Source organism: Diabrotica virgifera, chromosome 1 (assembly GCF_917563875.1).
Source record: "Diabrotica virgifera virgifera chromosome 1, PGI_DIABVI_V3a".
NCBI lineage: Eukaryota > Metazoa > Arthropoda > Insecta > Coleoptera > Chrysomelidae > Diabrotica > Diabrotica virgifera.
In genome coordinates, this window is record NC_065443.1 from 253,063,183 (window position 1) to 253,118,391 (window position 55,209).

Genomic DNA, 55,209 nt, shown 5'->3' on the forward strand with positions numbered 1-55,209 from the left:
AAATTTTAGTGCACTATCTCGATCATGAGCGTCACAAAAAAAAATAATAAAAACCGCGACTTTAACCCATTATAACTACCCTCGTCCCCCAATCTGGTTTCCGGCTCTGAGGATTTTACTTAGTTATGTCATGGTCTACTTATTCCCAAATTTTGGTGCACTATCTCGATCAGGAACGTCACAAAAAACCCAATTATAACTTTTATATTCACCCTTTCCCCCACCCCTTTGTCGGCCACGCAGCGTTCCGCCCCTGAAGATTTTAATTAGTTACGTCATGGCGTACTTATTCCCAAATTTTGGTGCACTATCTCTATCAAGAGCGTCACAAAAAAAAATAATAAAAACCGCGACTTTGACCCCTTATATCTACCCTCGGCCCCACTCTGGTTTCCGGCCGTTGGGGAAAGTAATGGACACAACTTGTTCAACATATCCCCATATAGTTTTTCCATATTACTTATCACGCACAAAATCCGCTTCTATCTCTCCGACTATTATAGTTAATTAATAAAGATTGTCGATCTCTTTTCCGACAAATTTACAGCCGCGTTTCGTTAGTCCGACAACGTAAATATGTTAATGACGCGGAAACGCGTCCAACCTGCACTCCAAAATTTTTCAGAAAGTGGTAGACTCGCTCAAACGAAGCAGTTAAGATCATTTTTAAGACGTTTGTAATCATCTTCCAAAAAGGACGATGTACTGTGGACTGGTAGCTTTTAAGATTTATCTTACACTAATGATTACAAATCTAACTGGTGAACGGTCATTTTCAAAAATGAAGATTATTAAAAACTGTCCCCGTTCGACAATTTCACAAAATAGACTAGCATTTCTCTCAATTATGGCTATTGAGAATGATGTGCTCGAAAATTTGGAAATTTGAAGATATTAAGTAGTTTTGTTTCTATGAAACTCAGAAAAGTTGCTTTTTATTATAAGGCTTGGAGGGGTTATCCGAGGTTTTGAAGGGAGAAGGCGGAGGTTTCTTAAGGGGCCTCATAGCTTGGGTTACCTAGGAGAATCAAGATTGTTAATCCGGGACCGGGACTGTTCATAATATACACTGTGTCATATTGTATCCCTTTTAGAACCTCCATTTCGGTGAACTCATTTTTCTAGAATGATCTTTTTTTATTTGATTTGATTTTTCTTATTTTGCTATCTCTTTCTTTCTCAAAAAGAGATATTGCGTGTCAAATTTATCAAATTAACTTGTTCTTCTTCTTCAAATGCAAATCCACTAATGGATGTTAGCGATCACATTTTCCATTAACTCTCTGTTTCTTGCAATGTGTATCAGAGATTGTATGTCGTTAATCCCTGTCCATTGCCTTATGTTTCGGAGCCAGGACATCTTCTTGCGTTTTATTCCTCTCTTGCCTTCAATTTTACCCTGGATTATAAGTTGAAGGAACTGGTATTTTTCGTTTCGCATAATGTGACCCAAATACGCCGTTTTTCTTTTCTTGATGTTTTGGTTGATTCTTTTAAGGACATCTACATTTGTGACTTTCGCCGTCCATGATATCTTTGGGATACGGCGATAAAGCCACATTTCGAAGGCTTCTAATCTGTTTATATCCCTCGTTTTGAGTGTCCAGCCCTCTATGCCATATAGCAGCACCGACCACACGTAGCATTTAGTAAACCTTAGTCTCAGTGTAAGGTCGAACTCTGAGCAGGTCAGTACCTTCCTGAATTTTACGAAAGCTTGTCGAGCTTGCTCAATGCAACATTTTACTTCCCTGTCCGATGCCCATAGGTCTGGATCCCGCGTATGAAAAAAAAAGTTGATTAATAGCAAGCTGAAAATTTGTTAATAGCTTAAGGGTGTCTAGTCGGATATACTTTGATATATGGGAACACTGAAACAGGGGCAGTTTTAATTGTGGAACAGGTTAAAAATTTGGAACGGTCAGACCACGAAAACGGTACATTTATTTTGTCCGACAGAATAGACGTAAACTCTCCGAACAGAGATTAAACTCTCATGAAAAAATCAGACTGCTATTTATCACCTGTCATAATTCCTGTCATTTGACATATTCTACATGTTCCGCTCATTAAAACGCCCATTTGGTGATAAACAGCAGTATGATTTTTGCATGAGAAGTTAATCTTTGTTCGAAGAGTTTAAGTCTGTTCTGTCGGACAAAATACATGTGCCGTTTTCGTGGTCTGACCGTTCCAAATTTTTAACCTGTTCCACAATTAAAACTTCCCCTGTTTCAGTGTTCCCATATATCAAAGTTTGTCCGACTAGACACCCTTAAGCTATTAACAAATTTTCAGCTTGCTATTAATCAACTTTTTTTTCATACGCGGGATCCAGACCTACCAGTCTTCAAAAAGCCACGTTCCCAGGTATTTAAATTTGCTCATTATTTCAATGGACTTAGTATTCAGTGTTATGGTGGAGTTTTCAAATGCATCCAAGTTTCTGGAGATGATCATGAATTTGGTCTTTTTGGTATTAATCTCTAATCCCATTCGCTTACTGTATTCTCCGATTATAGTGACAAGTTATTGAAGATCTGCTATGTTGTCACAAATTAAGACAGCATCATCAGCATATCGTATGATGTTGATCAATACTCCATTCACTTTGATTCCCATCTCTGCATATTCCAAAGACTCTTGAAATATGGCTTCCGAATAAATGTTAAATAAAAGAGGGGAAGGCACACATCCGTGCCGAACGCACGGATATGTATGGGTTTGGATAAAGAATTGTCTATTTTTAATTGTGCTGCCTGATACCAGTACAAGTTTTCAATGCATCTTATGTCTTTTTGGTCTATATCAAGCTTCTTGAGGATCTGCATTAACTTGTGATGTTGGACACGATCAAACGCTTTCTCGTAATCTAAAAACGCAGTAATACGTCCTTCCTCTGATCGTAACAATTTTGGACCAATACCTGTGTTGCTACTATTTCTTCTCTTGTTCCTAAACCTTGCCTAAACCCAAACTGAGAATCACTGATGTCCCATTCACATTTTTTGTATAATCTTTGATGTAGTATTTTTAAGAATATTTTTAAAGTGTGACTCATCAGGCTAATCAGTCTGTGATCCTCACATCTTTTTGCATTGACTTTTTTGGGTAGGGGAATAAATGTAGAGATCAACCACTGTTGAGGATAGCAACCAGTTTCATAAATAAAATTAAATATTTTATGTAGTGCTGAATTCCCCTTTCATCCAGTAGTTTGAGTATTTTTGAAGGGATTTCATCTGGTCCAGGTGCCTTATTGTTTTTTGAATATAATATTGCCTTTTCTATTTCCTCTTTAGTGATTGAGGCGACGGGGGTGGAGTTAATACCAAGTGTTGGTAACTCTCATGTTTTCTTCCTGACAAAATTGTACAAGTCGGTCACCCCTTTCGTTCCTTGTTCCAAGACCATAAGGTCCAACTACGTCTTCAAAGGTGCCTTTCCCTATTTTGGAATTAAAATCTCCCGTAATTATGTTAACATCATGTTTCTTTGTCAATTTAAGCAATTCTTTGATTTCACTATAAAAGTTTTCCACCTCTTCATCTGCTGCATCTGCATTTGGTGCATAGACCTGTATGATGTTGAGATTATTTGGCTTCGCTTCAAGTTTTACCAAGGCTGTGCGGTCGGAATATGGTACAAACTCTGTGACAGCTCTCATAAAATTAACATTAATGTCTAATCTTTTTATATAAACCAAAATATAATGGTAGAGAACTTTATATACAGGGTGTAACAAAAATACAGGTCATAAATTAAATCACATATTCTGGGACCAAAAATAGGTCGAATGAACCTAACTTACCTTAGTACAAATATGCACATAAAAAAAGTTATAGCCCTTTGAAGTTACAAAATGAAAATCGATTTTTTCGAATATATCGAAAACTATTAGAGATTTTTTAATGAAAATTGATATGTGGCATTCTTATGGCAGGAGCATCTTAAAGAAAAATTATAGTGAAATTTGTGCTTCCCATAAAAATTTTATGGGGGTTTTGTTCCCTTAAACCCCTCCAAACTTTTCTGTACGTTCCAATTAAATTATTATTTTTTTTTTTTTTTGAAAAATGGCTTTGGCAGAGCCAATTAGCCAGACTTGTTTGTGATTGATTGCAGATTCATAGTCATAAATTTCTTATAAACATAAGTACATTCTACAATATTATTTTTATAGATACATTGGTACATTGTGTAGCTTTTTTTATTTTGTTTTTTTTTTAAATTATTTTACTGTTTTTTAAATATAAAATATATTTTAATTTGTGCGAAACACTTCTTTTTTTTTATGTTTGTTTCTATTTTTTTTTTTTTCTTTTTTTATTTATGTTTGTTTCTATTTTTTTTTTTTTTGTTTGTTTCTATTTTTTTTTTATTTATTATTTTTTTTGTTATTATTTTATTATGTGTTTTTTTTTATATATATATTTTTTTTTAATTTTTTCAAACCACATTAACAAATTATGCCTATTATATTAAGTTTACAACTTGTATTTACATAATTTAACATGTTTATAAATGAGACGAAGAATTTCCATATCATTTGTAAATATTAAAGTATTAAGGTTTATTGGGAAAAAACATTTTAAATCTTTTAATTCTTTATAAAGGTCGTTTATGTTATTTATGTTTAAATGACATTCTAATATGACATGTGTTAGATCTCCGATTTTGCCACAAGTACAATTGGGAGTATCTGACAAGCCGATTCTATGCATGTAATATGGCGTAAGAGCATGATTGGCTCTCAGCCGATTAATGGTCTTTATAAAATGTCTGTTATATTCTGTATAAAACCATCTTTTTGAGAATATCCTAGGGTTACAATGAGCAAAATTTGAGCCAGTATTACATTCTCTGTAATGCAATTGCCAATTATTTTTAAGTTTTTGTCTGCTAAAAGTATCAATATCTGAAGCTGGAATTAAATTTTTGTTTATTTTTTCTCCGATTATATAAGCTGATTTAGCAAAATTGTCAACTATTTCATTGCCTTTTATTCCCGAATGACCCTTAATCCAAGCAATTGTTACATTTACTCCTAATTGTGTAATTTCAAACAGAGTTTTAAGTATATTCAATTCAATGTGGTTTATGTGTTTGACTGTTTGAATGTTACTTAATCTGTCCACCACGCTTTTAGTAAATATAACATAATTGCTAGTTGGATTCAGTAGTACATACTGAACAGCAAACATTACTGCTATCATTTCTGCTGTGTATATTGAGCATTCAATAGGTAGGCTATATTGATGATGGTAATTTGTATTTTCGTGGAATACTGCACAGCCCGTTCCATTTGCGTCTTTTGACCCATCGGTAAACATGTACTGAAAATTTGACCATTTTTCTCTAATAAGTATATCAAACATATTTGGCGGTAAATGTGAGCTTAAATAAATTATTATTGTGGTACCATTAGTTAAATTCAATATTTTTAAAACTTTTTTGGCTCTTAGTATTTTTTCGATAAGGCATTTTTTATCGAGTTGTGGCTTCTTTTTTAATATGTTTACATAAAAATTTTATGGGGGTTTCGTTCCTTTAAACCCCCCAAATGTTTGTGTACGCTTCAATTAAACTATTACTGGGATACCATTAGTTAAACAAAATGTTTTTAAAACTTTTTTGCCTCTTTGTATTTTTTCGAGAAGGCAACTTTTATCGAGATATGGCTTCTTTTTTAATACGGTTCAAAATATACCTAAAAATGTAAATCATACATAAATTTTCATATTATTACCAAGTCTCCATAATCGTACTTAACCATATACAAATATGTGGTGGATTTGACAAATATTCAAAATATCTCGATAAAAACTGAATTTTCGAAAAAGTACTAAGAGCCAAAAAAGTTTTAAAAATACTGTGTTTAAGTAATGGAACTACAATAATAATTTAATTGGAACGTACACAAAAGTTTGGGGGGTTTAAAGGAACTAAACCCCCATAAAATTTTTATAGGGTGTCCAAATTTCACTATAATTTTTTGTTAAGATGCTACTGTCATAAGAATGCCATATGTCCATTTTCAATAAAAAATCTTTAATAGTTTTCGATATATTGGAAAAAATCGATTTTCATTTTGTAACTTCAAAGGGTTGTAACTTTTTTTATATGCACATTTGTACGAAGGTAAGTTAGGTTCAATCAAACTATTTTTGGTCCCAGAATATGCGATTAAATTTATGACCTGTATTTTCGTTACACCCTGTATATTTGACACTTCAATTCATTTTATTTTTATTAGATCGTAATTTTTTTTGTTTTGTTTTTTGCCTTGGTTGTGGAACCTTAAGCTTTTAATTACATTATATTATAAATATTAGCATTCACTGGCTCAGAGGAGTAATGTGATGTGCAGTGTATGTGTTGAGTAAATGTCTTGTTACTTAGTAAACTAGTAAACTCGACTTCATTGTCTTTATATAGAGACGCTTATTGTATCCGAACGTCTGCGGTCCCTCAGGTGAGTACCGATCTCACAAGGAAGATCGTAATAAAAATCCTGCTAACACGTCCGAACAAATAGCTTATAGTTTTAAATTTATTAAGACAAATATGTATCCCTACGATCTGAAATCAAATACTGAATGGAGTGGAGAGATGATCGGATGAAAACATTGTATATTTCCGGATAAAAGGCGTCGGTTTACAAGACGCATACGGTTTGAGTGGCAGCTTAGTGGCAGCACTTCTCTTAGACAAACATCTTAAACGTCCCGTCTTTCTTCTAAATAATTAGAAGGCACCGACAAATGGGCCCAGCTGTTCGACTTTAGGATTCCCGGCAGAAGAATGCCAAATTAAATTTATATGCGTTTGTACAAGCTGAGTCATTATGATTACTTTTCATGTTTATGGATTTTCTAAGTACGGATGTAACAAGATCTTTGTAAACAAATAACTTTTCATTGTCTAGTTATTTGGAGAATAAAATTTAATTAGGGTGTTTTAAAAATATTTTGATTTATGTTTTAAACCTTTGTCCCAGTTCTGATCACTCTCTAAGACTACTCACAATCAGTGGGCATATAATACTAAGAGAAAATAACCCAACATTAACCAATAACAGAACAGACTGGGCTAGCTTTAGACAGCAAGAGTTAAGTGACAGAATTATTGAGCTTAATGTACCAATCAAAACTAATGAACAACTTGTTGAAGAAATAGAGACACTAACCATAAATATCCAACAAGCAGCCTGGAATAATACCAAACAAATTATAAGAAAAACCAAAGGACAAAATTATTCCAAAGAAATTTGAGAACTGGTGCAAAGTAAAAGAAAAGCCAGGAAGACATGGCAAAAAAGCAGAACTGCAGAAAATAAAAATGTATTAAACAACCTCACCCAACAGTTGAGAAGGGAAATAGATTTAATCAAAAATGAATCAGTAAACCAATACTTAAACGAACTGACAGATGACCAAACCACTGACTACTCGTTGTGGAAATGTACAAAAAGAACAAATAGACCAACGCAACAGATTCCGCCGATTAGAAAATAAAATGGAACATGGGCAAGAGATGGAAAACAAAAAGCAAATCTTTTTGCTTTATACTTGGAGAATGTATTCCAAAATAACGAAATGGGAAATAATAATCAAGCCGAAAACGAAGATGATGATAGTACTGACATTGATTTGAACAATACTGATCAAGACATAATAAAGCCTACTGCTACTAAAGAGGTAACCAACGTAGTCAAAAACAATATCAATCCCAAAAAGGCTCCAGGATTTGACTTAATAACAGGAGAAGTACTACAACAATTACCTAGAAAGGCCATCGTAAAAGTCACAAACCTTATAAATGCAGTATTCAGGTTGCAATATGTACCAATAACGTGGAAAACATCTGAATTAATCATGATTCCCAAACCAGCTAAACCAATCAATAATGTAGAATCATACAGACCAATATCTCTGCTACCAATTATATCCAAATTATTTGAGAGGATATTGCTAGCACGAATGCAACCTATACTCGACCACAGGGAAATTGTTCCTTCCCACCAATTTGGATTTCCCAATAAACATTCAACAATAGACCAAATTCATCGAATAACAGATATTATAGAGAGATCTCTGGAGGAGAACAAAATATGCTCAGCTATTTTTCTAGACATAGCAAAAGCATTTGACAAAGTGTGGCACAAAGGCTTGTTACTAAAATTAAAAAGATATCTTCCCATCCAATATGTACATCTAATACAATCATATTTGGAAGATAGAACTTTTAGAGTTAAACAGGAGGGCGAATATTCAGAATTACTACCAATTAAAGCAGGAATCCCACAGGGCCGTGTTCTGGGACCCATACTATATTTATTATATACTTGTGACATACCTGTTACAGAAAATATTAAACTGGCAACATTTGCAGATGACACTGCAATACTAGCAGTCGGTGAAACATTCGAAGAAACAAGTAGACACCTCCAAAATGCAGTGAACGGAATAAACATTTGAAATAATAAATGGCGCATAAAAATCAATAAAGGGAAATCTGCCCATATCGATTTCACTTACAAAAAAATAAATAGTCACCCAGTTAGAATTAACAATAAAATCGTTCCGTCCAAGAAAACAGTTAAATATCTAGGGCTACATTTGGATAGCAAATTAAAGTGGCAGGAACATATCAGAAATAAAACTGAAGAACTAAAACTGCAGTACAAGAACTTATATTGGTTATTAGGTACAAGCTCACAATTTACAATCAAAAACAAAGTATTAGTTTACAAACAAATGCTCCAACCAGTATGATCCTATGGTTTACAGTTATGGGGCTGTACTAGTGAGAGCAACTATGCTTGCCTTCAAACAGTCCAAAACCGAATACTAAGAAACATAGTCAACGCTGCATGGTATATCCGCAAGAAAGACCTACATCGGCAACTTCGTATACCAACAATCAAAGAAGAAATAAAGAAGATTGACAAGGGTCACGAAAAACGACTCCACAACCATACAAACAGGGAAGTGTTAGAACTTTTAGATAATCAAGACCTATTCCGCAGGCTCAAACGCACCAAACCTTTTGAACTTGTATGATAGTGTTAAATCTATAAATGTCAGTGTCAGTTTAAATTCGGGCAGTTAAGCTAGCCACAACAGTGATGTGTGCAACAGTAATTATTAAATTCTAAGGTGAACCGTTGGGAATACCTAGGGCAGTACAGTAGTAGATTAAGTTAAATGTAAAATGCTGATTAGTCTTAGGATTAGGTGCATTGTTAATTTAATAGATAAAAAAAATGTTTTAAACCTGAATTTTAAGTAATGACGTTTAAATTTGTTTTCATATCGAGGCAGTTCTTCTTCATGGCCTTCTATCGTCCATTTTTCGACATAGGCCTCTTCCATCGATCTCTGACCTGAGTAACATACTTCAAATTTGTTCCGGCTATCCTTTTTATTCCGGGCTTAGGGCACAGCAGCCAATGTGCGCCACTTGACGTTGGCTTCTGCGAACTTACTCTTCTGAACTGCTTGGCTGTTGTGGGTATTGCCTTCAGGTCGATTTTCTAAGCTGAGTATATACGTTATCTGAAATCAGGTTAAAGATAGCCTACCAATCCACAATTGTATCACTTTGGCCACCCTTGGCGTTTTTGTTTCACAGAATCAGCTATTGAACTTAGATATTTCTCAAATTGGGCGACCAACATCCAGAGCAGCGTATTTAGATCATCTTCTTCCACTTCAGCAACATCTCTTACTTGATGAACTCTGAGTTGATGACGGAACACATTCTTCACACCTTCATACTCTAAGGGTGCGACAATGGTCCTTCAATATATACATATATACATACATAATGTTCAAAAAAAAAGTCACACCATTTTGAGCGTCGGGTTTGGGGGGGAGAGGGGGAGAAATCGGTAAATTCGTAGTTTTTTAGGTTTTTCGTCAATATTTCTAAAACTGTGAGGTTTAGCATGAATAACCTTCCATACAAAAATGTTCTACATTAAATTTAAAATAAAAAAGGTCCTATGCATAATCCTTCTAAAATGAACGGTTCCAAATAGACAAGGCGAAAACGGCGGGTTCGAAGGGAAAAATATTCCCATGAAATTTTTTTGCATAATCACATTCGTGAGACATCCCAGAATAAGGTTCAAGAAGTCGCCCACGTGAAAAGTGGGCCAATTTTTTTTTAACAATTTTTTTTAAATCAAATTGCAAGAATCAATATTTTTGGCCCGAACAATTTTTTCTTTGATTTTTTGGACCATTCTTGACAAAAAATATCTCTTATAATTTTTCTCTAAAGTTGCTCGTTTTCGACTTATAAGCAATTTAAAATTGAAAAAAACGAAAAATGGCGATTTTCAAGGCTTAATAACTCGGTTAAAAGTTATTATTATGAAAGTCAATATATGACTAAATTAAAGTTTAAAGCCCTCCCTACAAGATCCTGAAGAAATTTTTGTCATTATTTTATTACTAAGCTGTTATTTTTAAGTAATATTAATAAGCGCCATGCACGTGTGCGGGGCTGTAAATGCTGAGTGCGAGAGAGAAGCCATTCCAGCAGTCCAATTGTGCATCTTACTCGCACTCACATTTACAGCAGCGTCAATACGATGTAACTACTCATTGTTATTAATTAAAAATAACAGCTTAGTAGTAAATTAATGACACAGATTTCTTCAGGATCATGTAACGGCGACTTTAAACTTTGATTTAGTCACTTTCTGACTTTCAAAATTATAATTTTTGACCGAGTTATTAAGTCTTAAAAATGGCCATTTCCGCGTTTTTCAAATTTTAACTTGCTTATAACTCGAAAAAGATCAACTTTAGAGAAACAATATAAGAGACCTTTTTTGTCCAGAATGGTCCAAAAAATCTAAAAAAAATTAGTCCGGGCCAAAAATATTGATTTTTGCAATTTGATTTAAAAAAATTGTTAAAAAAAAATTGGCCCATTTTTCTCGTGGGCGACTTCTTGAACCTTATTCTGGGATGTCTCACGAATGTGATTATGCAAAAATATCTCATGGGAATATTTTTCCCAACGAACCCGCCGTTTCCGCCTTCTCTAAAAGTTACGGAGGTAGTATAGTATAATTGGTCCAAAAAAAGGCCTAACCCAGACATCCAAAATAAAAGTTTTCCTCCTACGCCAAATTGTTCTATATGATCCACATATGGTTCAGTAAAAAGTTACACCATTTTGAGCGTCCCGTTTGGGGGAGATGGGGGAGAAGTCGGTAAATTAGTAGTTTTTTTTACGTTTTTCGTCAATATTTTTAAAACTATACTTTAGCGTAAACAATGTTCTATACAAAAATGTTCTACATAAAATTTAAAACAAAAAACGTCCATACATAATTGTTATAAAATCAACGGTTCCAGAGTTATGGAGAGTGAAAAGTGGAGGTTTTCGTTACTTTTTATATTTTTGGGCAATTGATGATAATTTTGGGTGGTGAGGTTGACGTTTCTTCAAGGTCTTATCACTAACATACCATCGGCCACTGAAATAGCAAATTTAATTTATAAAACACAATCCTGTTAAAGAAAATCAGTAGGGAATTGCCCAAAAAATATAAAAAGTATCGAAAACCTCCACTTTTCTCCCTCCGTAACTCTGGAACTGTTGATTATATAACAATTATGTGTTTTTTTGTTTTAAATTTTATGTAGAACATTTTCGTATAGAACATTGTTTACGTTAAAGCATAGTTTTAGAAATATTGACGAAAAACGTAAAAACACTACTAATTTACCGATTTCTCCCCCATCTCCCCCCTAAACCGGACGCTCAAAATGGTGTAACTTTTTACTGAACATTATGTGGACCATATAGAACAATTTGGTGTTGGAGGAAAACTTTTACTTTGGATTTTTAGGTTAGGCCTAGTAGTACGTTCTTTAAAGGTAAAAATAATAAGTCAAAGAAAAAAGTGATATTGTGCCGATGTGTGCTTTTGTCCTAGGGGTGTTTCACCTCCTTTTGGGGGTGAAAAATATATGTTCGAAATAAGTCCGGAAATGGATAAAATGATTAATTCTTAGCAACTTTTGTTCTATAAAATTTTTTCACGAAGTTAATACTTTTTGAGTTATTTGTGAGTGAATATGTTAATTTTTCTACAAAATAACCACGTTTTCAGACGGTCTTTCGCAAATAACTCAAAAAGTAAGTACTTATTTGGTCGAAAAAAATTCTTATACAAAAATATAGCACGTAAAAAAGTGATAAACATGGTGTATATATTAGGTCACTATATCTAGTAAACGCAGAGTTATAGCTAATGAAAAATAGGTTCATATTCGTCAAATTCTAAATCGAATATTTTAACGTGCCATAACCAAAAAACGAAGCACTTTTTGGGGAAAACTCATTTTAACTTTTTTAAAGTATTTAAAAAATGCTTATTTTTGTTTTTTTAAAAAAATTTTTAGCATCAAAAGTAAACAAGTTACGCTCAAAATAAAGTTGTTCCCTTTTTTGGTAAGAAATCGGGAAAATCACCCCCTAATTAGCATTTCAAATGAACTTAATTGTTACCACTTCACAAGTTTTTTACTCTCGTATGTATTGGCCATATGATCTGTAAGTTTAATCGGTTCAAAGTCCTTATTTTTGACAGAGCTGTAGTTAAAAGGGCTTGAACGAGTCACTTATCACGAGTGTATGCAAATTTGGAAACACCGAATCTTAACCAATTTTTGTCTTACAGAAAAATAAAAAATACAAAATATTCAAAAAAGTCAAGTAGACTTTTTTATTGTTTAAAATTTTTGGTATCTATAACAATTTTCAAGTTATTTTGAAGAAAGCATTTTTTTCAAAATTAAAATTTTTAGAAATTTCGCTTTAAAACCAATTTTTTTCAAAACTAAGCACTTTGAATCGATGAAATTTACAGATCGTATAAACACAACATAAGTAAAGTAACTTGTGAAGCAGTAACGATTAATTTCATTTAAATTGCTTATTAGGGCCTGATTTTTTTTGGCAAAACAAATGGGACCAACTTTATTTTGAGCGTAATTTGCTTACCTTTGATGCTAGAAATTTTTTTAAGAAATAAAGCTTTTTTAAACACTTTTAAAAGTTATAATGTGTTTTCGCTAAGAATGCTTCATTATTTGGATATTTCACATTGAATTATTCTATTTGGAATTTTTCGAATATAAACCTATTTTTCATTAGCTGTAACTCTGTTTTTGCTAGGTATAGAGACCTAATATATACACCGTTTTTTCACTTTTTTACAGGCTATAGTTTTGCTCATAATATTTTTTTCAACAAAATGCTTACATTTTGAGTTATTTGCGAAAAACCGTCTAAAAACGAGGTTATTTTGTTGAAAAATGAACATATTCACTTGCAAATAACTTGAAAAGTATTGATGTGGTGAAAAAACTCTATAGAACAAAAGTTGCTTAAAATTAGCCAGTTTATCCATTTCCGGACTTACCTTGGACATATATTTTTTCACCCCGAGATGGGGTGAAACTCACCCCCAGGACAAAAGCAGACATCAGCACCATATCACTTTTTTTATTTGACATGTTAGCTATGCGTATGCCAAATTTCGTGTCAATTCGAGCAGTTCTTTAAAATTTACAGCAAAAACCGTGAAAGAATGGACCATAGTTTTTAGGTTCATTTTAGAAGGATTATGCATAGGGCCTTTTTTATTATAAATTATTTACGAAAAACGTAAAAAACTACGGACGCTCAAAATGGTGTGACTTTTTTCTGAACATTATGTGGACCATATAATGTGGACAACACTTGGTGTTGGAGGATAACTTTCACTTTGGATGTCTGGGTTTGGGTCTAGTTATACCATACTATCATGTCAGCCACACGCTCTTGTATTTTTTTAAAGACAACAATAGGTTTATCAGAAGCTGCCTCTCGTTGGGCAAATTTTAACACTGAGTGTATTATTTTAAGACCATTCAAATGTTTTGCTTCACTTTATGCTCTTGATTCATTTTTAGATTAAATGATTAAAGATTCACAATCATTATTATTAAATATTAATAATGGCTGGTTGAACAAACATATCTTAAGCTTAAGACGTGCCTTAAGCTCAGCTTACGAAACATACGCGTTGCACCATTGAGTCTTAGATCAATTATCCGCTTGTGACAATGGATTTCCACGTAGATTGGTTCTTAAAGAATAAAAAATTATGGTGCAACATAAGTGAGACTTAAAGTGTCCCTATCTATAAGCTGAGCTGGGTGAAGCTGGAGCTTAAGATTTGTTGGTACAACCAGGCATAAAATTCTTAAGAATTGAGTTTTTACACAAAACTTGTCAACGTCTCGAATCGCATATAGTAATAGCTTGTCTAAGGATAAGAGTATGTTATAGAATGTAAAATTATGTACAGTGAAAATGAAAGTATTAATTTATGGTATGGAGTAGCTCTCTTTCTTTGCTTAATCGATCGAGAACCTGTCTATTTGTTATATGGTTCGACCAAGTAAATTTCACTAATCTCCTGAAGTCCACATCTAAAATGCCTCTATCCTGTTCATGGTTATAACTATGAGGATGAGCGTCCATGATTCTGCATCGTATAGCATAGTTGGCCAAACATAGCATTTAAGTAGTCGTATCGCAAGTCCTAAGTTGATGTGCGGGTCGCATAGTAGTCTTCCTATTTGTATCAATGCGCATCTTTCCCGTTCAATTTTGCATTTAACTCCGAGATTCGGGTCCAATTGGTTGTTCATCCAGCAACTCAAGTACTTTATTTTGTTTAATTTATTTTATACTTACAACAAGTATCTATGTATATAATTTATTTAATAAAGAATAAAAAAATTTATTGAAAAAATCATTTGTAAAAGGTATAAAAACTTTTATTAAAAAACCTTTAATGGCTACATCACAACAAAACGCTTTCGATTTTCTTACAAAATCCAAAATCATCATTAGTATTAAAATAAACAGGTTGAATGCTAGCTGTTCCCATCACGTGGGATGTAAAGTGAGTTGTTTTGTCTCTACATTACGAGAGTTAGATGGCAACTAACTTTCGTATCAGTCAATAGGAAACTTGCATAAAATTTTAAATTCGAAAAAAATGTTATAAATCACAACAGAACATAATTTAAAACGTGTATCAAAGATAAAAAAAAGTTGTTTTTGTGTTCCGTTTATCCCCTAAACACGATCCTAAATTCAAATTAAAGCAGATAGCCCATAACGCGTCGTGACGTCATATCATTATATGTTTACATTCTGCACTAACAAAGTAAACAAAATTGTTAATTTTAAATTAAACATTATAAACATCAGTAGAAAATACAGTTATGTGACGTCACAAGTGTTTTTGATCGTTTGAACTATTCATAGAAAACTTGTACATTTACAAAATGGTTTTATTTTCCATAGTAAACCTTCTTTCCTTTCCTTCAAAAACTATCAAACTCCAATGTCAACAAACTGGTAAATATCACTACAATGACATACGATAAATGTCATTAGAATATAAATATATTTCCCTTATTTCGCGACGATGAGCTGGCCAAGTACCCATAAGTAGGTGGAGGGGAATAAACTAAAGAAGGAGAATAAGAATATACCTAAATATAACCATAAATATATCCATATAGTAAAACTATGTGCCGTCACGGGTGGTTTGAACTATTTCAATATCGCAGAAGATGTTAAATTTGTATTTCTTGTTATTATGAGTTTTTGAAGCGTGAAATTTTGACAATCTCATTTTTAAACAAAACTGAACATTATTAGGTTGTTTGAATATCTAGAAATGATTGGAATAGACGATAAAGATCTGAGACTTTTACAACATCTATATTGGTATCAAGAAGCTTCTATTCTGGTAGACGGCAAAGAAACAGACAAAATTTGCATTCAAAGAGGTGTCAGACAGGGTTGTGTGTTATCCCCAACTTTGTTTAACGTATACTCAGAGATAATTTTTAATGAAGCCTTGGAAGGACAATGTGGAGTTCGAATCGGGGGAGAAACTATTAACAACATCAGATATGCAGACGACACCGCGATCATGGCTGAAAATATCGAAGATCTTCAATTCCTTATAGATCGAGTGACTAGAGAGTGCTCCAATAACGGACTTAACATAAATGCAACAAAGACAAAGTTACTTGTGATTAGTAAACAAGACGTCGGCCCTATGCAACTAATTGTCAATGATGAATCAAAAACAAAAGTTAAACATTTTAAATACCTAGGATGTTGGATAAACGAGACACTAAATCCGGATGAAGAAATTAAAACTCGTATAGAAATTGCAAGAGGAGCATTTATGAAACTTAGATCTATTCTGAGCAACTCTCAGCTGAACTTACAACTAAGAATCAAGTTCCTAAAATGTTATGTGTATCCTGTATTACTATATGGATGTGAAACCTGGATCATGAAGGTTAACATGATGAACAAATTAGAAGCCTTTGAGATGTGGTCGTATCGTAGAATGCTCAGAATATCTTGGGTTCAACGCATTTCAAACAGAGAAGTCTTAAACAGAGTAGGTCAAGGCGAAGGTGACTTAATGAAGATGATAAAAAAGAGAAAACTTGAATATCTGGGGCATATAATGAGAGGTAGCAGATACAGGATGCTGCAGTTAATACTCAATGGAAAGCTCGACGGAAAAAGAGGAATTGCTCGAAAGAAATATTCATGGCTCCGAAACCTTCGTCAATGGACTTGCTTATCAGCAGATCAATTGTTACATGCCGCACAAGATCGAGAACGATATCGGCAAATTGTTATGGAAGCTACCCACGCCTAAAAATTTGGGCACGGTACTTAAAGAAGAAGAACATTATTATGTATTATAAAAAAAAATTGTGCAAGTTCCCTATTGCCATCTAACTGTCGTAATTTTCAGTTAATTCAATACATCTTAAAAAGGCAACGAGAATGATCTAGGTCACCAATTGATTACAATATTTACAAGATTAAAAATAGAATTAGATTGGAAATTCGTAATATAACTCAAGAAATGATCCACAATGTTCAAGAAGATTGCCGTCGTAAGTTCAATTACTTCCAAGAGGAGACCATTTAATGGTCACCCACTAAAATTTAACATTTAATTTAGACAAAAAGCAATTTTACTTGTCAAATAAACATTTCTTTCTATTTTCTGACATCAGTAAAATTTATTTTGTATTAAATAAATTATATATGTACTTATTTCTTGTTGTCTAAATTAATTTAATTCAAAAATTAAATATTTTTTTGCCACCCTGTATAAATAATTATTTTATCACGGAATAAATAATGATATATATCTTAAAAAATCATAATTTAAATATACAAATCAACTTGTTTTCGGCGCATTGTCGAAAAAATTCATTTATAATTTATAAATTTATAGTTCGTAATTTTGCCCCTCATTGTCCCCCATAATATATAGCCAGAGAGACAGGGAGAAAAATAATTCCGGTAATCGTTTCCCATTTATCACAACGCAACCAACCACTGAAATCCACCTTTCAACGTCCTAATTTCGTGTTAATTTATTTGCAGACATGGCCCTTTACCTTCCAGAGATGCCCCGATTCCACAACAGATGTAGTCGACGAAAGGGATCAGCACGTATGGGCCCATGAAGGCCCCATTCAGTCTATCATCAGGGAAAAGGACATATCTTATTTCTACTAATTCTAATTTATTTTCTTTTCGTTTAGGAGGAGCATGTGAGCCGGCAAAACATGGGCGTCAACGAGGGTTTTATTAGAAAGGTTTTGATTTTTTTTAATATTAGTTTAAGGTTTATAGGCGAAGTAACGAAGCACTAAAAAGCCAAAAACCTAGGAATATTGTGCAATACGATGAATTGTCATGCAACTTTTTGCATTCTATTCAGGAGAGTGTCACGAGAGAGGAAATTTTGTGAACTAAATTAATCTACGGTAGATGAAAATTGCATTTTGGACATAAGAAAAATGCATTTTAAAAGTGCATCTCGAAGAGATGAAAAATGAAAAATTAAGAACTCGGGAAATACTGAAGGAAATAAGTTCAATTTTTATACTCGGGGGGTTTTGGAGGTCGTTTAACACGAATTTCATTTCGGCGATGGTCTCCATAAGGTACCTGGTGCCCAGGTTGGAACACGTCGCCAGGAGTTTTATGTTATAATCATTCAAAATCAGTCAATAACTATTACTTAGGGGTTTTGGGTCTACAGAAGAATTCTACATGTGTCCTGGACAAAACACAGAACCAACCTGTCACTTCTAGAAGATTTTCATATAAAAGACGGGCTATTAAAAAAACTAAACAGAGCAAGCCTAAATTACTTATAAGACCATAAGTAAGATCTCTAACACGATGGGCAGACCAAATGAAGGCTTTGGTGGGAAAATTCCTAACATAAAGCCGTCCATCTGGCACAGGATTGCAGCCATGGGCGCCCATACCCATGTCAGGGGGGCCGTGGCCCCCCTATCTTTTTGAGTGCCTTAAACTATATATGGTTATCCAAAGTATACCAAATATAATGTGCAACATCTTCACGTTTGGCCCCCCTCCTAAAAATTGTTATATGGGCGCCCGTGATTGCAGCCAATGAATATAGTAAGCTAACAATATTTAGAGTGTCACCAGTCAATGACAAGGGCTTAAGGAATGAGGAGGAGGAAACAAAACACAAGAAAACAACGAAGAGTACTTGAATATCGGACAACTTCAAATTTGAAAAATTAGCGACATTCAATTACCTGTGGGTGACCATGGGAACGGCTGAAAAATAGAAAAAGAGTTGGGAAACGAAAATATATAATAAGAGTAATTAAATTACAACACTTTTAATGAATAGAATGAATTCGCATCATCAGAAGACCGGTAGTAGACCGGTAGGACATCATCTTGGTGCTACAGCCCTTAGAGGGCCTCGACCTTCTCAAGCTTTCTACGCCATTCTGTTCTGTCCCTTGCTTGCATTTTCCAGTTGCCGACTCCGATCTTCTCGGCATCTTGTGTTACCCCGTACATCCACCTCAGCTTTGGTCTACCCCGTCTTCTCATTCCCACGGGTTGCGCTGTAAGAATCTTTTTTATCATGTCCGATTCAGGGGCCCGGGCTACATGTCCTGCCCACTGCAGGCGGTTTCGCTTAATTATAGTGATAATATCTTTTCCACCAAACATATGCTTGTAGATATTCTGCAGTTCGAAGTTATATCTACGCCTCCATATTTCGTTCTCACAGACCGCTCCGAATATCTTGCTTAGCACCTTCCTTTCAAAAATCGATAGAGCGGATTCATCTGTTTTAATTAGCGTCCATGCCTCTGATCCATATGTGAAAACGGGGACTATCAATGTTCTATACAGCCTTATACGAGTGTTTTGAGACAGACGTTTGTTAGCTAAGTACTTTGATAGACTATGATAACACCTGTTTGCAATTATTATTCGTCTTTTTATTCCCCCTGATGTGTTATTATTGGGGTTAACCGATGTCCCTAGATATAATATGAACTCTTTGACCGCTTCGAAGTTTTGGTCATTGATAATTAGATCTGCGTCATTTTCAGCTGTTGTGTTTGTGTTAGTCGCCATGAATTTGGTTTTATTTCGATTTATATGTAACCCCATTCGTTCTGCTGCTGCTCTTTCGAGCACTGAGCACTGAGCACTTTCGAGAGTTACTGGAAGGGGAACCTACTAACAACATAGAGCTGGAATACCGAAATGAGGAACTCGTGGAACCCTCCTCGGAAGAACAAGTGAAAATATCTATAGAAAAACTAAGAAACCACAAATCCCCAGGCAGCGATGGCATCCCAGCAGCGTTATTTAAGCACGATGGAGAGCAGGTCACCAAGGTGATGCGAGAAATTGTTTATAAAATTTGGTCTGAAAAGCAAATGCCTGAAGAATCGAGCTTAGACTTAATATGCCCGTTACACAAAAAGGGAAACCAACTGGAATGCAATAATTACAGCGGAATACCTCTCCTAAATACAGCATACAAGATATTGTCAAACATTTTGCACGAGAGATTGAAAAGGATTCAGGCGTGGACGTTCAACCATTATTAACCAGATCTGGTTAATGGTTGAACGTCCACGCCTGAATCCTTTTCAATCTCTCGTGCAAAATGTTTGACAATATCTTGTATGCTGTATTTAGGAGAGTTATTCCGTTGTAATTATTGCATTCCAGTTTGTTTCCCTTTTTGTGTAACGGGCATATTAAGTCTAAGCTCGATTCTTCAGGCATTTGCTTTTCAGACCAAATTTTATAAACAATTTCTCGCATCACTTTGGTGACCTGCTCTCCATCGTGCTTAAATAACTCTGCTGGGATGCCATCGCTGCCTGGGGATTTGTGGTTTCTTAGTTTTTCTATAGATATTTTCACTTGTTCTTCTGAGGAGGGTTCCACGAGTTCCTCATTTCGGTATTCCAGCTCTATGTTTTTAGTAGGTTTTCCTTCCAGTAACTCTCGAAAGTGCTCTACCCATCGTAACAGGATATCCTCTTTGTTGGTAAGTAAGATACCTTCCTTATCATTACAATAGTTGATTCTCGGTTTGAATTATTTTCTACTAATATTTATTTGATGATAGAACTTTCTTGTTTCTCCGTGACTCATATGGCTTTCGAGCCGTTCTAATATGTCATTTTCCTCGAGTCTCGTTTCTATTTTCGGTATATGCGTTTTTCCTCTCTCCTTAAGTTTTTGTATCTATCTATTGTTGTCCTAGTTTTCCGATGCTGCATGGTCCTAAATGCCTCGTTCTTCTCATCTATTATTTTTTTTCGTCCTGCTGACCGACCGGCAGGACGGCCTAGAAAATTATAGAAAGATGCAGTCAGAGAAGACCTTGAGAAGATGGAAGTGAGACCATGGGAAATAGTCGCACAGGACCGGAACCAATGGCAGACTTAGTAAACGCGTCAAAGACTCACGAAAAGTTGTAAACGCCAAAGATGATAATGATGATAATGGTGATTATGATGAACAAGGGACATGACATATTTATTACCTTTATGTTAATATGTTATTTTTTTATCTTTATGAACGATTACAATTTTTGATGATAGATAAGCCTTTTTTCTCAATATGTCTTTTAGGATTCCTCTCATAAATATGTTTAATAGCAACAGTATGTTGTTTATGTATGTTAATATAATTAAACTATTTAATTTAAATTTAACATAAAAACATTAAATATGAATCGACATAGTTATCTATTATCAATGTGAATATTCGGTAGGTACTAAAAATGTTACTTACCCTTTAAAACATATATGGTGACGCCTATGTTTCGCCGGATTTAGTATATTAGAACCATTATTTATTATTTTTGCGGAATTTGTGGGATGTTAGTAATAATTTGTAACTATTTTATTTATTATATAGTTTTAAGAAAGTGAGAACTTGAGATTAAAAGTGACATTTTAAACAAATGTGTGTATTTTAATTTTATTGATAGCTCAGATCACCAGAAGTTTACGAGGGGTGGAATAATGCAGGCAAGTAGATAATACACTGGGGTGCAAAATTAACCGGACACCTTAAAAATGGGTTATTTTTGATATCTCGAATTTCCTAAACCTGTTGTCCTATTTAAGTGATTTTTTTAATATATTATATATAGCCTTATTCTTTAGCGATATCGCTGTAATAGTATTGTTGCTAACCAGTTAAATGTTCATTGTATTGTATACCGGGTGTATCAATCTGTGTTTATCATAAACTGTGTTTTTTTCTCAAAGTTCTACTTTAACAACTAGCCATGTTTTTCATCAATACAGCGTTTTTTTAAATAATAATTGGCAAACTTTAAGGAGTAATTCTGCATAAAAAGATAATGACAGTTTACTTTATCAACGATATGTCTGCAAATGCTTCGTTTCCGAGATAGGGGGTGTTTAAAGTTTTCTTACAAACTGACTATTTATTTATTGCTTTAAAACCGGTTGAGATATGCAAATGAAATTTGGTGGGTTTTAAGAAGCAGTTAATGCACATTTTTTGACATACAAGTAAGAATTGAATATTCACCATTGGCGCGCATACGGCTAATATGAGGGGCTATACCAAATTTCATTTGCATATCTCAACTGGTTTTTAAGCAATAAATAAATCGTCAGTTTGTAAGAAAAATTTCAACACCCTCTATCTCATAAATGCAGCATTTGCAAACATAGGTTTATAAAGCAAACTGTCATTATTTTTTCATGTAGAATTACCCCTTAAAGTTTGTCGCACTTATTTAGAAACACCCTGTATTGATAAAGAACATGGCTAATTGTTAAATTTCCTAACTTTTTTATGGTCCTACTTAAGCGAATGGATCAAAAAACAGAATGTTGAGAAAACATAAGGCTATAGTTTGGTTTTAATTTGAGTATTTTATAAATGGTAGAATATTCCACAGGGTGATGCGAAGTATAAAAAACACAGTTTCATTGGTATACCCGGTATGCAATGAAAATTTACCTGTTTAGCCACAATATTATTACAGCGATATTGATAAAGAATAAGGCTATAACATATTAAAAAATCACTTAAATCGGACAGCACGTTTAGGAAATTCGAGACATCAAAAATTACCCATTTTTAAGTTGTCCGGTTAATTTTGCACCCAGTGTATATAAACACAAGGCATAAACACAGGCATAATTGAGAACAAAAGAAAATTCACAATGTCATTAGAAACAAAATTAAGGAAGCAAAGGAAAAGTGAAAGAACGAAAAGGGTACCTACCTAATGAAATTGAAGAACTAGAAACTTAAAAAATACGACAGGTTTAACGTTCACAAAAAAATTTGTAAATCTTGGATTCAAACAAGAAATAAACATGGTAAAAAATGAAAACGGTACAATAATCATAAACTTTCCTAGAAGAAAAACGACTACCTCCCTAAGTACTTCATCTAACCATCTATTTCTTGGTCAACCTACTCTTCTTTTGTTTCTTTTGTCACCCATTGCTGTATTTATTAATATTTTTGGTATACTTTCTCTCTCTCTATTTCTCTCGTTCTTTCTAAATACACCGACACCAACCATCTCAATATTGATGCTTTTACTACTTCTGATATCGTAGGCTCTTTAAAAAAGACTCATGATCTCGGCATTAGTCCTCCTTCTTTGTATACCTCTCGACCTTCCCCTCCGTCATACTTTAAAAAATTCTTCTCAATATTCTCCTTTATCATACATTTATTTTTTCTTGTGTTTGGTTTAGCACCCATGTTCCATTTGGACAAGCTCTTCTTCTCCACTGGGCACACACTTCTCCAGCCCTTCTTCTCTACCTCCGCGATCGATTGGGGCCCCCTAGTTTCTACTCGATTACTAAATCATAACCGAATCGGTTATCTAAGCACGGAAATACATACAGTGAGTGACGTTTGAGTTGGAATAAATTCATTTTCTCGAGAATGGGTAATTTTGGGGAGAAATCCCAGAACAGGTCGATTTTTATTTTTAAATTATGATTTTTTGGCATATCTATCATACTAGTGACTCGATGATTTTTTTAAATGAGAGTACGGGTCGCGTTATATCTCATTTGAAAGGTTATTTAATTCTCTATTCAGAGAAAAGAATTCATATAATTTGATCTTTTTTTTTCAAAAACCATTTATTTTAAACCCGTCCAACTTTTTGAACATAGAAATAACACTATAATAAAAGGTATTGTGGAAGGAAAATGATGCATTTAAATTCTGGTGGATGAGGGGTTAAATATATTTCTCATTTTTTCTTAAAATACATTAGTCATCCATCAATATTTTGACTGAAGCATTTCGGTCGTTAAGAGCATCTGCACAGAGAATGGGGCTAAATATAAATGTTCAAAAGACCAAATATTATATGTGTTGCACTAGGTCAAACAACCCGACACCTACAAGAATAATAATTGACGACCTAGAACTGAAAGGTGTCGACCCCTTCATATACTTAGGCTCGCTGCTAAATAGAGATAACAATGTCAGTGAAGGAATTAAAAGAAGAATAGTGCTCGCCAATAAGTGCTACTATTGCTTAAGAAGGCAGATGGCCTCAAAAATACCTAGAAAAATTAAATTGACTGTCTACAAAACACCAATAAGACCAGTGCTAACATATGGTTCAGAAACTTGGTTACTTACTCAGAATGACCAAGAACTGCTCAAACGTTTTGAGCAAAAAATCCTAAGACGAATATATGGTGGCATAAAAGAACAAGGTTTGTGGCGCAGGCGTTACAACTTTGAGTTGTATAGAAATTTTTGGAGAACCTGACGTTGTATAATTCATTAAGGTAGCACGCCTTAGATGGATAGGTCATGTAATCAGCCGAGAGGAAGATATGCCATAGTCAGAAAAGTTTTTGACCGAAGAGGGCCGATAGGACAACGAGCAAGAGGAAGACCGAGACTGATGGGTACCAAGACAACAAAGAAACTGATTTAAAATCTATTGGAATTAGAGCATGGAGAAGAGTTGCCAGAGACAGGGGCGAATGGAGGATTGTTCTGAAGAAGGCTTTGGCTCATAAAGAGCTGTAACGCCACTGATGATGATGATGGTGATGACGACCTTCCCCTCCGTAATACCTCAAAAAATATCTTCTCAATATTCTCCTTTATCATACATTTATTTTTTCTTGTGTTTGGTTTAGCACCCATGTTCAATTTGGACAAGCTCTTCTTCTCCACTGGGCACACTTCTCCAGCCCTTCTTCTCTACCTCCGCGATCGAATGGGGCCCCCTAGTTTCTACTCGATTACTAAATCATAACCGAATCGGTCATCTAAGCACGGAAATACATACAGTGAGGACGTTTGAGTTCCAATTGCCCATTCTCGAGAATGAGCAATTTTGGAGAGAAATCCCAAAACAGGTCGATTTTTATTTTTAAATTATGATTTTTTGGCATATCTATCATACTAGTGACGTCATCCATCTGGGCGTGATGACGTAATCGATGATTTTTTAAATGAGAGTACGGGTCGCGTTATATCTCATTTGAAAGGTTATTTAATTCTCTATTCAGAGAAATATAATTAATATAATTTGATCTTTTTTTTTTCAAAAACCATTTATTTTAAACCCGTCCAACTTTTTGAACATAGAAATAACACTATAATAAAACGTATTGTGGAAGGAAAATGATGCATTTAAATTCTGGTGGATGAGGGGTTAAATATACTTATTTCTCATTTTTTCTTAAAATACATTAGTCATCAATATTTTTTGCAGCATATCTCGCTTAGTTTGAATGTAATCGACATTTAATATTGCTCATTTTAAAGGTTTTCTCAGGCACTACAAAATGTATTGGTAGCATTATACACCTAAAATCGACTGTTTCTTTGTTATTTCAAGGTGAATATACCGATTTCAGCATGCACCAAAAAACAAACTCTTTCACCTACCCTATCTCTTTTTGTATTAACTAGAAGATATATGAAGGAACGAATCGCTTTGTTTTTTTAAGCTACAAAAATATTTTATATAGTTTTTTTAGTTAGATGCATAGTTTTTAAGGTAGGTATTCACAAAAAACCGTCCGAAAAGGTGTCATTTTTCAATGAAAATTGCCATTTTCAACCATGAATAACTCAAAAAGTATTGAGTTTTGAGTTTTCAAAAAAAAATAAATATAACAGTTTTTGCTTAGAATTAACTTCTCTAACCAGTTCCGTGGATATTTTGACCAAAAAATTTTCCACCCAGTTTAAAAGGTGGGAACCGCCCCCAAGATAAAAGGAGCCTAGTATATAGGGTAGACTTTGATTTAGGAGATAAGTAAAGGCTATTCCCAAAATTTCATTAAAATCCATGTATTAGGATAGAATTTGGAGGTAATAATATCCTGTTCTTGCTCTGATTGACTGGCATAGTGTAGAGTGGGCCGCAATGAGACATGGGCCACTATGAGATACCTAGTTAAAGTATTTAAATGTAGCGGGGCTTGACAGGTGCTGCACTCTATGAGAAGTTCTATGAATTTCATATTTACCCATAGCCCCACATTACCAATGGCTGGTATCACTCTATTACAGATTGTTTGACTTTCGTACTTTTTTTACACCAGAAGTTTTTTCATCACTTTATTTCGTCACAAAATATTACCCAGTTATGGAGATATTCTGTTGTGACTTGACAAATAGATGGTGCCCACCCTCTAGACCTGTATAAGCTAGTGAAAATTCCAGAATCTTAGAATGTTTATCATGAGTGAATCGAAGAGGTACAATAAGACAACTGGCTGAAGTAGTTTCAACTGGTTTATAACAGACAGCTTCCATAAATAAAGAGCATGTCTGCTAATTTTGAATTTAATTCAATTTCAGTTTCAAAGTTCATCATCAGAGATCCTGCAACAGCAACAGAAATGAAAATTCACACCAAGTGAGGCAAAGGACATAATTATTATAATAGCCTTTATGATAATAGGTTTCCTGGTGACAAAGAGAACCCCTTCAGAGGAAGTTACAAGTTACAACCTCATCAGCTGGTGAGCAAAAAAATAACAGACAACTTATTGTTAGATGTGACACAAATTCGTACAATAATGTACGGGGGAAGCACAGACAAACAAACAAGATGGGTTCCTATTAGGATATTTATCTACTTGTAACAGACATTATTAACACACTGACGGCTACAATAGGGGAAAAAAGTTTCTTCCAGTTGCAAATATTTTATCAAGTATATACAAGTGAGAATTTATTGTTGATTCTTGAGGATATAGAATTATATTGCCCCTGCATAACTTCATGGCAGTCAACCTGTAAATAAACATAACACACTAGTCAAGTTTGTGAAACTTGAGACTAAAAAATTTGAATAGAATTTACATCTTTTTTGTCTGATGTCATCATCTTATTTTTAACTTATTAAACAAAATAGCTATTTAATAAGATTTTATTTAAATAAATTTATACAAAAAATAAATAAACATAAAAACTGTAGTTAAAATTTAAAAAAATATAAATAAAAATGCATAATATAGGTATTTAAGAAATAGTAATAGCAGTTCTCCTCACAACAGCACTCAATAGTTCATTTTTGTCTGGTTGTTCAGTCAAGACTTTGACTTTCACCCACTGTCTGGTCTGTGAAGACTCCCTGATTGCACTAAGTACAGCTTGAACATACAAGCCATCTTCAAAAGTCGCCGCTGCTTGGACTGGCTCCTTTATCCACCCTTCTTTCTCATTATTTGGTAAAAATGCTTCACGCAAAGCTGACACCATCTTACACAAGCCTTTGACAAATGTTTTAGGTAGTATAGAGTTGGGAACTGGACATTTTAGATCCTCTACATCTAGATATAATACTTCTTCATTTCCTTTGTTTCTTCTGCCAAACAAATCGCCTCCTCTTACTACCAAATGTCCAGTACTGCTGCAAATCATCACATCTTGATTGAAAGTACTTCCAACTGTATGGCTATTCAATGTGGCTGTCACTAAGATGCCATTCTGAAGTTCCATCTGGAATGTACAAAAGTCTGGCGCTGATATATTACGAATACCATTTATGTTATTTGTGTTCTTTGTAAATGTCCTTACAACCCCATGGACTTTTACAGCTCTCTGGCCTGTTAAGAATGTTATAAGATCTACTACATGGCTTCCTATCAAATTCAAAGTACCTCCACCCATTCTATCATCACATTTCCAGTCAAAAGTGTCTGAATCATTAAACAAACCACCACTTTGGATTCTGATATCAATGAGAGTGATAGGTGATTGCAAGTAATTCTCTTTGAGTGCTTTTTTCATTTGTATGAAAGCTGGGAGGAAGCGGAAGGAATGATTTATAAGAGATATCAAAGTTGGATAGTATTGGCCAGCTCCTACCATCTTGAGAGCATCAGCTTGATTTAGTCCTGCAGGCTTGTCACAAACAACATGTTTTCCTATCCCCAGAGCTTTAACAGATATCTGTGCGTGCAAATTCGGAGGACATAAGACAAATATCAAATCTACATCTTTGCGAAGCAAAACTTCATCGATTGTGTCGGTAAAAAAAGGTATTTTCAATTCCTTGGCTGCCTCTTGAGCATTTTGCCGCGTCTGACACCAAATAGCTTCGATTTTAAATCCATTTTCGAGTAGTATAGGAACTAATACTTTCACCACAGGTCCGGTACCAAATAATCCTATTCCTGGTAACATTTTATATTGATTAAATTGGATTATAACATTATTTTTTTAATTACTAAGATTTTGTACTTATTTTTATTTATAAACATCAATGTGTCAATGTCAAATAACGTCACGTCACGTCTCACGTCAACGGGTCAACGTCAATCTGTTTTATTTAGGTATTCTGTAACTTTGGGAAACTGGAAATGTCTACTAATACAAAGTTCAGTTTTTTAATTTAGACAAGGAGAAAAGCTCCGGATCGTTCGGAAAAGTATAGGGCTTTTCATTCACAATCATTTGTTTCGAGCTTCTGTTATATGTCGTATAATCCGTGTATATTAATATTATACACAGATTATACAACATATGACAGAAGCTCGAAACAAATGACTATCGATGAAAAGCCCTATTGCCATGATGTTTTTTGCATGATCACTTTAATGAGATACCTCAGAATACGGTTCAGGAGGTCGCCCATGCGAAAATGGTCCTAATTTATATTTATACAAGTTTTTTATAAAAAACAAATTGTAAAAATCAATTTTTTCTTCTTGGACAATTTTTTATGTTGGCGCGATCATTCTGAATTTCAAGGCTCAAAACACAAGTAATAGATATTATATTTAAATTGACCAATTACCAAATTCAAGTTCAAGCCTTGTTCTATCAATTCCCGATAATAAGTGAGGCAATGAAGCACTAAAAAGCCCAAAACCTACCAAACAGTTGGATGAAAGTCAATGAAACTTTTTGCAATCGATATGTAAAACTTTACTATCACATCGGCGATGGTCTCCGGGGCACGTGGTGCCCAGATATGTGCCCCGTCTCATGGAGTTTTATGGAAATTCGATATAAAATCAGTGAAAACTCATTACTCGAAGGCTTGTGGGGACGCTGATCACAAATATCATGGCGGAGATAGCCTCCGAGGTACCTGCTGCTCATCTCCTAGAGTTTTGTGAGAATTAGATACAAAATTAGTGTAAAAGTCGGCTGTTAATAGTTAAAATTAAAATGAAAAGATAATATGGAGTATGGAGGTTTTTGGGATCGAAAAATACGAATATCATGTCGGCGAGGCACCTGATAAGCAGGACCAACTGGTTTTGTATCTAATTTGCATAAAGCTACTGTAGACACGAGTCCCATCCTGGCCACCAGGTGTTTAGGTCAGAGACCATTAACGATATAATATTTGTATTCAGGGATCCTAAACACCTATGAGTAACTAGTTTATACTGATTTTGTATCGAGTTTCTACAAAACTCCAGAAAGCGAGTCCCGAAAGTGCGTAATAAATAAAGTGTGTAATAGTCAAGTGCGTCGGAGACCATCTCTGTTATAAATTGACGCCCATACCAATGGGCATGGATGGGGCTGTGCCCCCCTCCCCTAGCTTTTCAGGTGCTTTAAACTACATGGTTATCCAAAGTATACAAAATATAGTATGCAATATCTTCACGTCTGCCCCCCCCGCCCTAAAATTTTTCATATGGGCGCTCGTGCCATTATGATATTTGTGATCAGTAAAAACCCCCGATTAACTACTTAGCACACTGATTTTTTATCCAGTTTTTATAAAACTCAAAAAAACTCCTTGTCATAAGGTGCGTCGAAGACATTAATAAATATTTTGTTTTTATTGCTTGGTAAAAAATTCTTTTAATAATTTAATTTTATCTGGCTGATTCATATTGACAGTTTCGACATATACATATTATATCAAAAATGAATAACCATTTTCAATTTCGTTGCAACACGAAACTACAGCCGCATCATATTCTAGTTCAATCAGAGAGTGCTACAAGCACTTCTACCGGTTTAGAAACTTATTAGTCTCTCATCAGGAGGCACATAAGCTGCTCTCTCTGACCCAAATAGGACAAACCCCGGCGTGCAGTCACGAATTGCAACGAACGAAATGCATGGATGCCCTAGCGGCAACTGCTAGCAAAAGACTAAGTTTTCAATCTAATAGCACATAAAACAACACCAAAAATGTTGCTCCACATCCTACCAGATTGAAGACAATGGAAACCTTCTTTGGTTACACCTCCGAGGCTTCTACAATTTGCAAGCCATAACGGATGCCGAGACTAAGGAAGATGAGGGAATTTTACAATTTATAATTCACGTCCCATCTGCTCAGCGCGGTAAAGTTGCAATTTGTGACTGCACGCCGTTGTTTGTCCTAATTGGGTCACAGAGAGCAGCATATGTGCCTCCTGATGAGAGACTAATAAGTTCAAAACCGGTAGAGGTGCTTGCAGCACTCTCTGATTGAACTATAATATGATGCGGCTGTAGTTTCGTGTTGCAACGAAATTGAAAATGGTTATTCATTTTTGATTTATATGTTTACTCTGATTGGAGTACGAAGGGAACCATTCTCGTTGGAACTTTACCGCGCTGAGCAGATGGAACGTGAATTATAAATTGTAAAATTCCCTCATCTTCCTTAGTCTCAGCATCCGTTATGGCTTGCAAATTTTAGAAGCCTCCGAGGTGTAACCAGAGAAGGTTCTCATTGTTTTCAATCTGGTAGGATGTGGAGCAACATTTTTGGTGTTGTTTTATGTGCTATTAGATTGAAAACTTAGTCTTTCACATATTATATATTTATTTAAAGTAAACGACTTTAAAATGATATTTCTAATATTTTTGAGTTGGGTTTCTGGGACAACTTTAGTGGAAGATTATAGGTAGTTCATCCGATTAAATGAAATCAAATTTAACTTTAGAATATCCATAAGAAAAATCATAGCATGTGATTTGTCTTTAAAAGACAACCACATGCAATGATGACAGTAAAATTCTCCTCTTAGTAATTCCATAATAAATCATTAGCAAAAACCAGAAAAAAAAACTCATGATACTACCTCGACATGGTAAGTATTTCGTCTTACATTTAGTTTACTCTCAATATTAACACTAAAATCTGGTTTTATATTTATGTTATTTTAAAACATAAATGATGTATCCTCGATATGTTATTCGCTTACTATATAATCGTATTTTCTTTGTATATTTCCTCTGTTAACATATTTAATCAGATCTTACTGCAATCTACCGAGGAATTTGTAACACAATTGTTTTTATTTAACATAATTAGAGCCGTTTCTTTGATTTTTCTCTTTTTACCATCTGTTTCTTTTAGATACTTGAATCTTTGCACTGAACTCTATGTTCATTTTCCCATGCATTGTTTATATTTGAGATCTATGAAATTATCTTATATGTATAAGTTTTATGTTTACTTATTCTAAAATTTAACGGCCTTGAAGTTTCATATAAATAAAATAAAAAATAAAATATTTTTCCTTTATTATTTGTTTACCATGGGATCACTAACAGGAAAATTTTACTCTCATCATTGCATGTATGTTTTTAAAGACAAATCACACGCTATGATTTTTATGACGAATATTCTTAAGTTAAAGTTGATTTCATGTAATCAAATGAACTATCTTCTAATAAAGTCGTCCAAAGAACGTAATTATAAATATTGGCAATATCATTTTAAAGCGAAATAAAACGAAAAGTGGTTATAGATTCCAATCTGATGCTCTTTGCTTCACTGCTTTTTATTATAAGCAGTATAAGATTAACTAGATAATCAATGATAATATATTATATAGAGCTGTCCCTTGACGTATTGTCTTTCTCAAGTATTTCTTGTGTCGTATTTTTCAAAATGACGGCTCTAACACTACACAACAGATTAATATGGTTGAAATTACGATAAATGTAGACAAAACAAACAATAAATAACTAGAATAATGAACAGGGTATATTGTATATTAATAAAATGGCAAAAACTATAGGGATGTAAATTTGTCACAAAATAAAATATACTTGAAATATATACCATACTACTAAATATAGTAATAAATATAATAATAACTATTAACGCTTTTTTGCTTTAATAAAAAATATGTAAGTATTATATTAATCATTTATTTTTCCAGCTTGAAAATACCACTTTCTAAAATAACATAATTTACTTTCTTTAAAAGAGAAATGTATGTAGGTAATATATAATTTATCAGTATTAAGTCATTAATTTAAAAGTAATTACCTTTTAACGATTAGAAAATTAATATAAGAAAGTTTCTTTTATTGAAGATATTCTTCTTTAGCAGCGAATCGATTGAGGGTAAAATTGTACATTTACCGCGCGCCTGCGCACACTGACAGTATGTAGTTCTGACAGTATGTTGCTAATCTTTCAAGATAGGTATGTATGTATCTGTAACCGTGCAAATAAGTCATTAAAAGAATATATTAGTGGTTTTAGGAAATGTATTATTTATTATAATTCTTGTGTTTTTGGATTAATAAAATATTATGTAAGCATAACATTTTTACACTATTATGTCGCCGTGTTGTGTAATTATATCCGAAACTTACATATTTATTTCTAGTGCCTCGATGGAGTAGTTAGAAATGCGTTAGCACTGAGATTGGAAGGTTGCGGGTTCAATTCCCCCGGGCGGTTCATATTTTTTTTATTTTTGGTTGTTTTAATAAAATTTTTTTGAAAGTGGTAAATAAGAAAGTTAGTTTGATTTTTAAATAAAATACAAATAACCTTTTAAGTATATTTACTTCGTTTAAATTACCTATTATATAATAGAAGAATATCTTCTTACGTGCGTACATAGTACACACACATTCTTTTTTGTTTTATTACGGTGATTATAATAATATCATTAGAGAGTTATCAAGTAATTCTAGGAGAATACGGTAACGCTATTTTACTGTATACTTTACATGTTATTTATAACGTTACCGTATTTTACTTGATAACTCTCTATTGTTATGTTGACTTTTTCATGCCTACTGTTGGTGGAATAGGCACGCCTATTTAAACGCCTGTCAATTTCAAACACTATTCTAGTTGACGGTTGACGATCTAGTTGTTCTGTGTTGTGTTTCTTTATTTTACTGTCAAAAAAGTTTGAGTTTGAGGTTAATTTGATTAGGTTAAAAAGTATAAACATACAAATGTATATTTATTAAATTGTTTTTAAAATTGATTATATATTATTATAATATATAGATAAAATGAAAATAGCAGTAGAAGGTTGTGCACATGGAGATTTAGAGAATATATATGATACTATATATGTTTTGGAACAGAAAGAAGGCATTAAAGTGGACTTGTTGATATGTTGTGGTGATTTTCAATCTTCAAGAAATAATGATGATCTTACCTGTATGGCTGTACCTCCGAAATATAGAAATATTTGTACTTTCTACAAGTCAGTTTATCATTAGTTAATTATTTTTTTCAGTTGATTGCAACATATTATTTTTTAGATACTATTCAGGCGAAAAAGTAGCCCCAATTTTGACCATTTTTATAGGAGGTAACCATGAGGCATCCAATTACTTGCAGGAACTTCCATATGGAGGATGGGTAGCTCCAAATATTTATTATATGGGATACGCTGGAGTAATCAATGTGGGAGGTAAGATCCTGTAATATTTTTATTAGGTTGAAGGCACATTGCATTGTCTTATCCTTTAAGCTTTTCCCAATTTTTGTCTTTTTTGTGACCTTTAACCATTATTTGCATTGTGGATACTTTTCAAAATATTTTTATCTTTCATTATTTCTGTATGATCTTATGTGGTAGTATGTATGTTTTAGTGATGTAACGAATATTCGTATTCGCATTCGCGAATCTTCGAATATTTTTGCATTCGCATACACATTCACGAAGTTTATGCGAATGTTTTGCGAATATGAATATCAGAAAAAAATCATTCGAAGATAATATTAGGTTAATAAAATCAAAATCTATTCACTTCTCAACTTTTTTTTATTAAGAAAAGGTAACTTTCGAGGTAACCTCGAATAATCACATTATCAGCTTTCACTTTATTTTATTATTTGGTATTATGTGATTAAGATTCAGATTGATTTACACTAAATACCAATTAACTTTCATTATAAATTTAGGAAACATTACAAAAATAGTAACAAATTATTAAAAAACTGGACATCCGCATTCGCGAATGTCGGTAGCAGATATTTGCATTCATATTCGCAAATGTTCAAAAAATGACATTCGTTACATCACTAGTATGTTTAACTACAGCATCTTCTTCTTCTTCAGCTTTTTCCCATTATGAATTCTCCATTTTCGTCCTCCACAGAACTCTATTCTTCCAGTCGCCGTCTCCGAGGTCTCTATCTATCATAACATTTCCTATGTAAGTTTTCCAGCTCATAGCAGGTCTTTCTCTCCGTCTTCTTCCCGGCAGGTCCCAGTTCAATATTATTTTCGGCTACGTGTGCTCTGGCATTATTTCTACATGCCTCTACCACTGAAGGGCTCTTTTCTAATTGAGCATTCTACTTCCATTCTGTTCCATATTTCCTCTGTTGTTACTCTGTCCTCTCTGGTGATTTGTAGACATCTTCTCATATAAAGTCCAATTCAACTGTTCATGTTTTATATTTTTGTTGTCATTACCATACTTCCTTTCCATATAAAGCCATCCCCTAAAAAGCTAACAGGAAATTTTGACATTGGCAACACCGTATTACCGACAGTTTCGCAAACTGCAGTGGAAGGAGTGAAAGATGACAACGTCAAAGTCGTCAAAAATGTCACTGTCAGTCAACATCAAAAACAACAAAAATCGCAATTGCATCACAATACTCAGCAAGATCAAAGCCACATTGCCAATGATTCCAATCTAAACTCACAACTCTCTTCTGAGTTACAAATCCTTCCCGTCATCCAAGAGGAAGTGACTGAAAATGATGGTTTCAAACTGGTGTCATATAAAAAAAGAAAACAAAACAGAAGACCAAGTCCCAAGAAAGGCATTAACACTGATAACCTACTAAAGGTTGTAGCACCTACTCCAATTAAATCATGGGTATTTATATCAGGTTTTACTCCTGAAACTGAAGCAACTGATGTTTTCAACTTTCTCAAAAAATATGAGCTTGACCAGGACTGTGTGTGTGAGAAGATGGTTACCAAAAAGAACCACCTATATAGCTCTTTTAAGGTAGGAGTTCCTGAGATAAACAATGATGCCATAATGTCATCTGATTTATGGCCACTGGGAACTAACATAAACCATTTTCTCCATGTTCAACGCCCTCGATCCTCAGTGAATCCGCTGAAGAAAACCGTGGTGCAGTAAATGTTCCTGTACATAATAATAATAATAAAGGTATTTTAGGAAATTTTAAGAAAGCACAAAAAACTATTTTACACTGTAATATACAATGTTTGCGTACCTCCTTCTTAGATCTGGAGGTCCTCCTCAATGAAGTATCAGCAGATTGCTTATGTATAAATGAACACTGGCTAGTATCTGAGGAACTATTTTCAATTAAAATTAAGAACTACAGAATGATTTCTGGCTTTGCAAGGACTGTGGGCTCTCATGGGGGTGTAAGTATATATATTAAAGAAACCTTTGATTCTGTTTCATTAAATCTTGAAAGTTTGTCTCTTGAAAAACATTGTGAAATAACAGGTGTACATTTGGTAAAATTTGATATTCAACTTGTCACTGTGTATCGTACCCCAGATGGTGATTTAAATCAATTCTTCAATACAATGTCAAAAGTTTTCAAAAAGTTAAATACAAATAAACCTCTTATTATAACAGGGGATTTCAATGTGCACTTCAATGAAAGGGATATTGCAGCCCTGGATCTGTGCAATTTCTTTAGACCCTATAACCTCAAAAAATCAATAAAATTTAACACCCGTTATAATAGATGTCTTGATAACATATTTACAAATATTAATAGTACCATGTTGCAATCCGAAGCTGTTGATCTTTCACACACTTCAGACCACAAAGGCATATTGTTTAAATGTGAAGTGTCCCAAACTACTTCTAAATCTAGAATAAGCTACAGGCCCATTACAGAGATGGGACTGGCCTCTTTAAATAACAATCTTTGCTTACAAAATTTTGAATTTATTGATAATGAATGTATTGATGTGGACTCAAGGTTTAAAATGTTTATCGATATTTTAATGCAGGCAATAAATCTGTCTTTTCCTGAAAAATCTAGGCTTGTTGAGCAAGGTAAACAATGTAAAAAAAATTCTTGGTTTAATGATGATTTGAAACTTATGAGGGAGAAACTACAATTTTTGACATCTTTAAATAAAAGTGACCCCGTTTTAGTGACAAAGAAAACACTCTCAGAATATAGGAAAAAATACAGACATGCTATACATAAGGCAAAGATTAAATCTAATGATGATTTTATATTAAACTCTAACAACCGTCAACAGGCTATGTGGTCCCTAATAAACTCAAGATGTAAGAATTTACCAATAAAAAATTCATCACTCAATGCAAATAGTTTTAATGATTTCTTCTGTGGTATTGCTGAAAATGTAATAAATACACTTAATCATACTGACCAATCATTCAATACATACCTTAGTTTTATACCACATGCTCCTTCATTCGCCTCTAATCATTGCTCCTTCAGATTTGAGCCAACAAATTTGGAGGAAGTTGTAAAAGCGATTGAAGAATTAAAAAATAGCCAGAGCAAGGACCCGGATGGAATGAACACAAAAATAATCAAGGCAATTAAACACAACATTAGCTTACCTTTAACTAAACTAATAAACTACTCAATTTCATCCTGCATTTTTCCTTCAGTGTTTAAAACTGCGAAAGTCATACCTCTCTTTAAACGTAAAGGTTCGGCTGATGATCATAATAACTTTCGTCCAATTTCTCTTTTGCCAATTCTTTCCAAAGTGTTTGAGAGAATCCTAAAGAAGCAGATCAATGACTATTTTGAATCTAATCGGCTTTTTGCAGTGCAGCAATTTGGTTTTAGAAAAAACAAAACAACAACACTTGCTATCGATCATTTTACAGGCAGTATTTTGGAAGGATTTGAAAACTTTCTTGATACCCTTGCCTCGTTCCTTGATCTTACTAAAGCTTTTGATTGTGTCACTCATAGTATTCTTCTTAAAAAATTACATGCCTATAATTTTCATCCTATGTCTATTCAATTGATTGAGTCTTATCTATCAGATAGATTTCAATATGTGTTTTTTAACCAGCTCAAATCTGATAAAAAACCTTTGATGTATGGAGTGCCTCAAGGGTCAGTTCTAGGTCCAATATTATTTCTCATTTATATAAATGACTTGGGATTTTCACAAGAGGGCCCGGTAAGCACAGTCCTATTTGCTGATGATACTACATGCTATCAAAGTTACCACCCTTCCCAAATCAGTGATATTGATCTTGAGACCACAGAGAGCAATTTGTTCCAATGGTTTTTGGCAAATCGTCTCTCTCTCAATAACTCAAAATCACAAACAGTGAACTTTACCCTAAGACATAACACCATTACACATCCCATTTTAACAGATTGTTCACAGGAAGCTAAATTTCTTGGTGTTTATCTTGATCAGGGACTCACTTGGGAACGGCACATACTGAAACTTTCCCAAAAGCTCTCAAGCCAACTCTTTTTATTTAGAAACCTATCTAAGGTTACCTCCCTTCAAACCCTTCTTACATCATATCACAGCAACTTTCACTCACGACTAACTTACGCAATCCTTTCCTGGGGACACTCTTGCCATATAGATAAGGTGTTTGGTCAGCAGAGAAAGTGTATTCGCATAATCACAGGTCAGGGTTATCGGGACGATTGTAGGCAGTCTTTCAGAAACCTGAGGATTCTCACACTACCTTCTGTGTACATTATGCAGTGCCTGTTGTATGTTCATCAAAATGTAGATCTGTATAAAACACAACAGCATACTTATCAGACTAGAAATCATGATGCCCTTGTACCAGACTTCAGTCGACTTGAGAGGACCAGAAATGGAACCAGATACCTAGCATTGAAATTTTATAACTGTATACCAATATCTATTAAAAGTCTTGATTTTAACCAATTTAAGAGACAAATTAAAAATTATCTTCTGATGGGTGCTTTCTACTCATTTGAGGAGTACTTCAGATCTAAATTTTGTTTTGTCCTGTAATTTAATTAGTGTTTAGTTTTTAAATTTTAGTAATAGGTTTTTTTTACTGAAGTACTGTCAACTTTTAATGTAATTTTAGACAATTTTAATTATTGCTGACCTGTAAAAGTACATTTGTACATTATTACCAATAAATACTCTACTATATAGGGTAATATTCGACACTATGCTCTAAAAGATCCTTTTTTTTTGTTTTCTTTGGTTAGATTAGATTGTTTGTTTCATATAACTCCATGGAGTGCTTTTGTGGCTTTTTCATACAGGTACCATTTTGGCTATCATTGACCATAGGCGTAACCAGGATGATCCTAAGGGGGGGGTTACATCTACCTGAAAGGGGGGGGTTACAACTACTGGAAATATCTGAGGGATATGATGTTAAGCGTATAGAGCTGAAAGTACATCCCAATGGGGGGGTTACAACCCCCAAAACCCCCCCCCTGGTTACGCCTATGTCATTGACCCCAAATACTTAAAAGTCTTAAAACTTCTAATAGTCTCTTCTTAACTTAGTTCAAATCTACAACATCATCATCATCAGTCTCTTTGCCTTATCCCTATGTAGGGTCGGCTTCCCTGATTACATTTCTCCACACAATTCTATCTTGGGTCATATCAATGTTAATCCCCTTTACCAACATTTCCTGCCTTATCGTCTCCCCCCAGGTCTTCTTTGGTCTTCCTCTCCTACTCCTTCCAGGAATCTGCACTTCAGCTATTATTCGTATTGGGTGATTACATCTCGACGTTGAACATGACCAAACCATCTTAACCTATGCTCTCTCATTTTGGCATCAATTGGTGCCACACCTAATTTTCCCCTAATATACTCATTTCTAATTTTATCCTTCTTTGTCACTCCACTCATCCATCTAAGCATTCTCATTTCCGCCACATGCATTTGTTGTTCCTCTTTCTTTTTCACTGCCCAACATTCAGTTCTGTACGTCATAGCCGGTCTTATGTCTTATTTCCCTTCAGCTTCATTGGAATTTTTCTGTCACACAACACACCACTCGCTTCTTTCCACTTCATCCATCCAGCCCTAATTCTACTGCATGCATCTCCATCTATTTCTCCATTACTCTGTAATACCGATCCTAGGTACTTAAAACTATTGCTTTTCACAATCATTTCACCATCCAAAGATACCATTTTATTTGTAGTAACTCCACCTTTAAATGAACATTCCAAATACTCTGTTTTTGTTCTACTAAGTTTTAAACCTTTTTACTCCAGAGCTTGCCTCCATTGTTCCAGTTTTTGTTCTAAGTCTCTTTCACTATTTCCTACTAACACTACATCATCAGCATACATTTGGCAGCATGGAATGCTACCCTGTAGTTTCACTGTTATCTGGTCCAAAACTAATGAGAATAAATAAGGACTAAGCACCGAGCCTTGGTGCAATCCTACTTTCACCTGAAATTTATCAGTCTCTCCGACATCTGTCCTAACACTAGTCGTTACTCCCTCATACATATCTCTCACAATCTTTACATATTCGCCAGGGAATCCTTTCTTATTGAGTGCCCACCACAGAATCTCTCGATGAACTGTATCATATGCTTTCTCAAGATCAATGAATACCATATGAGCATTGGTCTCTTTATTCCTGTATTTTTCCATCAGTTGCCTTACAATGAAAATTGCATCTGTTGTTGATCTGCCCTGCATAAAGCCAAATTGATTATCGGATATTTCGGTTTCTTCACTTATCCATCTATCAATTACTCTCTCCCATATTTTCATGGTGTGGCTAGGTAGTTTTATAACCCTGTAGTTTGTACATTGTTGTATGTCTCCCTTGTTTTGTAGACAGGTACTAATATACTGCTTCTCCATTCGTCTGGCATTTGTCCAACTTCCATAATTCTATTAAATAGACCTGCTAGCCAACTTATTCCTGTCTCTCCCAATGCTCTCCATACTTCCCCAGGAATATCATCTGGTCTGACTGCTTTTCCTTTCTTTATTTTTTGAAGAGCTTGAGCCACTTCCTCGTTTGTTATTGAGCCACTTCCTCCACAGGCTGTCTGTCAAATTCTTCATTTAATAAACTGTCAAAATACTTTCTCCATCTCTTTTTGGAGATTGTAATATTTTCTTTGTTGTTTTTTCCTCGTCTTGTCTCTGCACATGTCCCAGCCACGACAATCTTTGACTTTTCACAAGTCATACAATATCGTAACCTTCATTCAATCCAACCCCATAGCTCATACTCTTCCTCTAATTTTCTTATCATATATTCCATGTCCACTATATCTTGTGCAAAAATGACTTGGTCATTGACAAAAAGTAGTGAATGTAATATATTCTCTTGTACTGGTGTGCCCATCATTCCACATTTTATATACCATCTTTTCAAAGCCTCAGTGCTCATGTATATGTTAAAAAGTGTAGGTGATAGTGTGATAGACCACATCCCTGTTTGAGGTCTTTTGTGACTATTGTTTTTGATATTTCATTGCCTATTTCATTGTCTTTCTTTATAGAGTATTTGTGTTATATTCACCCATTTTTTTCTCTCTAATGTGCATTCTTCTCATTGCTTCCCACAGTTGTTTCTTACGTTATCATTATGCTTTCTCCATGTCGATAAAAGTCATATGTGTTTCAATATTTTTCTCTATCACTTGTCTCATGATGAATATATTATTATCTAGACATGATCCCGCTTTTAGGAATCTGATTTGTTCTTCACTGTAATGGTCCATGTGCTGTTCTAGTTTTTCTTTTATAACCGTGGAAAGGATTCTTGCCATTGAAGGCCTTACACTGACATATTTTTATTGACCCTTTGCCACCTTTTTGAAAATGGAGGACATGTATGATAGATTCCACTCATCTGGAATCTCTGCTGCTGCATTCAATTTTAAACACTCGTATACAGGATATGATTCTTTAAAGGATATGATCCAGGTCTATTCTTCTGCCGTAATTTTGTGTAATGATTTGTCCACTCATTTGATGTAGAGATACTGCAAACACTCCTGACCATGGAGCTGCGCGAAGGCTGAGTCAAAATTCACAGAAAGCCAGAAAGGTTCTATTGTAGATACAGTGCGTTTCGCATGGAAGTGGGGACTAAATAAAATTTCGTCTACTGCGCCGTGGTCACGAGTGTGTGCACTATCTCTAATTATCTGTATGATATTTTTACTGTATCATAATATATAAAATCTTTTAAATATTTTAGGTGAGGATCCGGCATAAGAAAAAAAGTTAATTAATAGCAAGCTGAAAATTTGTTAATAGTTTAACAGTGTCTAGTCGGACAAACTTTGATATATGGGAACACTGGAACAGGGAAGTTTTAATGGTGGAACAGGTTAAAAATTTAGAACATCGTACTATTAAAAGGTCAGATGTATTTTGTCGGACAGAACTTCCAATTGATTTGTTGCCTTTTCATTAATGCATTTGCATTTTAATAAGTAGAACACGAAGAACATGTCAAGTGACAGGAATCATATTGGTTAGTAATAGCAGTCTGATTTTTGCATGAGAGTTTAATGAAAGGGTAACAAATAAATTGGAAGTTCTGTCCGACAAAATACATCTGACGTTTTCGTAGTCTGACGTTCCAAATTTTTAACCTGTTCCACCATTAAAACTTCCCCTTTTCCAGTGTTCCCATATATCAAAGTTTGTCCGATTAGACACTGTTAAGCTATTACACTATTACACTAAGCTATAGACACAAATTCTCAGCTTGCTATTAATCAACTTTTTTTTCTTATGCGAAATGCTTGTACATTTAAGATTCAAAATTGCTTATATTTTATGTATTTTTAGGTTTGAGAATAGCAGGCATATCAGGTATTTATAAAGGACAAGATTACTGGAAAGGTCATTATGAAAAGCCACCTTACACAGATGAATCTAAAAGATCTGTGTACCATGTGAGGAATTTAGAAATATTTAGACTTAAACAACTATCTGGTAAAATTGATGTGATGATTTCCCATGATTGGCCAAATGAAATTACTAAATATGGAAATGTTAAGCAGTTGATAAAGAAGAAGCCCCATTTTAAGTAAGTGAAAACTCATTTTTATAAATAGCATGTATTTATAGAATGAAAATAAATTGTCTTTTTACTTATATCAGTGAGAAGAGAAAGTGGACATGTACATAAATACGCAGTTTTGACATTTTGACAGAAATTCATTATAAGTATGCAGACGCACCATTTTGTAGAGAAACCGGACGTATCTTTAAACTAAGATACTAACGTTGTCTTTATACTTATAATGGATTTCTGTCAAAATATCAAAAATGCCTATTTACGGACATGCCCGCTTTTCTTGATCTTTTTATTTGAACATTTGATAATCTGTTTAGTTTTGTACTTAGGACATCCCTTGATGTTGTTCTGAAGCTATTTTAGGACATCCCTTATCATCTACTATCACAAATCTATATCTGCTTTCTTCTCACTTCTCCAAGAAATGAACGCACCATCTTAAAATTGAGACATTTTTGATGCCTTGAATTTCCTAAACCTGTTGTCCGATTTGATTGATTTTTTTGCATTATTCTTTAAGAATATGGCTGTAATAATGTTATTTAGTCCATTCTTTCACGGTTTTTGCTCTAAATTTTAAAGAACCGCTTGGATTAACATGAAATTTGGCATACGTATAGCTTACATGTCAAAGAGAAAAAGTGATATTGTGCCGATGTGTGCTTTTGCCCTGGGGGTGACTTTCACCCCCTGTTGGGGTGAAAAAATATATGTCCAACATAAGTCCGGAAATGGGTAAACTGACTAATTTTAAGTAACTTTTATTCTATAGAGCTTTTTCGCCAAGTCAACACTTTTCGAGTTATTTGCGAGTGAATATGTTCATTTTTCAACAAAATAACGACATTTTTAGACGCTTTTTCGCAAATAACTTAAAAAGTAAGTATTTTGTCGAAAAAAACGTTCTTAGCAAAAATATAGCTTATAAAAAAGTAAAAAAAAATGGTGTACGCGTTAGGTCTCTGGATCTCGTAGAACCGGAGTTATAGCCAATGAAAAATAGATTCATATTCACCAAATTTCAAATAGAATATTTCGACGTGAAATATCCAAAAAATTAAGCACTTTTTGGGGAAAACCCATTATAACTTTTTTATAGTGTTTAAAAAAAGCTTTATTTTTGTTTTTACAAAAAGTTTCTAGCATTAAAGTTAAGCAAGTTACGCTCAAAATAAAGTTGGTCCCTTTTGTTTTTTCAAAAAAAAATCGGGAAGGCCACCCTCTAATTAGCAACTTAAATGAAATTAATCGTTACCGCTCCACAAATTATTTTACTTATGTTGTGTTTATATGATCTGTAAGTTTCATCGATTCAAAGTGCTTATTTTTGAAAAAATTTGGTTTCAAAGTAAAATTTTTAAAAATTTAAATTTTGAAAAATATGCTTTTTTCCAAAATAACTTAAAAATTGTTAGAGATACCAAAAATCTCGAAAAACAAAAAAAAAGTCAGATTTGCTTTTCTGAATATCATGTATTTTTTTGTTTTTCTGTTAGACAAAAATTGATTAAGATTTGGTGTTTCTAAATTTGCATACATTCGTGATCAGTGACTCGTTCAACCCCTTTTAACTACAGCCCTTTCAATAATAAGGACTTTGAACCGATGAAACTTACAGATCATATAAACAATATATACACGAGTCAAGAAACTTGTGAAGTCGTAACGATTAAGTTCATTTAAGATACTAATTAGGGAGTGATTTTCTCGATTTTTTTACCAAAACCAAAAGGGACTAACTTTATTTTGAGCGTAACTTGTTTAATTTTGATGCTAGAAATTTTTTTTATGAAACAAAAATAAAGCTTTTTTTAAACACTTTAAATAAGTTGTAATGAGTTTTCCCCGAAATGTGCTTCATTTTTGGTTATTTCACGTTAAAATATTCCATTTGGAATTTGACGAATATGAACCTATTTTTTATTAGCTATAACTCTGCTTCTACTAGGTGTAGAGACGTGATATATACACCATTTTTTAAAAAAATTTACAGGCTATATTTTTGCTAAGAATGTTTTTTCGACAAAATACTTACTATTTGAGTTATTTGCGAAAAACCGTCTAAAAGCGTGGTTATTTTGTTGAAAAAATGAACATATTCACTGCCAAATAACTCGAAAAGTATTGACTTAGTGAAAAAACTCTATAGAACAAAAGTTACTTAAAATTAGCCAGTTTATCCATTTCCTGACTTTCTTTGGGCGAATATTTTTTCACCCCCAAGAGGGGGTAAATATGAACACCAAGAAACTTAACTGATCTAGAAGGTTCTGTGTTTTGTGATAGAAGATTGACTGTATCTGGGAACTCGTCTCGTGATTGGCTAGTTCTAAAGTAAACAAATACTGTCTTATCAGTATTAAGCACCAGCTTATTTCCACTGAACCACTGTTCAGCCTTGTCCAGAGTTTGTTCTGCCACTGTGAGGAGTGTTTCTAATGTTTCTTCCCAAAATATCACGTTTGAGTCATCAGCTAAGTTTACAATGTTTGAGGAACCACTAATCACCGCATTTGGCAGGTCATTTATATAGACCAAAAAGAGAAAAGGCCCCAAAACGCTCCCCTGTGGTATACCTAATTTTAAGTTTATCGGTTCAGAGTAAACCTTACATCCCTGTTTCTCCAAGTATACTTTTTGTGATCTATCTGTAAGAAATGATTTTATCCATTTCAATGCTGGTCCCTGTATTCCATAACAATATAATTTTTGCAATAGGAGAACATGATCTAGGCTATCAAAAGCCTTAGATAGGTCTAAAAAAGCACCTAGTGTTTTCATTTTTGACTCTAGTTTTTCTAAAATTTTTGATATAAAATCATAGGTAGCTGTCTCAACTGACCTCCCTGCAAGGAAACCGTACTGCGTACTACTAAATAAGTTGTTTGTAGTAAAAAAAGTTTTGTAGTCTGGAATATATTGCTTTTTCGAATATTTTTGAGAATGATGGAAGAAGGCTTATTGGTCTATAGTTCTCCATCTTAGTAACATCACCTTTTTTATGTAGTGGCTTGACAATTGTCACTTTTAAACTTTAAGGAAATTTACCTTGCCTGAAAGAAGCGTTGACTATAAAAGATAGAGGACGACAAATCTCTGATGAGACAAATTTAATTAAGCTGGTTGATATTTCATCATAACCAGAGCTATGCTTGTTTTTTAAGTTATTTATTATATGGCATATTTCTTTTTCTGAAACAGGAGTTAAAAACATGCAATGATTATTTTGTTCGATATTAATTTGAAATTTTTTTACAGGCTTTATTTTCTTTACAGCTTCAGACGCAGCATTTGCCATACATTGATTTATTTCATTAGAAAGCACCTGAGGATCACCCTCTAAACAAAAATTACCTTGATTTTTTGAATTGCCCTTAATCTCTTTCACCAACTGCCAAGCCATTTTAGTTTTATTTTCACTATTTTCAATTCGTTCTTAATATCAATTTTTTCGATATTGAGTGAGTAAAGCATGTTACTTACGTTTCTCTGCCCTGTAAATATCTTTATATTCATCATTATTACTAGATAGTGTAAACAAAACATCAAGCCTAGATTTATAATTTTTTATATTATCATTTTGCAAGCACTGTTGAGATTTTTTTATTTGTTGTATTTATCTCTTTAAGTGGAAAACAGTTTATAAAAATTTTCTGAACTATATTCATGAAAGTATCCCACTAATCATCTACTTCTAATGTCTCAATAACAGATACCCAGTCAACATTACTCAACATAAGTTTAAAAAAATCTTTATTCTCCTTGCTAAATATTCGTTTTTTATTATATTCGAGTCAATTTTATTTAATTCAAATTTTACCTTTTGAGCAGTATGATCAGATGTATGAGGATTGAATACAACAGAATCAAATATGTCTAGATTTGTAAAAATATTATCAATAGAGGATTTTTTGTTACCTTGTATGCGTGTATAGTCTTTGATGGAGGGTTTAATATCAAAGGAGCTCAAAAACGTTTTTAATGTACCTGGCCAACCTACACCATCAAGCAGCATATCCAAATTAAAATCTCCAGCCAGAAAAATGATGAAGTCACAGAGTATTTGGTCCAATTTGTCTATTAAAACTTGTGGGTTTTCGGTTCGGTATATGGACAGCACTACGATCTGTTTCCCTTCAATTCGCACCTCTACAGCGGAATACTCAAACACTGATCTTTCTGATAAGCTTGAAATGTCACCATGTTCCTGTGAACTGCCTCTACAATATGAAGATATCAGTTTGAAATTTTTCACATTGTCACTTCTAAGTTATTATGAGTTTTTGAAGCGTGAAATTTTGTAATTCTCATTTTTAAACAAAACTGAACATTATTATGTAATAAAAAAATGTACAAGTTCCCTATTGTAGATCTCATTCCTTTAAACCCTTGAGTTTAGTTTCTCTAAGTTTTTCCTTGACTTTGTTAAATCTCTTGAAATAGCAAATATGTTTTAGCAATATATTAAAAATAAGAATATTCCAACCATCAGCTAAAGTTTTGTTTCGTATTATAGGGAAGATATTGAAAAGAATCAGCTGGGGAGCCAACCCAACTCCGACCTCTTATTTCATCTAAAACCAGCCTACTGGTTTGCCGCTCACCTTCATTGTAAATTCTCAGCTGTAGTGATGCACAAAGACGACTCCATGACCAGATTTTTGGCTTTGGATAAATGTCTTCCAAAAAGGAAGTTCCTGCAAGTTTTGGAAGTTCCACACAATGAGGATTCTAAAATAGAAATTGCTTATGATTTGGAATGGTTAAGCATATTATATTTAACGAATCATTTGTTGTCTGTGAAAAGTACTAAGAACTATATGCCGGGACCAGGAAGTACTGAGAGGTAAGGTTTTTTTCTTATTTTTAAAAGCAGTGAATGTCTATATTCTGGCAGTTCTCGTCAGTGGCGCGCACACACACACACACCCCTGCACGCGACACTATATTATACACGAAATTTTCGATTTTCTAAATCTGACTGAATTGAAAATTGGGCCAACTCCCATCTTAAACTTCAGGAAAAGACTCACCCATTCATATGTCAACCATCCATTTTGGTAAAAGGGTGTGGATTTTACGGCCCTTCCTATTTAGAGTCTGTTTTTCGTTCTCGTCCCCAAAACTCTCAAAAACTTCGAAAATTTGAGTCCGACCTTTGCGGTACTGATCATTACCTTTCCAACGCATGTCTAATTTTGAAAATCGGTTATACCATTCAAAAGTTACCGAACTCAGAAATATGACTCAATTTCTATTTAAAAAAGGGAAAATGTTTGTAGATATGTATGTATGTGGAAAAGTTAAACCGACCTGATTTTTTTTGTGTTTGAAGAGGGGGTCAGGGCCGATTCAGAACCGGTGTAGTTTTTAAATTTTGACCAACCATAAGCCAGCTAGGTACTTGGTAGGCACAAAATGGCATATTTTTTGGGGGTATGTATCTTCGGTTCAAGAAGAGACAGGAGAACCGCAAATACACAAAATCAATAGTGTTGAGTTATGCTTTCAAATGGTGTCTAAGCCGTCAGGATCAGACATATACACACGGCTCAGTATAGTCGAAAAACTGAAAAACAAACTTTGAAAATTTTGGTTTTTCGACAATTACTCAAAATTTCAACCTACGAATTACGCCAATAACTGAGCGTTTGTAAAAGGACTCTAGACTCTTTTAAGTTATAGGCTTCATAAGTATGATCACATCTATTTCCTATGGGACAAAACGGTTTTTCAAGCTCAATAATTCCTGTAATAGCTTTGTCAATACGTTTCAAACTCATGTTTAGTGATCAAAATCGGTTAAGCCGTTTAGAAGTTATTAAGCTACAAAAGTATAATCCAATTAACGATTGTTCCCTTAATGGTTTATGTAGTTGTAGTGGTTACGACGCTAATTTGATCTGGCAACGGCAATCCGAGTTCATTTACCGGCCATCCCAATATTTTTTTCAATCTATTTCGAATAGAAAAAAATCTAGTGTACATTCGATGGACACTAGATCATTTGGGAGATAATGCGACAAAGGCGACCATTTATAAAGCTTAACGTGTAATCGAGAAATATTGATTTCAACTTTATACATTTAATTTATAAATAACTTTGAAAAACTCCTGATACAAGAATAAAAAACCGCTAAACGCCGTAGAAATGAGTGGCGCATACAATATTCCAGCTACAAAAGATCTGATATGAATATTACGTGGCGCGAAAATGTATTTTCATTTTGATGCAAAACAAAATTCTAGTTTTATTTTAAAATATTTTTCCATAATATTTGCTAAATTTGAAGTAAAAGCGCCACAAAAGAGTTTCAAAATTCAAACTATCAAAGTTACTCTTTTGTGGCGCGTTTTACTTCAAATTGAGCAAATATTATGAAAAAATCTTTTGAAATAAAACTAGAATTTTGTTTTGCATCAAAATGAAAATACATTTTCGCGCCACGTAATATTCATATCAGATCTTTTGTAGTTGGAATATTGTATGCGCCACCTCATTTTTACGGCGTTTAGCGGTTTTTTATTCTTGTTTGTTACTACTGCCAATTCAGCTTTGTTTTTATCTTTTATTTAGTTTCTTTAATAGTTCACTCTATCTTTGTTTATGTATTTTTTCTTTTTGTATATACATACATGACTATCTATTTCTTCAATGTGCCTCCAATAATGATTGTCTTCCTATTGGAGAACCGTCTCTCGCCGAACTCTATTTGTTGTCCTTCCTTTCTACTCTTCTGTTTCTTACCCAGTTATTATTGTTCTCATTTGGTAACCTTTTTCAGTTCTTACTTATAGGGCTTTTCATTGATTGTAATTTGTTTCGAGCTTCTGTCATATGTTGTATAATCTGTGTATAATATTAATATACACGGATTATAAGACATATGACAGAAGCTAGAAACAAATGACTGTGAATGAAAAGCCCTATTCTTACTTATCACTTCTTACTTATTACCGTACCAATCATGATACTATAAATAACAAGATAATATATTGCGCATTTCGAAGAGAAGGGAGTCGTGACGTAACTGGAGACCTAAGTTCGTAATGATCTGTAATGACCGAATGATTTACGATTAGTTTGAATTGCTCGCGGTTGTATAGTCCAGGGTATATGGTCGCCCCCGTTAGGTAAATTATTCCGATTCGATTTTTTTGCACAAACTTACTAAAAAAGAGTTCCTTATAACAAATCCGCAGGGTGCCTGGAGGTGCCGTGGTCAGAAAATTGTTTAAACATTTTTTTTAAACAAATTCAAAACATTAATTTTTCGATTCGTTCAATTTTCGTAGATTTTTTGGATCATTATAATAGACTTGGGTCCCGCGTATCAAAAAAAAGTTTATTAATAGCAAGCTGAAAATCTGTTAATAGCTTAACGGTGTCTAGTCGGACAAACTTTGATGTACTGGAACACTGGAACGGGGGAAGTTTTAATTGTGGAACAGTTTAAAAATTTGGAACGTCAGATTACGAAAACGTCCCATGTATTTTGTCGGACAGAACATCAAATTGCTTTGTTACCCTTTCATTAACTCTCATGCAAAAATCAGACTGCTATTACTAACCAACATGATTTCTGTCATTTGACATGCTCTTCGTGTTCCACTCATTAAAATGCCCAGTTGGTGATAAACACCAGTCTGATTTTTGCATGAGGGTTTAATGAAATGGTAATAAATCAATTGGAAGTTCTGTCCGACAAAACACATGGAACATTTTCGTAATCTGACGTTCCAAATTTTTAAACTGTTCCACAATTAAAACTTCCCCTGTTCCAGTGTTCCCATACATCAAAGTTTGTCCGACTAGACACCGTTAAGCTATTAACAAATTTTCAGCTTGCTATTGATCAACTTTTTTTTGGTAAGCGGGATCCAGGTCTATAAGCAAAAAAGGTCTCTTGTGATTTTTCTCTAAAATTTATTTTTGTCGAGTTATATGCGATTTAATATTTGAAAAACGCGAAAATCGCCATTTGCAAGGCTTAATAACTGTGTTAAAAATTATTACTATGAAAGTTAGAAAGTGACCAAATCAAAGTTTAAAGTCCACCCTACAAAATCCTGCAGAAATTTTTGTCATTACATATTTTATTACTAAGCTGTTATTTTTAATTATTAACAATGAGCGCTAACTGCATATAGGCCGTCGTCAATAGTGAGTGCGAAAGAGATGCACCATTCCGGCCGTCTAATGGTGCATCTCACTTGCACTCACATTGACGGCCGCCTCACTTAGTGCTCTTGGTTAACAATTAAAAATAACAGCTCAGTAATAAAATAATGACAAAATTTCTTCAGAATCCTGTAGGGGGGCTTTCAACTTTGATTCAGTCACTTTTTGACTTTCATAATAATAATTTTTAACCGAGTTATTAATGGCTATTTTCGCGTTTTTCAAATATTAAATCGAGTATAACTCAACAACAGTCAATTTTAGAGAAAAATTACAAGAGACCTTTTTGGCTCATAATGACCCAAAGAATAAAAAAATTGATTTTTTGAATTTGTTTAAAAAATTGTTTAAACAATTTTCCGACTGCGGCACTCTGTATATTTGTTATAAGGAACTCTTTTTAAGTGAGTTTGTGCAACAAAATCCAATCGGAATGTTACCTAACGGGGGCGACGATACAGCTAGACTATAAGCTAACAACAAGAATTCAAATTCCGGTCTCCAGTTACGTCATGCGATGCGCGAACTCGGACGTATTTGCGCTACGGGAAGATACTATCTTGTTATTTATAGTATCATGGTACCAATTATTATTGGGACCGTGCAAATTCGGAAAAGCGACACCTGGTTTCATAGCTCGGCAACTTTTTTCGCACTTTTAATTATATTGTCCAATCATATTGGTCCTGGTGGCTGGATAATTGTCAAGGCCGTACCCTAAAAAAAATTATAAGAAGAAAAAGTAAGATTTAGGTTATGTTATTAAAAGGTAAACAATTGAATGTAGTAAATAAAATTAGTTATTAAAATGCAGTACTGCAAGCAAAATACAATTAATTAAATATAACTTTATATTATAATAATTGTATATCATATCAATATTGTGGAGCAACATATAATTTTTCTTCTTCAATGACAATAGGTATGAAATATACGTCAATTTGACAATTTCAATTGACAATATGAATTATTTAAGAAAGTTGCAAGATTTCTCCGCTATTCGCGCACGATCGTTTCTCGTATCTCCTCCAAGTACTTGCACACCGCGAATAGGATTTTCAGTTTTGAGTTCTGCAATTTTTGCTTGGTGCAGTGTTTCTATTTTTTATTTATATTTCTAAAATTTGTTTGTGACTTCTTTGTAGTTTTTTGTAGACTTTTCTTTGCTTACGAGTTTTCTCTGCTTTCACACATATTGATTATCCATTTGATTACCATGTCTTTCTAGCCTCTTTTCTTATTCTTATTCAAAATTTTCATTTCAGGTATGAATTTACCCCTACTGACCAGGAAAAAATCATTGTGATGAATCGCTTCAAAGACAACTTGGTAGTTCCGAGGATATTTTCTAAAACAGCTGTAGCATATAGTCCAAATTCACAAAAAAATGATGCCAAACAACCTGAGCCTATGCTCAACCCCCAAACAGTAACACTGTGTGAAATTCTCGCAATAGATGATCCATTAACTCTTATTTCAAAGATGGAAGGCACTCTAGAACAGTTGAATTCAAGCTTGGACTTGAATTCCACCATCAGTTTTATCGATGACAGTCAGGAAAACGAGTCGTTCAATTCTTCACAAGATACGCCCACTAAGAAAATGTTTAATCTTACACTTCCTGATCCCAAAGTAGATCTGGATGGCGATCTAGTTAATCTAGAGGATATCGAGGAAGCTAACGAAGAGAGCAAGAATGACAGTCAAGAAATGGGAGTAGCAGAGATCAAGACCGAGTCAGAAGATACAAAAATCAAGACTGTAGTGAACGATGTGGTACCAACTGAAGATGATTGCAAATCACCTGTTATTAAGAAGCTTCGGAGAAGAAATGAAGAACTTTATAAAAGTTAATAAATAGATGAAGTTTAAAATAAACATGTAAATGTATAAAAATTTTTAATAAAAATATTTTTTTAAATATTTGTTTATATATCAGCCATTATCATATCGTTTAGCTCCTCATGAATATGAGACTTAAGACTTAGTTTGTAATTTCTGGCCATTTATTTGTTTTTTTTTTTTTTTTCAAAACACTAGTCAGTCTCTTCAGGTTCCGATCTCTTTGTTTATCTATCGCTTCCGCTTCTTTAAATGTTTTGATTTTACTTGACATTCAGTCTTTTCATATATCCATCCCGTTGTTCTTACCCTTATTACGGGGATCATAAAACAACTCATAAAGGGCGTTGGAAGTCCTGCTGAATCTACTGCCACTATCTTTACACAGGATGAAGCCATATCAGAGAGGCACAGATTAGTAGATAGCCAGCAACACATAAACCAGGAGCATAGTGCTGACAATAGAAAGCTAAAAGCAGATATTGTAATGGGGCAACCATCGATGTAACAGCTATGAAATATAGCTTTGAAAATAAATTCAAATTTAATATACCAGGCAGGGAAGACTGAAATGAAGGTGTATTATACAAGCGGAAGCTACCTGGTACACTGACGGCTCAAAAATTTTGGAGGGTGTAGGAGCCGACATAGTAAGAACAAAGCAAGAGATACATAACATTCCATTCAATTACTTTCTTCACAGAAAACCAGGCTGCTTTTAAGGCACTCGATTCTGTAAAAATCAATTCTAAGCTAAACTTACGTGCATAGAAATCGGCCCACTCAAGAATTTGGTCATTTTTGATGTCTCATATTTCCTAAACCTTTTGACCGATTGAAGTGATTTTTTGAACATGCTATAGCCTGATTCTCAACAATACCAGTGTAATAATATTGTTGCTAAACAGGTCAATTTTCATTGTATACCGGGTGTACCAATCAACCTGTGTTTTTTCTCAAAGTTCGCATCATGCTGTGGAATATTCTAGCATTTATAAAATACTGAAATGAAATTAAAACCCAACTATAGCCTCACGTTTTCTTAACATTCTGTTTTTTGATTCATTCGTTTATGTTGGATAATAAAAAAGTTAGGTACTTTAACAACTAGACATGTTCTTGATCAATACACGGTGTTTCTAAATAAGTGCAAAAAACTTTAAGGGATAATTAATAATGACAGTTGGCTTTATAAACGTATGTCCGCAAATGTTTCGTTTCCGAGATACGGGATGTTGAATTTTTTCTTACAAACAGGATTTATTTTATTGCTTTAAAACCGGTTGAGATATGCCAATGAAATTTGGTGGGTTTTAAGACGTAGTTATTGTACATTTTTTGACATACAATTAAGAATTTAATATTCGCCATTAGCGCGCATACGTGTAATATGACCGATCATATTACCCGTATGCACGCTAATGGTGAATATAAAATTCTTAATTTAAGTCAAAAAATCCACAATAACTATCTCTTAAAACCTAGCAAATTTAATTTGCATATCTCAACTGATTTTAAAGCAATAAATAAATCGTCAGTTTGTAAGAAAAAATTCAACATCCCGTATTTCGGAAACAAAGCATTTACGTTTATAAAGCCAACTGTCATTATTTTTCAAGCAGAATTACCCCTTAAAGGTTGTCGTACTTATCTAGAAACACCGTGTATTGATGAAGAACATGTCTAGTTGTTAAAGTAACTAACTTTTTTATTATCCAACATAAACGAATGAATCAAAAAACAGAATGTTAAGAAAACCGGAGGCTATAGTTGGGTTTTAATTTCAGTATTTTATAAATGCTAGAATATTTCACAGGGTGATGCGAACTTTGAGAAAAAAACACAGTTTGATTGGTACACCCGCTATACAATAGAAATTTACCTGTTTAGCAACAATATTATTACAATGGTATTGTTAAAGAATCAGGCTATAACATGTTCAAAAAATCACTTAAATCGGCCAACAAGTTTAGGAAATATGAGACATCAAAAATGACCAAATTTATAAGGGGGCCGATTTCTATGCACGTAAGTTTAGTATCAGATTGTATTTGGGTGTCCTAAATAAGCTAGGAGACAGTAGTCTGGGTACTGGGACACGAGGGTCATAAGATAAATGAAAAAAGTAATGGAATGGCCAAAGTTGCAAAGGCAGTAAGAAGAGCCGCTACATGATGAAACGCTTTGAAGACAATTTGACAGTCTCGAGGATATTTTCTAAAACCGCTGTAGCATATAGTCAAAATTCACAGAAAAATGATGCCAAACAACCTGAGCCTATGCTCAACCCCCAAACAGTAACACTGTGTGAAATTCTCGCAATAGATGATCCATTAACTCTTATTTCAAAGATGGAAGGCACTCTAGAATAGTTGAATTCAAACTTGGACTTCAATTCCACCATCAGTTTTGTCGATGACAGTCAGGAAAACGAGTCGTTCAATTCTTCACAAGATACACCCACCAAGAAAATGTTTAATCTTACTCTTCCTGATCCCAAGGTAGATCTGGATGGTGATCTAGATAGTCTAGAGGATATCGAGGAAGCTAACGAAGACAGCAAGAATGACAGTCAAGAAATGGGAGTAGCAGAGATCAAGACAGAGTCAGAAGATACAAAAATCAAGACCTTGGTGAACAATGTGGTATAAACTGAAGATGATTGCAATTCACCTGTCATTAAGAAGCTTAGAAGAAGAAATGAAGAACTTTATAAAAGTTAACAAATAGATGAAGTTTAAAATAATCATGTAAATGTATAAAAATTTTTAATAAAAAGATTTTTTTTTTAATATTTGTTTATATATCAGCCATTATCATATCGTTTAGCTCCTCATGAATATGAGACTTAAGACTTAGTTTGTAATTTCTGGCCATTTCTTTGTTTTTTTTAAGTTATACTTCTTTAGGCGCGATTGAGAGTAAAATTTCATAATACTGCGCGCATGCGCACACACAGTATGGCGATTAGTTGCTAAATTTTTCTAGTTATGTATAAATATATCAGTGCAAGAAAAGGT

The 55,209-nt window shown here is 33.9% G+C and overlaps 3 protein-coding genes across 3 annotated transcripts in view; 2 read left to right on the forward strand and 1 right to left on the reverse strand.

Moving 5' to 3' along the window:
* The window catches only part of LOC126883378 (musculin-like), a 32,531-nt gene extending 13,961 nt beyond the window's left edge, over window positions 1–18,570 (forward strand). The window contains exon 3 of the mRNA XM_050648876.1: window positions 17,524–18,570. Within this exon, the coding sequence (XP_050504833.1) occupies window positions 17,524–17,658 (135 nt within the window). The 3' untranslated portion in view covers window positions 17,659–18,570. The remainder of the gene's footprint in view (window positions 1–17,523) is intronic.
* Window positions 18,571–26,865: 8,295 nt separating this feature from the next.
* LOC126883361 (glucose-fructose oxidoreductase domain-containing protein 1) lies at window positions 26,866–28,241 on the reverse strand. Its single transcript, XM_050648832.1, has one exon. It carries the CDS (start codon window positions 28,138–28,140, stop codon window positions 26,974–26,976), a length of 1,167 nt encoding a protein of 388 aa, XP_050504789.1. The 5' UTR covers window positions 28,141–28,241; the 3' UTR covers window positions 26,866–26,973.
* A 4,826-nt stretch (window positions 28,242–33,067) lies between these two features.
* LOC126883351 (lariat debranching enzyme) lies at window positions 33,068–52,268 on the forward strand. Its single transcript, XM_050648809.1, has 5 exons — window positions 33,068–33,380; window positions 33,439–33,590; window positions 41,934–42,174; window positions 46,682–47,011; window positions 51,613–52,268. Exons 1-5 carry the CDS (start codon window positions 33,184–33,186, stop codon window positions 52,199–52,201), a joined length of 1,509 nt encoding a protein of 502 aa, XP_050504766.1. The 5' UTR covers window positions 33,068–33,183; the 3' UTR covers window positions 52,202–52,268.
* The last annotated feature ends 2,941 nt before the right edge of the window (window positions 52,269–55,209 follow it).

Excerpts from the sequence above, each read along its gene's own strand:
- LOC126883351 (XM_050648809.1), top strand. The coding sequence starts at position 33,184 with ATGAAAATAGCAGTAGAAGGTTGTGCACATGGAGATTTAGAGAATATA. Across the intron at positions 42,175-46,681 it reads AAGAAGAAGCCCCATTTTAA|GGAAGATATTGAAAAGAATC; the intron begins GTAAGTGAAAAC and ends TTCGTATTATAG. Across the intron at positions 47,012-51,612 it reads GGACCAGGAAGTACTGAGAG|GTATGAATTTACCCCTACTG; the intron begins GTAAGGTTTTTT and ends TTTTCATTTCAG.
- LOC126883361 (XM_050648832.1), bottom strand. The coding sequence starts at position 28,140 with ATGTTACCAGGAATAGGATTATTTGGTACCGGACCTGTGGTGAAAGTA.